The sequence below is a fragment of the Pyxicephalus adspersus genome, chromosome 4, assembly GCF_032062135.1.
Source record: "Pyxicephalus adspersus chromosome 4, UCB_Pads_2.0, whole genome shotgun sequence".
NCBI classification, from domain to species: domain Eukaryota; kingdom Metazoa; phylum Chordata; class Amphibia; order Anura; family Pyxicephalidae; genus Pyxicephalus; species Pyxicephalus adspersus.
The window spans coordinates 11,904,508-11,976,596 of NC_092861.1; the positions used below are offsets into that span (position 1 = coordinate 11,904,508).

The 72,089-nt window shown below is 38.8% G+C and overlaps 1 protein-coding gene, 1 long non-coding RNA gene and 1 pseudogene across 4 annotated transcripts in view; 1 reads left to right on the forward strand and 2 right to left on the reverse strand.

Moving 5' to 3' along the window:
* Window positions 1-25,695: 25,695 nt before the first annotated feature.
* On the reverse strand, window positions 25,696-25,861 carry LOC140330185 (U2 spliceosomal RNA; annotated as a pseudogene).
* A 6,934-nt stretch (window positions 25,862-32,795) lies between these two features.
* LOC140329972 (uncharacterized) lies at window positions 32,796-37,924 on the forward strand. The gene is made up of 3 exons (XR_011920535.1): window positions 32,796-33,409; window positions 35,771-36,131; window positions 36,856-37,924. It is a non-coding gene; the product is annotated as an uncharacterized lncRNA (long non-coding RNA).
* An 18,428-nt stretch (window positions 37,925-56,352) lies between these two features.
* Window positions 56,353-72,089, reverse strand: part of SUPT3H (SPT3 homolog, SAGA and STAGA complex component) — a 270,705-nt gene continuing 254,968 nt past the window's right edge. For all 3 annotated transcript variants that reach the window (XM_072407412.1, XM_072407411.1, XM_072407413.1), the window contains one exon: window positions 56,353-57,937. In XM_072407412.1, the coding sequence (XP_072263513.1) occupies window positions 57,896-57,937 (42 nt within the window). In that variant the 3' untranslated portion in view covers window positions 56,353-57,895. The remainder of the gene's footprint in view (window positions 57,938-72,089) is intronic.

A 72,089-nucleotide genomic window follows, 5' to 3' on the forward strand; every position in this document is an offset into this window, starting at 1 on the left:
AACAATATTTTTTTGTCTAAGGTCACTTACATGCAACCATTCAAATAGCAAAGGAGAGACTAGGTAATAGGGGTTAGTTAGGAACAATACATTGAAAACACAATTGGAAGTAAGAACTTACTTTATGTGCAGATCACTGGGCAAGACTTTGGAAAAAATGGACAGTCCTACGTTTCGTAAACACAACGTAGGACCTGGATGTCAATTTTACAGCTAGGTTTTGCACAAGGTTTGTAATTGATAATCTTAATAGGCTAACTTGAAATATTAAAAATGCAAGCTTTCAGGATGGCAAGATTTCTTCTTACATAATAGGCTTTCTTACATAATTCTATAAAACCTAGAGAAGGGATTTAATAATCGCCAAAACCTGTATTTTAACAAGTCAAGGTAGCCAATAAAGGGTATCATGCAATAATCAATGGCCAAAATAGTACAATACAGTAGTACAGGCATTTCTTTAATTGCGCCAGACATAGAAAATGCAGTGCCTGGGGAAGATTTTGGACCCTTTCACACCCTACAGCATGGTTGGCATGGTTGGCAGTTGCCAGGTGCACAGCGAACTGGGCCCATCAAACAACTTTGCAGGTAAGCACCTGTGTACATTTAAACAGCAACCACCCAGGCACTTTTGGCAGCTTGTCACATTTGGGAACCATGAGTTTAGTTGAGCAGGAGAGGTTGGGACCACGGTGGAGCATGTGGCAGGACACTGCCGCACGCTGCTAGTGTAATGGGCATTAGTTCGCTAAGCAGACAGGTTTGCACACACAGTTGCCGCAAGGGAGCCAGGAAAACATTAACCACAACAAAGCACTCCCAGTCCACAGACTTTTCCTGGACCAAATACCATGAAAATGTATAAAAATATGAAACTGTAAAATACAGTAGCTCTGCAAGTATGCGTATTCATAGAGAATTAACACAAGGATTCGGGTATGCACACAGACCTTGTTTTGCACTGAAATGCTGAGTTACAAGGATACTTCTAATGTAAGCTCAGTGTCATCCCTCTTGAAATGAACATATAGTGAACAAGCGCTTTTTGCATTTTCAAGTTTATATATATTTTTACAGTAGCGAAGTTCCCCTTTAAATGATTCCAATACTATTCAGCTTTTGATATCTGTATGCTTTAATGTCTCTCTGTACATTCAGTACAGCACTTTAATTCACTTTGTGTAATGTCCGATGTTGACCCACAAATCATAAATTACTAGCTATATATATCCAAACCTGGAAGAATAAAGCACTTAAGGGATTGTGGGACAGTCTCAAAACATTAAAATGATTGGTGACCAAAAGCTTAATGAAAAAACGTAACTCAATAGGAGGAATCGGGCTACAGAAAAGAAAATGCATAAAATGACAAGAGGTTTTCCAAGTAGAAATATAGCTGCCAGTTTTTGTTGTACATTCTATGGGTTATGTTACAGCACGACACACATTGGGATTGAAGAATGTCAGTCAATGGACTGCTTTCCATCTGCTCAGATCTGATACCCAAATGATTTTAAGGATAACAATGATATTATGATGGGGTGCACTGAATGTTGGGTGTGACCATGCTAATTTGACAGATGGCCAAATTTATTCTTTGTGCTCCCCTAGGCTAGCTAGCTTGTTCTTCCCTCCCCGTCCACAAACAGGCTTAGATGCTGACACACATACTGCCTTAAGGTGAAAGATTGGAAGATAACCCAGAGACCTGGGAAGGAAACACCCCAATACTACTCATGAGTTAGACGTAACTTATTACCTGTTAGAGTAATCATCCCTGTAGCAGTAATTTGAGGTCGTTTTGTGGTTCAAGAGCCCCTAGGAATTCCCTTGCATTTTTATCCAGGGAGGAGAGATGACTAGGCACTCTTTTTTTCCCTTTATTAGGAAATACAGGGCTCCAAAAAAAGCCTCCTGCACAGATGACCAGAACTTTAATCCACCATGGTGTAGCTTTTCCACCTGTTGCTTGGGTCTGCTCTATGGGGGCAATACATTGGCTGATTATGTAACATGCAGCACAGCACACAGAGTATATTGGTTAGGAGTATGTCTTGTATATTAGTGACCTCTGCCTTCTGTATGCTGCTCCATACATTCCATACATCTGTATGCTGTGCCGCACTACCACCCTCAAACAAAAAAAAAAAAGCAAAAAACAGCATTCCCCCACCCCATAAAGCAACATCCCCCAGCAACAATCACCCGCCCCTAAAAGAAAACACTCCTCCCCCCAGAAAGAATCCTCTCAAAGCAGTCACCTTTGTATTACTCCTATCACCATTTCTGCATATCACCTATCCACAGCTCACCTGTGCACCCTTCTATCTACAGAACACCTCTGCAACCCCCATCCATTACTCACATCTGCCTTCCCTTGTTCCCTTATCAATAACTCTGCAACCCCCATACACTGCTCATCTCTGCACCCCAGTCACAGCTCACCACTCTCTTCCTCTTCCCATCTCAAATCACCTTTGCACTCCCATCCAAAGAAAAACTCTATATGCAATTGTCTAGTTTATCACTCTTCCCTGTGTCAGCTTACCTCTGCAATCCATAAACAGATCATCCCTGCACCCCAATATATGGTTCACCTCTACTTCACTATCTGCAATTACCACGCGCCCCCATTCACAGATCATCTTAGCACTCTATGCACAGTTCTTCCTATTCTAACAACTTATCTCTGCTCTAACTTCACCCCATCCAACTTCAAGTTTACATAGTTTACCTAGACAGTGCTTGCACCCCTCTATCTCCCATACTGTCAGTGGTGTAGGGACCACCATCCAGGAGATATAATCTTTTTATAATTCTCTATCAGGCTTAATTGAAAGACAAAAGAATTGGGTCTGGCCTCATATTATTTCAATTTTAATTTGACTAATAACACAGAACTAGAAATATTCTGCCTGTCATCCCTGTACCCATACCACTTGATTTCCATTATCAGCCCTATATGTTATTGGTATGGTATAGTCCTAACAAGAAACACGGAGCGTCTTGCCCCCCAACTACATGTTACTCCTCAATCCACAGCACCCTTCTGCACCCCCCCCCCCCCCCCCCAGCTCACCTCTTGTTATTACCTCTGCACGTCTATTCACATCTCACTTCTACACACCCATCCACTTATCACTTCCAGGTTGCAGGGCGCAGTAAAGGGGGTTAGTGTGCAGTGCATCAAAATATCAGCTTTGTTCATTATAGATATGTGTGCCACTGCTTGTGGCACCAACACTAGTTTGATTGGGGGGGGCTTAAAAGGTTTAATATGGGGCTCAGTGATTTCTAGATATTCCTCTGTGTATAGCCTGGTTTCATCAAGGTAAATGCAGATTGCTAGATTAGGGGTACAACCTAATATGACCATAAATACATGCACACCCCACTTTACCTAAGCAGCTCAGTAACAAAAAATGGAAGTTTCATCCTGGTGGCAAAACCAGTAAACAATTTTGTTAGAATAACTCCAATCATCTCTACTTATAATGAAGAGCCCAATACAACTTTGCTTCCCTAGGCCATGCTTTTTGCTTTCTACAAATCCAGGTTTGTGGGTCAGTTCCCAAATGGCTGATTATAAAATCTCTCTTTGACTTCCATTTATAACGGTAAAATATATATTTTTGGGCAGCACAAAAGCAGCGTCGCTCTGACAAACTAATCCGATGACTCCTGCTCTCTTTACAGTTCGCTATCTTGCTTAGCAGACAAAGACTTTCTGTATATCTTCTTGCATTACACAGTGGAAAGATTCGGTAAAGTCATGCTCTGTCTGTACATTACTGATTAATTTTACCTAAAACGGAAATCCTAAAAAAGAAATGCATCAACAGCAATTTTTTTTAATTTTATAAGAGACATTTCAATTATCTTGTGCTCATTGGCACAGTAAAATCCTAAACAGATCATAGTCTACAATATTGTTAATTATAGTTTTCGGATTTCTTCTTCTTGATGATTCTTAGTAAACTGCATTTGATAAATGAGTTTGGCGACCTCAAGCATAAAACTCCTGAGCATCCGTCATCACATCCAAATCAAACAGAAACTGAGACTTGGAACGTAAAAAATAGGCAAAACTGCATTCATTTCTATTTAAAGGAGAAAACCTTTGTCAGTAATGGGGTGTAGGCTAGTGGGGTGTAACGAGGGTTTATTAGTAAAGGAAGCAGACTGGGGAGATGAAATGCAAAGGGGGAATAGACCAGGGGCTGTAATTGAAAAACTATAGACTAGGGGTATAATAGCTGGGGGAGTGATATATTAGGGCAAATAAAAGTAAAGGAAGGGATATATTAGGGGGTGTAACAGTAAAGAAAGTGTAGATTGGGGGTGTAATAGTAAAGAGAAGGATAGAGACTAGGAGGTGCAAAAGCAAAGAGATTATAGATGAAGTGTAATAGTAAAGGAGGGTAAATATTAGGGGTGCAATAGTAAAGGGGGATCAATTTAGAATAGCAATGGTAAAGGAGAGGATGTAGTAGGCAGTATAATAATAATGGGGGGATAAACTAGGAGTGTAATAGCCCAAACACTGAGAAAAGAAAAGTAAATACATCTTACGCCTACACAAGCACATTTACAGTTTACATCATCTTTCTTCATCATCATTCTTCATCGTTCATCATGGTTCTTCATCAGAACTGATAAAGCAGGTTGGAAGCCTGCTAAACATCTTTAACATTACAAGAACAAGTTCAACTGAATGTGAATAACTGCTTCAAATACAATGACTTGGATAAATGAGACCCTCGTATAATACAAAGACCAATTGTTTAACCAACACGATCATTAGGGACTTAGACAGTATAACAGTAAAAAAGTAAAATATTCTCTCATGGGAATCACTTACTGGCATTGAAACACATGGATCTGGAAGATTCCAATGAGGGAATGTTTGAGAGAACGTCAGATTCCCTGGTTTATAATTAGAGCCCAAAATGTTGGATTGCAGGAAAAGAGTGAATGTCCCCATCAGCAATACAGACATTATTAAAACCAGAAAAGGGTCCTAACTCTAACCACTCAATCCAAAATATTAAAAAATATGGGTATTTCTTTAAATAAATTGTTTAAAGATTTAAAATTTGTATTTTAAGCAAAATCAGTATTTCTATGTCCCTTATAAAAAAAAAAAATACGGAAAATATATTGCAATAGTTTCCATAATTGAATCTTCTGAGTCATACAGTGGTGGAAATTAAGTGAGATCATTACTAGGTCCTGGCAGAATATTTTACAATGAGTTATTGCCCTACTCATGTGGGACAATTAAGAAATCCTCAAATGATTACAGAAGGCTTAAGAAAATGGATGTCTTGTGGAGGCTTGTTCAAGAGGGGGAAATCTGAAGGATGAAAACGCAAAGACCTATCTCGAAGCCAAGCCATTTTTGACTTGGCCTCGGTGATGCCAAGATCCCATCTTACACTTGGTATCCACTTTGCTGTGGTGAAACGGAACAGAAGGCTGTTGAAATAGTTCCTCTCGGGATAGGTATTTTAACGTACTTGCAGGGAAAGCTGGATTGATATAATTACCTGTTCCTTGTCTCGTTATTCTTGCCCATAGATGTTTAGAAGAAGAAAAAACACTGCTTTGGATGACAAAATGGCTTTTGTGGTGTTTGGGATTACTGAAATACGGTTAGATTATTTTTGAAGCCAAGTATTTACAAAGTATATTTGGTTTTAGCCAAGCAATTAGACCGCCAGCTTCCTCAAAGCTTTAGATTTCATTGACCGCATATAATTAAGTTATCAATCAATACAATGACTGACTGCATCCAGGTGTAAGTCAGAGTCCAACATTACGATTCGTATGAAAATGAAAAGCAAAAGGTGAATGGAATAAAGCAGAACTACAGGGAAACAGATACTTTACAGATACAATTCATAAGTGGTAGATGGTTTACCTGCAAAAATGCATTTAATTCTGTCTATTCATTCCTGGTATTTCAGACATGGCAGCACAGACAGTCTTGGGTTTTCTCCAGTGCAGTTAAGTTATACAGGTCATACCTTTAGGGTGGAGAGACACAGAGAATAGGAATGCAATTATATATTTTTATATATTGTACCACATTAGAAAAAAAATTTCCAATGTAGTACAATTTTTGATACTGAAGGCTTTCGCACCCAAACCAATTTGATTGGGATACCTTACCTCAAACATATGATTGATGTTCGGCTAGCTATAGATCTTTTACTAATCTATTTTTATATATTATTATATATATATTTAAAAGTGTACACACATCTGTTAAAATGCCAGGTTTTGTGGTGTAAAAAATACTACAATAAATTATTTCAAAACCTTTATTACATTTAATGTGACCTATAACCTTAACTATTCAAATAAGAAAGAAATGTGTTAGGGGGAAAAATATAAAAAATGGTTGCATAAGTATGCACACCTGTATACTAATACTTTGTTGAAGCACCCTTTGATTTATTTACAGCATTCAGTTGTCTTGGGTCCGAGTCTCTCGGCATGGCATGCTCTTGAGGCTCTACTCCAAATCTATCAGATTGTGGGGGCATCTCTTGTGCACAACCCTCTTTTGGTCACCCCATGCTTTTCTATTGGATTTAGGTCTGGGCCCTGGCTTTGCTTTTTTTTAACTGGTGAAGCCATTCTTTTGCTCATTTGGATGTATTATTGGGGTCACTGTCATGTGGAAAGGTGAAATTTTTCTTCATCACAGCTTTCTAGCAGACGCCTTTAGGTTTTAGGCCAAAAGCTACTGGTATTCAGAATTGTTTATATTTCCCACCACCTTGAATAAAGCCCCAGTTTTAGCTGAAGAAAAACAACCCCAAAGCATGATACTTCCACACTATTCTTAACTGTAGGGATGGTGTTCTTTTGGTGATGGTTGGACTATGGGGTAGGGTTGAAAGACAGAAGCCTTTTCTTACATACATCTAGAGCCAGCTAAAATTTGTATGACATATACATAACACCGCAGCATATAGAGCCAGCCATCAGGGTCACTGTAACTTCTGCACACTGGTAGGAGTTTCTTGATCAGAGGAGGTTCAATGTCTGAAGAGAACTACGGTCAATCTGAATGAATCAGCAGTGAAGATGGCAGCTTTGTGAGATACAGAAGTGGCTGGTTCCTGGACCTGTCATCCCTGCAAAACATCTTCAGGTATGCCTGTACCAGGGTGCACTTGCTTCAATATAACTGTACATTGGGTAACCTAGAGATCCCTCTCCCTGGCTGCTGAAATGTTTAGGACTACTTTGATGACATCATAAGATCTAAGAAGGGCTTTCTCTAACTAATGGAGGAAGGTAAGGGAAGACATCTTGCAGGGGAACACTGTAAGATGAAGAGGGAGATTTCTAGGCAAATAGAGTCTTTAATTATCAGCTTTAAGTAGAAGTTGCTCCAGCAGCCATTTTGGTTTATACACATGGCAATTCTATGTGCTGAACATCTCTGGAAACCATTATCATTTGACATAGTAAAAGAGATTAGAATCTAAATGTCAAAAAAATGAGAAATATGGAGTACATAAAATGAAGCCATGAAAAGTAAGAATGCCCAGAGACTGAACTTTTGCAGTACAGACTTATATTTTCTAAATGTGCAGGCTTACTAATGAAACACTTGGTGCTCTATTTATAAAACAGGGAATTTAACTTTCCCTCAAACAGTCCCTGGTAGGAATCAATTGCTGCCATTGAAACACAAACACCTAGAAGATTCTGACTTTTTAGCTTGAGTGACAAGGATCAAAGAAAACTTGACCTCAAGAATTTGTCCAGACCTCACACAATTGGTTTACTAAAAGAGTAGATTATGTTTGCAAAGTGACTTATGGATTCATTTAGTGGGGCACTTTGCAATGGCCAACCAATCATATGCAAGGAAAATAAAAAACATACATTATCCCCTTATTGATGAGGCTTTTTGAACATTCACTTTGCAAAGTAGACATTCTGTAGTAAATAAATCCTAATGGTCTTCAATTTTCTGACAATATAAAGGAAAGAATGAAACAATTTTGTTAATTCATACTGTTTTTCATGCATAGAAAAGGTGTGGAAAGTTGGCACTTCACAGGTCAGACACTGTCCATTAGGAAACACTTATCTGGCTGGCGATTCTGTGCTGTGCTCCACTGTCATATCCCACACAACTAATTTTGTCCAGCAATGTGACTTGCAGCAGCAAGGAGAAAAAAGAAATAGCAGCAGCCCCTCTCTCCCTTTAGCGGTGCAACCTGATATATTTTATCGGCATCCCCAGCACACACTCTGGGGCTGTGCACAGCTGAAGGGGATTTTAGGGGGCAGATTAGTTTCACTCCTATTGGCTGCTGGGACTTTATAGCCTCTCTTCTTCGAGTCACCACTGCCTGTTGTAGCGTTAAGCTAGGCTGACATGCTGCTGGTGTGGTATTCGGACTATCATGGGAAAACCTGAATGATCCAGCAAACCTTGGGCAAACCACTAGGTTTGGGGCTTGCAGAACAGTTTGCGTTTTATGCTTTACATCCAAAAGGACATATCAGCTTTATGTAGACAAAGTGAAACTTAACTAGAGATGGGATCAAATCAGGAAGCCCTGAGTAATTTATTTTAGTGCTTGCATATACAGGATCAAATGCACACCACATTCATGCCATGGCAGGTGCAAAATGGCCCAGTTTTTTGCATTGCGGCCCACAGCAGACTAGTATATTACTGATAGCCATTCAGGAATAAACTTTGTTTACTGAGTCTATAATCTTTCCGCTAAACTGGTCAGTGGGTTTGTAGAGCTCAGTTCTTGGTAAGAAGCCCAAATATGTTCAAAAACAAAAAAAAGTTGTAGATAAAAGAGAACACATTGACAGAAACCTTTTGAGCACTGATTTTAGCCTTAAAAGCATTTTAGGCAAAATTCCCAGAAATAATTGGAAGTTTCAGTGTATATTTTTTCTTTTAATCATTTAGATCAATCTGAAATTTTAAACAGTCAATTATTTTGCCTTTTTTTCCTGCCCAGTTCATTGAACCGGACTTTGATTGTAAGCATTGTAAATATTGCTACAGTGATTAGGGTTATGAGCAGATTTCTTGGGGAATACTCTCCCAATCTACATAGCTGAAATGTTCAGAATAGTTGATAAAGGCAATTCTTCTGCTTCAGATCACAAACACTTACAAGTAAAAGCCTCTGAGATGATGATTTAGTATGCCAAAGAAAATTATGGGGCATCATGCGTCTTAGATATAAAAAGAATTACAGATCAAACTACTTGATTTTAGGCAAATAGTGAAATGGACACTTTGTTGACCATAAAATGTTGACCTCCACATACTCTGTAAGGATCTATATGGGGGAATCAGGATTTTCTGCTAGAGGTCCTTCTAGTGATACAGTATGTGAAAGCAGAAAAAGGAGCACAGAGAAACACAATCCGCACATCCAGCCTCTAGTCATGTAACATGTCTCACTAGCTAATGACGGAGGACATTGTCCAGCAGAATTTGACGCAATTTACAATGATGGGGGCAAGGCAGAAGGGTCTTCAAGGAGTGCAAAACAGGTAAGAAATGGTCTACAATGGGGGTCTGTACTGAGGTCTGCTTGCGGTAGTCTGTTACATAAGTCGACACTGATGTGTGCAGTGGGGGTGTGGCACCAAGGAGCCCGTTACTGAAGTTTGCACTGGAGTCTGTCACTGGAGAAAAACTGTTATTGTGGAGGACCTGCTACTGGGAAAATTGGTCTGTACTGGGGGTCTGTCACACTGAAGGTCTATTTAACTGTGTCCTTTAAAACCAAAACCAATATTGAGTATATTCAGTAAAAAGAGATAGATGGTATTCCCTTTGTTAGTTAGATTAGAGGTAACCAACCCTTAATGTATTATAACACAATAAGGAAGAAAAACAAATAAGAACATTTTTTTTTGGCAAATCAAGGTAAATATATTTTTATAATATATAAAATATATATAAGATAATATATAAAAAATGCTAATGCCTGGTTTGGTAAATACACAAAATATTAGTTCAAGACCCATTATTAAATGATAGGTATAGGAACCGATCTGTATACAAAGTTCATCTGAGATATTGACTTAAAACATCAATGTCCGATTTTCTGATGCATTTCACATTTCGGCTTCTTCAGGAATAGATTGAGACTAAATTAGCTAGATCAAACAGTTCTATGTAGCCATGTATACGTATTGCTTCCAGGTGAAAGTGAAAGGTCTGGTTTTGGCAAAACGGCAAGGGAGCCAGATGCAAAGGGTGGTTCAGGCTTCATTTGCACCTGGCTCATTTGCTGCTTAGTTCAGACCCACTATAGTACCTGTTCCCTTGCTGGTTTAGCTTAGACCCTCCACTTGCCTGTGGCTAGCTGGCATGGAAGTCAGGTGCTAGTGCAAGCATTGGATCTGGGCTAGCCTGCAAGTAAGTTTCAATTGGAGGGTCAGGCCCCATTTGAACCTGACTCCCTTGCTGTTTCACCCAGACCCCTGACTTTACTTTAGCAATGTTGAAAGATATGAGAGAGGGGTGCCAAGGAAGCTCTTGCATAAGTGCATGAAAGACAAGGAATGCTAAACACATATTGAGTATCATCAAACACAAGAAATGAGCAAGAATTCTATGGCCATTATTTAGGGTAAACCGCTTGATATTTTACTAGAATATTAAGAATAGTATTGTGTTTGTGTGCATTTAAGTGCCGTTATGTGTATGGTACATATCAGCTACTAAAAATGTAGGTTTGAACAGCAGTTACAAAACATTTCCAGCTGCCAATTTTTTATTCTGCAGTTCTTCTGCTTTCAGAAAATATATAATATTTGGGGATTGGGGGTTAAACTGAGTGATACAGTTTATGTAAGAGGGTGAATATAATCTGAAAAATATTATTACCTAGTCGGCAATAAAACAGGGCCTCAGATAAAAATACATAATGTGAGAAGTCCGCTTTAAAACTCAACTAGAGTTTAACTACCTTATTGAGTTTCATGCATTTTGTCAAAATAGTAAAATGTTGCCAAAGTCTCCTAACTTTTGCAAAATTTGGGGGGAAATGAAAACGCTCAATTTAACTCAATGACTAGCAGACCACCTAGAAGACGTTTTAAAATGTTCCATTTAGTTAAGAATCATGTGACTTGTGATACAGGAAAATCCTAATAACTCCTTACGTCCCTCTTCACTGTGTTAAATAAGAATAAGCAAGTCACGGTGCTTGCTGTAGCACCATCTGTGCATAGTACTGCAGTACACACACAACCAGAAATTATCCATCATACCATGAAACCTGTAATGCCAGAGGAAGAACTTTTTAAGCCAGAGTTCTTTGAAACCATAGGGTTCCTCCAGAGGTTGTTAGGGGTTCCTTGAGCAATGAGCAATTTGTGAAACTCTGGTCAGTTTATTAGATACAAAGGATCTTTTTGGATATTTGTAAGGGTGGCATCCTTCCCTCTGGCCACCACACTAATGTACTGTGAGTTGTGGATATAGTAAGTAACATAGGGGTTCCCTGAAGACCTAAAAGTTATTTAAAGTGTTCCCCCAAATCAAAAAGGTTTGGAACACTGTTATAAGCTGTCCATTCTCTTTTCATATTTTTCTTACCCCTTGTCCTGCTCTAGGTATAGATGTTGTATATATATTTTGTTTAATATTTTATTGTCTCTTTATTTTTTTATATAATTTTTATTGAGAGAAATTTATACACAGAAGATTAAAGTAAATAAAACCAAGCAGACATATACCAATATTCTGAATACCAATGGAATGAAGAACGAAGGGGAAACCACAACAGTTGGGAAATACATATATTAAAAAGTTATACTGTTTATTTTGATCTTCCCATTGATCATAAAAAAACATAGGTGATGATGAGTTAACCTATTGTATATAGCACCTATGAGCAGCAAACTTCAATATCACACATACAGAAAAGAAGAAAAGTATACATTACCCCTGTAGTGTCTAATTAACTCCCAAGTTTGACCGAAAAATACACAGGGTCTATCAGAACTTCAAGTTTGGTAAAAATGAAAAAAGTAAGGGAGTCATGAAAGGATCCATGTAGGATGAGAAAGAGAAGTGATATACCAAAAGAAATATAAAAATGAGTGAAGCATACCACCTACCAGTCTACCCTGATGACTATGGCAAGCACAGGAAGCCAGCCCTTCCATCACTCCAATACAGTAGAAGCGTGATGATATACAATATACTCAGCCCAAGGAGTCCTCATCTTCTGATCATCCAAGCAATCATTTACATGGGAATTTACAAGCTCCATTAGCTTAACATGGATTACTTTAAATATAATCTCTTGACAGTCTACAGTAGCATTACATGTGATGAATCATATATGTGGCACTTGGGTGATGTGAGGGGCCATATTTGATGTCCCCTATATCAAGTGGGTTAACCATCACTGCTCTAACTATTGCCTTAGAATTAAAAAATTCCATTATATGGGCATTGTACGCAACAAGGGCTGTAGACGAGGAAAATTGCTGACCTAATATATTACTTGATCAGCAGACTGAGAATACTGTCATCACTGGATTGTCCCATCAGTTCAGCATTCTCAAAACATGCAACCAAAGAATTTTCCTATTTTTACTCTCTTTAACTTTACAAAGCTAGATAGTTGTGAAATTTTCCACCAGAATATAATTTTTGTTGCCATTTAATGGACGAGAACCTTAAGAAAAGAGTAAGAGCAAGGAACATTTCCCAAAGATTTCCCGATCTGACATTCCTACCATAACTATGTGAGCACAGTCCTATTTTCTACCACAGACTAATTAATATTTTTTTTTAATTTTGACTGTACTTGTATTTATTTATCCATGGTTATATTGACTTTTACAGGAACCTTCTATACATAAGTGGTGACTGTCCTTATTTTAATGTTTTTGTTAATAATAAAAATCTCAGAATAATCAGCCCAGAATATACTACAAATATTTGTGTATACCCCCCCCCCCCCAACTTCGTCCCCCCAGAAAAAAATTATTTTACCGTCTCACCGCAAACAGTTTTCAAACAACACTTCAATAAAATAAACGCTGTTCTTAGTCAAGGTGTGACTATTTGTGTGGCCTGTGTTTAACTAGGTATCAAAAATCCTGTTCTACCTCCTAGCTGCCAATAAATTCTCTTAACTACAACCCAGAGGAATAGACAATAATTTCTGGCTTAGAAAAGAAAATGTCAGACCTAGCAGCTTAGGTGATTTATGGAACTGATTGTGGTAGTTCTGTATAGACTCTGGGAGCTGATAAATGAGTAGGTGACAAGACCACCTCAATATGATCAAAAATGGCCAGAATAAAAATTCCAAAAGTCCATAATTATTGGTGGACATACTAATTAATTTTCTGTGTACAGCCCAGGCTGCTACAAAAGGACCAGGACGGCCATTAGGTAGCCAGGTGTCCAAGAATAATTCCTTCTTCCACCGATGATAACCAATGTCTCTATTTTGGATAACAAAATCACAAGGGATTGGATGGGGCAGGAGAAAGAATTCCAGTATTGAAAATTGATTGTGGAGAAAAAACATTGATGGATGGGAGTCTGAGACCTGTATTTGTTTCTTGCCCCCATTGTGACCCCACTACATAAATATCCTAATCTTAATTTTCCCTATATTGCCACTAGGTTGTCAGTTATAAATAAATAAATGCATTGTTTATAATCAAGCAGTGTCAGTACATGAATTAAATGATCAGTCTCTTGCTAGCACTTATACAGCAAATCTGGAATCAGTTTTTTACTACGTTAGTGCTTATGAATACGGAACAAAGTTCTATAGACTGCTTCTTTCACTGTCCAGTCACAGGCTTGTGGATGAACAAGACCTTTGAGAAAAATTAGGTCTCCTGAAGGATGGGCTGTTCTATATGGCGGAGCTGTGTAAATATGAATAAACAGAAATACAATCTTCTGAAAGTAAAATGAGATCCCTCCAGTTTTCCTGAGGTTTAGCCTAAAGACATTGCTGATACATCAGGACTGATTTATTAAAGCTCTCCAAGACTCAAGAAGATAGCCTTCCATTGGAGATAGCCTTCTATTTGAGAACTTGTGGGATCCAGCAAACACGAAATGGATTCATTAAAAATTATCTGCTATTAGTTGGAAAATGTTTTCATGGCGGGACCAAATCTATTTAAGGTTTCATGGACCACCTAGGTTCTCCCATGACAGTCCAGGAGAGCCTCAACAAAATCAGGCCCATCGTCTTCCTCCAGAAGAGAAGATGGACCAGGGATGTCACATGAGGAGGCTTAAGAACGCTCCAAATATATATTACAAATATAAAAAAAGAACATATAAATGAGGAAGGGGGGCTCATGTGTCCTACAAGGGGAGAAAGAGTAACTTGCTAGTAATACACACATAAGAAAATCAAAAGTACTTGTCATCACATAATCTTGTTGACAAATGTTTTTGATAAAACAGCAGCTCCTTCAATATTGAACACAGATTACATATGTCTTTCTCAAGGTTGGGAAATAGAAGTAATTCTTTGTAGAGAGTAATTGAAGGAGGGATGGCCTACCAATTTTCATTCTTCAGCAGGCTAATAGTTTGTGGTCAGCGTCAGTCTCTTCTAGTAAGTGTCTTCCTACAACATATATGTCCAATATGTCTGCAGTTTGTAGGCAATTGTATTAACTGATGATTTGCTTCTTAGCAGGCTGACCGCAGCTGGCACATTCTACCCGTGACATAAATTCATTTCATCCTGCAGACAATAGACCCCAAGGTAGCATTAGGTGAAAAGGGACACCAACAGTGTCTTATTCAGGTCATAATATTCATACTCTACACAGGCTGTCCAACATTCTGAATTCCTTTAGTGCTCCTCACTGGCTTTGGTGTTACATTTTATTATAGCTACTATTACTTTACCCCAAAAACATGGACTGAGAAATAAATTCTCAACTCGTCTGCCCGGCACCTTTCAGGACCATTAAATTGTCTCATAAAATATGCGCTTATGTCTGTTTTCAATATCTGACGAGACCACCATCCCTTTCAGGCTGTCACCGGGAGATGAATTTCATCATTTTCAGACTCAGATATGTCTCAGTTTCTGCATTTCATCCCAACACAATAACTACAACTGTTGTCTTGAAAACAATTCAATTGTGACATCATCTACACTATGAACCATTGCTGTTGGCTCCATCTACATTCCTTTTGTTGAATCTCTTTTAATAGAATTCAGGGTTTGGCTCCAAAACGGCTTGAGTTACTCAGCGACTCCATTCCAAGAGCTTCTTGTACCTTACTAACATCCTCAGACTCTGATGTCAGCCAATAATGATATTAAAATTTTTTAAAAAAAGGAAAGGCAGACTACACACCATGGGCAATAGTGCTACTGGCTTCTCACAGGAAATTACACCATTCTGGCACCTAAGAACTGTATTTGCACTTTTAAAAATAGAATCAGTTTTTTTTCATCCTCTAAAGCTGATGTTGGTTTATTCTAGGCTTTTCGGTAATGTAGAGTGCAGATGTCCGCGGCTTTGTCCGCTTGTCTTCCTGATGTCTCAGCCGTGTATCAAGAAAAACATCATTTTTATGGTGTAATACAATCTGTTTGTTCACAGGGCTACAGAAGTCATATATTACACTTGCTTATTTAAAGATGCTTGTTTTTCCATTGCTTAAGCCACAAAGAACGTTTTTGGAGCATCTTGAATTACACATTTTTTTCTGCTAAGAGATGATATTGATCATTTTCTTTCAATTATTATTATATTGTTCTAGGCTTTTAAATAGCTTCTTAATATTTGCAAAAAGGAGCAAAAGAGACTTTTAAGCTGTTTCACAGCTTGTTCATCATTTTCATTTATCAGGGGACAGATCAACCTATAAGTTTATGTATGGGTAATACATGGTATGAACTTTTTCCTCTCAAGGACTTTAGAGGAGAGACCTTCACTCAGGTCATTCTCATAATAGGTCAAGGAGGCTTCATACTCATACAGCTCTGTCACCCATGTTGGAGCCTAACACCTCTTGTTCTATATCATAAAATGGAACTCCAACATGGAAATGGAGGTCTCCAACCCAAATCGGTGGAGCTGGGAACTCAAAAATGTCTAGCCCCTGCAAATGGGCCCTTGGCTTTCCTCCACCATTCCTTGGAGGGGGAAGCACAGCTTGTTATATTAAGGACTTCTTCATGTACAGGAGGAAGGAAGGGTTTTTAAGCCCTGTCTATTTCTGGACTATACATGAGAAACCTGGAAATGAGAGCTGAAGAACCTTTGCAGATTTGAACCTCGGTTTGCTAACTTAAACAGCAGAACGTAGTTATCAGTGGCACACAGGGGACAAGACACATAAGGGCTCTCTTGTCTAAGGCTAGGTACACATGTGCAATAATCATTATCAATATTCAAATTATCATTTGAAAATGAATGATCAATGATTATTCGCAATTATTTGAAACAATCCTATTGTGCACAATTCTGTACATGCTGCAGAGATACGATCGTTCAAATATATTCCACTAATAATGTACACACTAGATACGATCTTTCGAACGGTTGTTTCAATGATCTTTCAAACGATGCAGGAAGTGACATGTACAGGAAGTAACATGTACAGGAAGTGACATGTGACATGTACAGGAGAAAGTATATGACAGAACAATCCACAATCACTGAACAATCGTCGCCAAATCAGATCTGGTGAGACGGTCGTTCGTTTCCAGCAAAATTCCTCATTTGTTGCTGTTGTTGATCAGTCTTTCTGCACTTTTTTTGTCAACATTTATCGAACAATCTGTCGTGGATCGTTCTTTTCCAACGACAATTATTGCGTGTGTGCGCAGCCTAAGCTGAAGAGGGACCCTACAACCCAATCTTTGCAGGATTCCCTTATAGATGCAAGATGCATAGAGATCCAAAGTGACACAAACATTGAGCTGCTTCCTCCAGCCAGAGTGCAACTAGAACATAAAATATTAGCCTGGCTAGTGGCCTTTGACCATGTTCATTTGTGTCGCTTTATATACATTTGTACATATTTCATAGCACTACAAGTAGAAACCATTTTGTAATTCTTACTCTATTTGTAAAAACCATAAGATGATTGCTATTGTTTTTCCTACAGGACCTAAAGTCCACTAATAAAATCCAATACTAAAATATAATTGATACATTATTATTAATATTACATTACTAATATTTGTATTACTAGTAATTGTACGTTTATGTTGATGGGTCCTGTCTGTGGTTGGGTGAAGACGTTGCCACTGGTACAGAGGAGGATAAACCATAAGAATATGGTTAAGAGGATAAACCAATGTTTATGAGTGTAGTATACCTTTAAATTGTATATGGGGAATGGGGGGTGTTAAGGATTAGAGCATTCTAGGTTATTCCAAGTGCTGATTTTCACCTAAGAGTGGTTAGTTGGCTTTCTCTGTTGAAAGGAAGAATGCCTGGTTCTAGAGAGAGGGAGACCAATCACCAAAAAAAGATAAATATTAAGAGAAATAGGGAACTGGGAGACTTCTTAGATGGAGATTTAAAGTGTATGTAATGGAAACCTAAGCCAGGACTGCTTTAAGGAGGAGGATTTCCAGCCAAGGATGACTTGCCTATTGATTCAGGGGAGGTTGGCAATGAGACACTCATGCAAGGATATAGAAGACATTCTGCCTAATCCAATGGGAGTAGCTCACAGTAATGGAAGCAGGAAAACTGAGTTTGCTAATTAGGCAAAATATTTCACCATGCAAGGTGTTAAGGAGAGACTCCACCATGCCTAACATGTGTGGCTGCAAGCCCTCCAAATTGGAGCTGCATAATTTCAGGACACTCCGCACCCTTTCTTTCTCCCCTGTTATCATGAAAAAAAAACCTAGACCTGATGTGTGTGTAGAAGTGTTCATTTGTTTCCCAAACCCAGAATAATTCAGCTGCTCCTGCTGGGATGAGTGCTACACTTATGCGAAGGCAAAATATGCAGGAAGATGGGACTTGTTTGTTTCAGCACAGGCCAGAACTGTCTATTATTGTTAAAGATGAAAGGTAAGGTTAGAGTTCAGCTTCAGTTCACCGTTCTGTTTACAACCACTTGAGCAGCTGTTAATTCAATTCTTCATTCTGTAATTTGTTTAATAAAGGTGAAGAATCAGTTAACTTGTTGGCCAGTTTTAGACAGATTTGTCTTCTTCATATTCCTTAGGCTTTTTACATAACTGTTTCAGGATCTGTTTATAATTTGAAATCAAAACCATTTTCAATTAGTCAAAAAGATTGTTTGGATTTAGGGAAAAAAAGGGACATGAACCGTAGTAGGCACCAAAAGAAAAATAGTGAAAAATATAAACAGGAGGATTAAAGATGATTGGAGTAACAATTTCATAAAGTCCTGTGTATGAAAACAATGAATCATAAGTCAATTTCCGTCCAAAGGATGACAATTAAATCACGCTAAGCTAGGGGTGCTTTCCACATTGTAGGAAATGAGTGCTCATGTTCCAAGGCATTTGCCTCTCACTATATTTGTCTTGCTCCTCACCCACTAGTAAACAGTAGTCAGGAAGCAGGATCTATAAAAGATGGTTTCCCGGGGACATGGAGGTGTTAGAGTTTCGGAAGTTACATAATACGGTTTGAATATCCTCAAATAAATCTGTGTTGCGGACTCTATTAAAAATCTACCAATTAATCTATATTCGTCTGCAGGGTAGACCGCCATAAATGTTATTTTTATCTTGAGTAATGCAATGATTTATGAAAACCAGGGCTCTGTCAGGGGGGCCATATTGACTTGGAAGGAAAATACTTCTGGGAGGGTGTGAGGGTATTCATTTAGTTTTTAATTTAAAGTGTAAAAACTGAACAGAAGTAAAATGAGATATGAAATGATCCAGATGGTGGGCTTAACACCAGAGTGATCCGTCTGTCCCCAGTTTCATTGCGTTAATCTCTTAACGTCTCGGCAGATCTATATCAGCCTGCAAAGTTTCAGAAACCTGATGGAAAAAAAACAAGGCTGGATTGATATTTCTAAAAAGTCTAACTGCCTGTGAGTTATGCTGATCCGCTTGCTTGAGTGCCAATAGTTATGGACACAACAAGCATTCAACCAGTGAAGTCAATGTTCTTGCTCTACTTTATTTTCAGATCAGCATCAAAGACCTAAGCAACCTGGCAGCCAGGCAAATAGCATTTTAACAAGGTAAAGAAAAGAATCCAAAGATATACCTGGGCACCGCCTCTCTGTTACATCATGGCACTTTACATTGGTGATGCTACTGGCGTTATCTGCATGTCAGCTATGGCTGATGGAGCTGCAAGTAGAGCATATAGTTTCTTGCTTCCAGTGGGAAATAATATGCATGAGCAGCTTTAAAGTATTTCCTCATAGTGATATCGGCATTATTGTTGAATTGAGTTCTGGCAACATTCAAGAGCATGGGCACCTAGGATCTATGTTTTTGGTGTAACCCATGAGAAGGTAATTTTTAAACAGAGCAACATGAAGGTACTCCCATGACTAAAGCTGCCCACCCCTGAGGACCCTGATTCATGTTGGTCAGGAAGCATGACTGTATCCTGTGGCTGCTTCCCCCACTCATGGATAATAGCTGATGTTTGCATAGAACATTCCTGGCATAACATCCTCCTCTTCTTCTTCATTGATCTTCTAAGCCCCTACCTGTTTTCCATGGTTGGAGACACATAGACTAAAGGAATGTCACCTTTGCAGATAGCCAAAAAGATCATTGCTGTCATTAAAACCAGTGGACGTCAACCAGTGGTCCGTGGAAAAATTTAAACATTATTTGCAATTTTTATGTTTTAATATTAGTAAAACAAAAATAATTTTCTAATAAATTCTTATATTCTGAATGACAATTTTCACTTTTATATTGCAATAAATTCACAAACTACCAGAGACGGAAAAACAAGGGAGGTGCAGCGTGACGTCAGTGTAGTCTTAAGTTGTATGAGGCAACCGTTACCGTCACAGCCGTACGCTTCAGTATTGTTTCCACCATTACAACAGTCACCCCGCTCCACCAATACCGATTCTCATCTGATTATTTTTTTTGTTTATTTCTCAGATGCTCTTTTAGGTAAGTATGACCTTAACTGTGTCTTTTCTTTAACTGATATATTTAATGGCATCAAATAGTTTGACTTTGAAAGCTATCAGTTCTTGTTTGGTCTTAAATTTGAATGAAATAAACCCATAATGAGTGAGAAAAAGCAATATTAATGCAACTAATAATAATGGTAACAGTAGTAATACTTCACTTAACCGTGAGCTTATCAATGAATCAGAGCCTCTACAGTCCTCCTCAGGCACCATTAGGAAGATCATTATTTTACAAATGTATTTATCTTTTTCAAAAAATACATATTTATTGTCCGTGGGATTTAAAATTATAAATTTAGTGGTCCGTGAGGTCCGAAAGTTTGGCGACTGCTGAATTAAACTGACCTGAGAGACACAAAATTCCTCATTGCTCAAAGAACCCCTAGCAACCTCTGGAGGAACCCTAAGGTTCCATAGAACTCTGATTAGGAAACACTGCTCAGGAGTGCCCAACAGGTGAATTGCGATCTACCAGTAGATCGCAAAGGCAACGCAAGTATATCACAGAGCCCTGCCTTTGAAAATAAACTCTATCGCGCACAGGAGTTTTTAAGTCCAAGTTTTTATTGGTGGTAGATCATTTTGACTTGGTCATTTTAAAAGTAGCTCACAAGCCAAATAAGTGTGGGCACCACTGCTCTAGAGCATGACTTGCTAACAAAAGGTGTTACAGTGCCAATTTTTGTCACTTGCTTATACCATGGACAGTTTGTATCTTGTGGGGGGTCAGCCATGTGTCAGCTTCATTAAAAAAAAAGCTCAATATCTCACATTTCACTGTGCAATTTGGGTGGCCTAGGCAAATACATCTGAACAAGCTTTGTAGCCTCACATGATACTGTGGGGGAACCCCTGAAATACCTTTCAGGTCTCAGGGAACTCCTGCCAATATTTATGATATGGCCAATTCATAGAACATTAGCCTAACTGTGAATAGAAAGAATGGCATTTACATTGTTGGCCATTAGAAAGAATGGATAGAAAGGATACCAAAAAGCATCATTGGTGTCATTGCTACCTGCCCTGAGAGGCACAAATTACTCATTGCTCAATGAACTTCTAACAACTTCTGGAGAAAACCAAGGAAAAAGAAGAAGATCAGGGGGAGGTCTCTTTTAAATGATTAATATGCACTTAATTTAATACATTTATTATTAGGATTATTTATTTGGAAATATGGCACAGAGTGGTTGTACCAGGTGGCACAATGAAGAATATTTGCACAAGCTCTATTACTTTATATGAGAAGTAAAATTGTATTTTTTCACATATCACCTAGAAAAAACTCCCCATGTAGAACTATACAAACTTACTGCTAAAATGAGCAATTTTATGGTGAGTTCAGAATAGGGATAGAAATGTTTTTTATAACACATCACCTAGATAAAATTCCTTTCTTACTGCTAAAATGAGGATGTGTAAATTGTAATGCAAGTTTTGGGGGAATTCAGAACAGTGTAAAATGTATTTTCAGTAAACAGTTTTTGGGGCTTCAGAACACTAACAACTTCTTTTTTATAACATGTCACCTTGATAAAACTTCCTGTGTACAACTGTACAAATGTTCTTACTGCAAAAATGAGCACACACAAGGGGTAATGTACTTTGATCCTTCACAATGGATCAAATGAATAAAATATGTGTACAACTCCAGACTTTGTTGCTAATAAATTGAGCAACACATCAGCGAAATAAGGATTACAGTTTCTAATTCAAAATTGTACAAGTGGTCCAAAATGTGCAGACTATGTTGCAATAATCATACAATTGTCAACTTGTGAGTGTTGACAAGTGACCAATAATTACAAATCAGTGCCAGACCCAACACAGGTCCCCACTCCACATAGCAGTACAAGAAATGTGCAGTATCTATCCTAACATTAAAGTATGTCCAGTAAGTACTGTATAAAGATCCATTGGGTCTGATTTATTATGCTCACCAAGACCGGAGAAGGTACACTTTTTTCTGTGAACCTGGGTAATCCAGCAAACCTGTATGGAAGCTGGTCCAGGATTGAAAACATTTGCTAACAAATAGTAAATGACTTTTAAAAAATCCATTGCAGGTTTGCTTGAATTGTTAAGGCTTGGGTTACATTTTAAAGATTCAATGTAGGTTTTAATTAAATTGTGCCTAGATTGTGCACACTAAATATATTTTGTAAACATGCAGTTAAAATAGTTTAAAACAAGCCCTGTTCACCACAATAGGCATTGTGGGGAAATCCATCATTAAAATATACAGGACTGGCAGTGAAATCTTAGCTCTTTTAATTATTATAATGATTTTTATTATTTTTAATATTAATTTGCATCACAATTAGCTCTTTAATGTAAACACATAACAGGTGTTTCAAAGCTGTTAGAAACGGACTAAAACCAACCAACTAGTCATCATTGTGATCTTTGAGGATGAATTACTTCACAGAATAAACAGCTACAAAGGTTGGGGAAAGTTTTGAAACTTTTACTGCTTGTTAGGAATATATTAATATGATAACGTCCAAAGTCCTAGTACAGGTTAACTTAGGTTGAAGGAAAGGGTTCAATTTTAGGGCTAGCTTAAGTGTTAAGGATTAGTTTTACAACTAGAATAAAGGGTTAGAAGCAAGATACTAGAAAAGGTTTATTTTAGAAGAAATGGTTCCTAACGCAAAGAAGTTCTAGGATAAGCCCATGAAGGCCAGTTTTACCCCCAGTAAATGTGACACCCTGACATAATACGTGCAATATAGAATAAATACAATTCTATAGATTATGGACTCCAGTACTATCACACAGAGGCACAATGGACTCTATTAACTTTTTTTTTTCATGACATTATCATGGAGGTTATGTTAGGTGATCAGTTTCCACACAAAGCTTATCGAGGTTCTACTAAAAAGAAATTATGCATAAAAGAGACAAACTGGAAATTTGGCAGGTCGAGAAGACGGATCACAAAAATGTATTTTAGCCATCTCATCAGCCCCTGCCAGGTCAGTTATAGGAAGCTTTGAGTATCTGAAGTTTGTGAGCATCATTATTTTGGTAATTTTTTTTACCCTCCATAAAGATGTCATGTCACCGGAGCGAGAGTCCGACATGGGCTATTAAAAGTGATCCTGGAGAAGCTAAGCGTTCAACCAAATGGAAAACTGCATTAAAAATGGCTGATTAATGGTTTATTTCTGGAGCGTCCAACTCAAAACATCCATCATGAATCCTCATATATCCTCTGCAAAAATACGCTGAAACTGTCAGAAACTCTGTAGAGCATCAGAGAGATTAAAAAATTTTGCCAAGAATGAGGAATTTCAAAATGTTTTTAATATGGTTTAAAAAGAAAAAAAAGATTTAAATATATTATGAATTATTGAAGAGCATCAAACATGCAATCATATAGAAGTAATATATCTACTTTAAAAATATGTTTTAACTTTTAAAAAAAGTGTCAAAGGCTGTTAGGTTTTTTCATCAAATGTAACTGAACACTACAGGTCCACAGAGCAACAGCAAAATCAGCTTGCCCATTGGAAAATTACATGTCCCATGATTCCTTGCATTGGGTATCATGGATATGGGTGTTTACACTTGTAGTCTCAGCTCTCAACAGCACAATGGGATGGCCACAAAGGAAGACATTCTAAACAGAGCATGAATTGTAGCCACAGGCATTAAAGATATGATTTTTATGACTGGTTGGATCATGAGTTGATAATTTTATTCACACCATAGTAGGTTAAAGATCAGACTTGTATATCATCAAAAATAGCATAAAGTAAACGAGAAATGAGTAAATGAGTCACTTTAAGTACCAGAACTAATTAACAACAAAGAACATTTAAAACATCATCAATAGTGTTGTGGGGCTGTTTGGCTGAACTATGGCTAGGTACACACGTGCAATAATTGTCATTAGAAAACAAACACATTAACGGCCAATCAACGAATATTTTGAACGATCATATTGTGCACAATTCTGTACATGCTGAATTGATGCAATCATTCAAATATAATCGTCAAATAATGTAAACTCACTAGATACGATCGTTTGAACCATGCGGGTAGTGACATGTACCGGACAAAGTGTATCACAGAACCATCCACGTCACTACACGACCGTCCACACAATAGATAGCAAACAATCGTTGCCCAATCAGACCTGATTGCCACACAGAGCCTCCCGAGATCCATACGTCATACATCCCAGGAGACTTATGGCTGCTCCTTCTGCACATGCTCAAGATCGGGACAATGAGATTGGCACAAGATTGGTTAAGGTAGGAAGGTGGAAGAAGGACAAGAGGGAGGAGCTTGGTGCTTCCTCCGTGCCGGGATGAAGGAGGGTACCAGGATAATGTGGGACCTGATCCGAGAAACCTCCGGAGGGATTGGTGGTTCTGTGAAGTTAGAGGTGAGTTTTTTTTTTAGTTTACTTCCGTTTTAACTGTTGGCCCTTTACATTAAGCAGGCACAATGGGAAGCAGCTAGAAAACATATCGGTTAGTATGGGTTAGTAGGCCCTTTGTTGAGTAAAACAGCACTTTTTTATTTGCCTGTGCTGCTCCTACATTTTATTTTGAGAATGGGTTTTGTGCCTCATAATTTCCCCAATTACCACTGGCCCAGAGTGGCTTCAACAACAGCTTTTTTTTTTTATAGAATCAAACCAAATGCCAATTTCAAACTAAACCTGGATCAAACCAGCAACACTGGCCATGAATCTTGGTAGAATTTGGAGTTATCTATTATGGAGTGTCCTCATCAAAACTATCAGCCTTTGTGGCCCTAGTAAGGGATGCAGAGACAAAAAAATCATTATCATCAATTTTGTACATTTTTGTTTGCATGTCATGTCATTTTCTTTTTACATACTTAGACTAAAACAGGTGGATTGTACGGTACAGGTATGTAAAGCTAAACATGATGGCTGTTGATCTGTAAAAATGGTATGGACACTAAAGAAAATGCCAAAGAATAAATATTTTTATTATTTACAGTAGGTCTTATCATTTCTCATTATTGCATTCTTCCAGTATTGACTACCTGTGCAGCTCTTTGTATTATCTCTAGGTTGCATAGGAACTCAATAGTGTTTGAAGACTTTCTCGTGTCCCAAACTTAAACTTGTGGTCTGAACAAGAAACTGTTAACAGTATATTACCCAAAAGCCATTGTTGACTGCAGATCCTGGGTTCTAAATGGGGCTATCTTCCTTATAGAGTTAAATGCCCCTCTGCCCACCAATCTTTCCTCAATAGCTGTTATACTGAAAACACCAGGTAGTTCTCTGCTATCCTGCCCCCACCCACCCTTGGGCCTTACTACTGGTCGAGCATGCTTCGGGGGCTGGGAGGGTGCCAGGCTAAGGGTGTCTTGACTCCTAAATGTGAAAACTAGCCAAAATTGACATACCATTTGGGGTTTTGATAGCTCCCAAAGGAAAAAAATAAGCTAATATGCTAGCATAGAAAATGTTTATAATAGGAAAGATGGGGAAATGTGTCAGTCTTTCTCTTTTCTGATTTTCTGTGATGATTCCCATCTGTTTTTGGAAAACACCGAGTTACACCGGTCTTGGAGGTATTGCAATACCAAGTCAATGTATGGAGTGGACAGAGCAAGCTTTTCATCTATCTTCCTGTTCTAAAAATCCATTAAATATATCTATAACCCCCCTCATTATTGCGGGGGATTCTTCTTTAACCTAAAATGAAAACAATTAATGTAATATTTGCTTTCTTCATATGAGCCTGTTATAAAATCTAATTAAAGACAGCTAGAGCTAGATGGCCTGCTCTTCCTAGATCTATAATTAGACAAAAGCCATAAATCACAGGCGATTTATTGTAATGTGTGTGGTTGGAAAAATAATTATCTCATTTAGAGCATAAAATAAACAGCATAATGTTAGGAGACTGCAAGGAGCAAAATGTGAAAACGCTTTATTAGCGGAGTCGGAGTAAATAAGCGGAAAATGTGAGTAAAGCCTTTGTGGGATTTTATTGTTGTAAACAGTTGGGAAGATTCTGCAGCAGTTATGACATTCACTCATCCTGCTAAAGAGCCTTCTACTGTCCAAGTCAATTGCGATGAAAGAAAATCGCAGCCACTGCCACGACCGCATAAAACTACTGCAGGAGGAAAGGAAAGTTAGAATGTTGTCATCATCTGACCAATAAAATGTGCAAAGAAAAATGGAAGATCTAGCTTATCGGTGTTTAGAAGATAACATGGAGGAGGCAGTATTTGGGTGAACTTAAAGTGTGAATCCAGTCTAAGCAGGGTTTCTCACAAAGACATTAATATTGAAAAATCATGTTCCTACTTTTGGGACAATAACTGATCCTAGACCTTAGATGTACATTCTGGAGGGGTTTTAGCTTTTCAGCAGCAAACATTTTTTAGTCACTATTGTGCATCCTGCTGCTATAATTTCTACAGGTAAACAACAAAAAAACATACCTGGCCATCCACATATTCATTAGACCAGACTACTTTTTCTATATTTCCATGGTCCAGTTCTATTGCTCATATGGCCAAAGGCAGGGGTCAGGGGTCAAGATAGGCATTGTCACTGGTATGCTGCTATGCATCTTATTCAGCAAGTTGTATATGCACTTTGTGCTTTGACACCTTTCTCCTATGGCTGGCATTGTTTTAGCAATTTAGTATTACCTTTGCTCTCCTCTGAATCAGACTCTTCCAACATCCCAGTTGCATCGATATGCCTTGAGAGCCAACTGACCTTTGTTGACATTTCACCAGTTGGCTTTTCTATCCTGATTTTGATAGGTACTAACCATTGCATATTGGGCTCATCCACAAGATCTGCCATTTTGGACCTAGTTGTCACAATTTAGCTCTAGTCCTGGTCACTCAGATCCATACACTTGTCCATTTTTTCTGCATTCAACACATCATCAATGCCAATGTACAGAATGATCCATGTTATACATGTCACCTGCCTGTGGATCTAATATTTTGGCTGATTGGTGTTATTCTCCAAAATTCTATTCTTCCAGCTAACTGATTGTTGAATGCAGCTGTCATTGTTAAAATAGTGTTTATTTAGTTTAGTGAACTGGACAAGACCTGCATTTTGTATTTACAGTTGTCATTTAAGCCCCCATAACTAACCTGTCTTCATTCCACTGAGATCTTCACTATGTGTCTTGTCTACTTGTCCTCTTTTGAGAAATGCTCTTGGTAGATTCTCCTTTTTCTGAAACTGTTCTCTACATCTCAATTTGTTCATGTCTAGTGGCAGCCTATTATTTGCCCCAACAGTGGATGCCCTTTTCTATAGTAGAGGATGAATACTTGTGGCCCAGATGTGTTTTTGGTTGAATTAAAATTGGTAGTTGACTCACTATAATAATAAACAAGCAGTTCCGAATGCAATATTTCCCTTACTGGTGCTGAACCCCCTAAGATTCAACCACTCTGTGATCCAGCACCAGTTTTGGACTTTTTTTTTTTTTATGATTAACCCATCACTGCCATTCCATAGGGATTGCTGGGGAAAGTAGAGCTGGCCAAGGAAAGTGTTCAGTCCATTGCAAGAATATCTTCTTGTGGCATTGTAATTTATATGTCTTCCCAATTGGTGTTCTTAATATACCTGAGTTACCTATAAATAGGGTTATGGGTCTCACAGTGATTTACACACATATATTTATATCTATTTTCATTTTGTCACTAACGTTGTGTTATTGGGGCAACACAAAAGTTATGGAAGTCGTATGTACTTCTAACTAACTAAAGCAATTAATAATAACGGTGTTGGCATTATGTTGGTTTAAAAGTGATTCAAGTGATTCAGTTGAAATGACACCAGTTCATTTTAGTATGTGTTATATATAAGAAAGGGCTTTTTAATCCAGCTCTTCCTCCATTCCTCCTGTGTTTCATTTGGGCCAATCTTTGAGAGAACCTTTTTCAGTTTTCAGTTTGGTTGGCATTGGTGAATAGAGAGAGTATAACAGGTGATATCTTAAAGATAATGTTATATTAAAGATTTCCTATGCAAGGTAAATCGTACAAACATTGATTATTCACAAATTGTGCAATCTATGCAGACATTTTTTGTGCTTTTGCTTTTTTGTTTTTTTGTATTTGCTTAACTAATAAATTCCTATAAATAACATTATGTTCCTTTCGATATGATTGTTCTCTAAAATCTCCTGATGAAGAAAACAGCAGTTGCTGCTGCGTGTGTGACCCCAGCAGTGGTAGATGGGGTAAGGTATACATACAATCTTTTTTTCTTTACAGGTGTGGCTCTATTGGTGTTGTCCTTTCCTAAATTAAAATTTTCAGCCACCTTACAAATGTGTAATTATTCGGCAATAAGGTCCCTGCCATTTTCATCTTGGTAAGTGATTTTTTTCTCAGGAGAATCATTTTAGAGTAAATTTTTTTAAAGGAAGAATGGGAAGCGGAGGGAGCACCGGGTACCTGTAGGTTTTCTACATACAGTAGTCTCTGGTCTGCCCATCTTTTTAGACTACCTGCATCCCTCACTAACAGAGCTATTCTGGCAGAACATAGGACATGTGGGGTTTAGTGAGCATATATGGAGGCAGGATCGCATGGAAAGATTCTTCTGTACTCACCTATACTGCTTGGACAATTGCAGCTTGCTTCCTCAAAGCCATCATAGGACATTATTGGCAACAAACAGTGATCCCTCCAAAGAGGGGATAACCCTGCAGCAATCCATATGCCCCCCCCCACCCCCCTAGACCAAGCAGAGAAGACAGCGGGTCAGAAAGTGTCTTAGCTCTTCCAGCATTTATCAGGAGGTCCTCTATGCATGATTGTGAAGCTGCACCTAGAAGACACTAAAAGGCAAAAATAGACACACCTAACTTCTTTTTTTTTTTTCCCGTGTTTTTTTTCCCTACTTTTGGTAGGCAATTTATATAAGGGGGTGGGACCTGGACAGGATAGTTGGAACTTAAACTATACTGCAAGCTACACAAATTTAACATGGAAGAGGCACCCAAAAAACAACTAAAAGGTTCTATAATAAATATAGGGAGGTAGAATTTGGATGGAACTTTGGATGCAATACATGAAGTCTTTTTTAATAACGCGTTTCACTGTCTTTGCTACTGGCTTTATCAGATAACGGTCTGTGTTGTCTAGGCAAAATAGTATATGTACTATAATTATATTACTACTATATCCCTATAATACCCAATAATACCTTTCTACTTCTTTATTTTGTTTGGGGTAATGCAGGAAATGTGGCTGTCTTTGTGGCAGCCTCCACTTGTGTCGCATTCTCTTACACTACACTGAGATGGGTGCTTTATGTGAACTTGTTACTTTCACTAGGGCCAATTATCAGTATACTTTAGGATCTATAGAGAAAAGTCTTGCTAGTGGGAAAAAAGATTTGCTATGATGAAAATAGTGATCACAATTCTTGCTACTAATTCTGCACCACTAGTCCCTTTCCTGGTAAAATACAATGTGTAGTGTATGACGCCAACCACTGTTGCAGTCCTACGACCCTGAGCATCTGACAGGTTGTAACATTTTAGGAGTTGCTAATGCTACTGTTGTGAGGGCTCGTTGTATTAGTCCTCAGCCCTGAAATGCTGCATATCCTGCATGGCTATGAATAGTGTGCTTGTGTGAAAGCGAAAGTCGATCCAATTAAACATAAGGCGCTGCCAATTAGTCTCTGGGGCCATCATCCGCACCAGATTAATTATGGGTGAAATATTTATCGACTTCAGGTATGCACAGTTGCCAGTTTTATCCCCGGCATAGAAATTGTACTATTAAAAAAATACAGCGTTTTAATGAGGTGGAAAGATTTAGGCCAAAAAACGATTAAAAAGGCACCGTGATCCAGACTTCAAACTTGGGATAGGGACAGCTCGGCTGTTCAGACGCTCCTGTCTCAGGTGATAAACTGAAACATACCTAATGGTTCTCTTGGGCCCATTGGCAGGACTCGATCCTGTAACCGCAGAGCAATGAATTTGCATGAATGTACAGGATTTATTTTCCACTTGTTCATACTTCTGGTGACCCCATGAAGCTCTGCTTTCAGCTGCTTCCTTCCTATGCCTTGGGTGTTTTTGTCTCGATACTTTCACCTACAAAAGTTTGATGAGAGAGTTAGTCATTTGTTTATTTAAAGGGGAACACTCCACAACAAAAGATATTAAAGATTTACAGCTAAATAACATGTTGGAGCAGAATCTGTGTCTGGAGGTTCATGTTACAATGTAATATGTTTCAAATATTTGCCTTTACTGCATGGTGGTGGTTCCAAACCTTGCCAGCTTCTTTCTCACCCAGCAGGGTATGCTCACCCATCTACTCTTTCATGTCACCCATTGGCTCTCCCACACTTTGAACCATAAGAGCTTTTTCTTTATGGTATGTTTTTCCTTCTGTTATTGTAAAGAACCAGGCTTCAGGGATTTGGAGGGTCATATGGCATATGACCTCCCCTGTGTCACACATACAACAGTCTTATACTTACTTGACTCCAATCCAACAAGATATTGTCAAAAATCATCCTGGCAGTGCATGCTCTGTCCCAATCATTCCTATGAACTAAGTCTAAAATTTTCTATTGGGAAAACTTCTCTTGGATGCGGATTGGTATAAGACTGGGAGGGGGTGCTGGGAGTGCTCAGATATAAGTGTAGGAGCACCAAAGCCTTCCACACTGACAACAATGTATTTGCCAAAATGTTGATAAATTAAAGCTTTTAGTTTCCCTCATCCATACAACACATGGAGAACTATCCTAGCCCATGAGGCACGGGGTCAGGGCCACAAAATTACTGCAATGGATACTTTTTACCTGGGGAGGATTGCTACTCCTAAACCTAAACTCCAGCTTCCTCTTTAATGTTGCCCAGTTGTACAGCTCCTCTCCTGCACTGAACTTGCTTTCACTGCACACTGTGAGCATCTCATAATTTGTATATGAACCTGCCCACTCCCACTATCCACAGTCTACCGAAATTACAAAAAGAAGCACAGAAGCCCAGCAAATATTGTAATCAAGACTAACATAAGGTAAGTATTGAAAATGGATTTATTTAAAAATGTTATAGGCTTGATGGGGGGGTTATGTGGAGGACCAGTGAAAGCAAAATATAGCAGAATAAACTTCTATTTTAAACTAAACCTGAATGAAGGCAATCAGCATACAGACAGCCTTTGTATGGATGTGAAATTGGGCCAAAATAAAGTGCAGGTCTATTTCCATCCTATATATTTATTTTCTTCAATGCCAATATATTTCGCAGCAGTGGAAAGTCACTTAACTGTCATTATGGGATAAATGAGCAATCTACATAGAGGAAGACAATGATTATGCTATTTTTGGAATTCTGGAATATTCCTTCAATTGTAACATTGGCCAGGATATAGAAATATAAATTGGTATGATAAACAAAGACATTACATCAATTGGTTTCTTACAGAAGACGGCCAAGTGAAACAAACGTGGAACGGTAGCCTACGTTCCCAGTAATCACAGCGGCCCGCAGGTACCAAACACTTGTGTCACCAAAGATGAGATCTCAATTAATTTTACATTTCCTTTCATGAGCCCAAATTATGGAAACACATGTTCACTGCTTCCTCCGGGGAGGGTATTATTAACAAGGAGAGTGAAAGCTAATATACTTGGCCGAACAGATCGGTGGCACGATTCAATGAGCAGAAATTTCCCAGATTTGTCTGTTTTACAATTACAAGGAGCACAGTATCTGGACAATGTAGGGGATAAAGTTACTGCCAGACTGACACCTGATAATTGTCAGCAGCAGATTTCAGTTCTGCTTGTTGCATAAAATTAGCAAAACATTATTGTGGGGATAGGTGGAGAGGAAGAGTGCCTGCATGGCAAATTAGCAGCATAATTGGCAGTTCTCCCTCATATACAGTCATGGGTTCTAAGGAGGCCCTCTTGCTGGACTATTAATTAAAAAAAAAATCTTGACATATATCAACATTTATTATATTTTTGGCATATGTAATTACCTGTAGAGGTCTCCCTTGTGTGGACATCCAGAAGCACTAAGACTGCTGCTGGGTGACACCATCTTGAATGTGATAATAAGACTCAAGTTGAAGGTGTTTCATCAAGGGTAATGGGGGTTGCAAAAAGAGTTCACCGCTCATGGGGGAGGCAGCACACTTTGTTTTTTTCTTCCTTGGGTACTAAAGGTCCTTGTCTCATCCCCAGGACCCCCATCAGAACTTTCTGCCCCCAGTATAAAAGTTTCAGTACTGCAAAAGTTAGGCTCTTTAACTTGGTACAGAAGTTCCATCTGTGCCCCCACCCCATGGCGGCCCTGCTGATTGCTGCCCTATCCACACTAACACTGAATAGCAGTTGTGAACAACTTAGAAAGATAGGTGGGTTCATGTGAGTCCTCCAAATTAGTATATTAAGTGTGTGTTGCATTGATGAACCTTTCTTGCACCAAACCATTGTTGTGCAATGGCATCCAAAAAAAAGGTATGATTTTTAGTGCATCAACATAAAAAGATTAAAGGGCCCCTATGCATTGGTTTTGCAATCACAACCATCAACCTATCTCATGATAGATACCTTGCATGCCTTGTGATACTGTTTTCTTGACTTTTACCCTGTTCTTCAGTACACTTACAGAATGCAAGAACTGGACGACTCTGTATGTCCCTACAAGGGCAAATCACCTCTTGGAAGACCATGTGAATATGGCTATACAAGAGGCCAACTACCCACATTTATGAGTTTGGAGCATAGATTGGCAGCCCCTGCTACTGATTTATTTAAAGCCTGTTGCTGACATGTCCTGACATGTTGAAAGCCAATGTGCAGGTAAGGACTGGCATCCTGTACAATGTCACAGCCTGTTTACATGAACTGCACAAACTCTGGGAAGTTCTTGGTGCTTCGGTAGCCTTTGCAGTTGCTTAGAGAGACCTGGTACCCAACACTGGCAAGACTGCTCACTGACTATTGGCACCAGGAACAGAACTATTTTTAGTATCTGATAGACTCAACTTGAATCTCGGGCCCCCAGAAGCCACCCGTTTTGACCTTACTATAATTTTCCTCCCTTCTGTGGCTGCACTAAGCATATTTTCCTTGGTGCTGGGGACTGTAATATGGAGTGTTCTTTCTCATCAGTCAATGACAGGACCGGACCTACAGTGAACTTTACAGCACTTGGAGGATGCCGAAAATTCACCCAGCAGCCTCTATGCAAGACCAATGTTTGGTTCCCCATTTGACTACTGGTAAGTAAAATCACTCATTGCCTATGTGTACTGGGACAGAATGTCCTTTAAATGTCAAGAAAGGTAGAGATAATGTTGTAGAAGTTCCAGGGAAAGGGAGTATGATTATGTTTGTATAGGTTTTTAGGAAGAAACCAGGGACTATAGGGCTCTGGAGCCGGCCAAGGGAGTGAAGGGGTCGGTCCCCTGGCCCAACCCAAATCAGAGTTTGGGTTATATGTGTCTGCAGTCAGGTGCAAGAGAGGAAACTGATCAGCAAGAGACTGAGGGAAGAGAATCAGCCACTGTGTTGCAGGCTGGAGTGTGTTTAGAAGGCAGCCAGAGGGTTCCAGGCTGAGAGAGAGCCAGAGGGTTCCAGGCTGAGAAGGCAGCCAGAGGGTTCCAGGCTGAGAAGGCAGCCAGAGGGTTCCAGGCTGAGAAGGCAGCCAGAGGGTTCCAGGCTGAGAAGGGAGCCAGAGTGGGTTCCAGACCGCATGAGAGGGGACAGAGCTCCAGGAAAGCCAGCGGGCAAAACAAGATTGGAACTGTGAGTAAAACAGTGTTGATTTAGTGTGTGTTAGTAAGAGAGGGCACCTAAGTGAGGTAGCCAGAGGCCCAGCTGGCTACTGTTTGTTATTTTTTTGTTGTGAAGTGCTGGAGAGTGTGCTGTACCACTTGCCTAAACAAATAAACCTGCTGTTATTTTTGGACTTTTGGGACTGTTGCCTCTAATCTGCCCTGTAAGCACCCCGTTAACATGAGCAATTCGGAGTAATACACCACAGTACATAGACAGCTAGATGAAAGTGAGCTGTGTCTCAGTCTACAAAACAGTGGGAGGGGTCCCAGTAAATATCTAATCAACATGTAGTAAAAATGGACCCCAAGACTTAGAGGGCCCCTATGCAACTGCACAATCTACACAAAAAGTGTCCCCCCCCCAAAAAAAAAACATCATAAGCACAACTTTCTACCTCATTACACTATTTAAAGCATATTTCCTAATCTTGTGAATCCACATTGATACAGGTCATTGTGTGGGTAGAGGTGGGTGGAAATCCAAGGCAATGCTTGGAAGAACAGGGCTTTGTGTTCCACATACCCTGGGTTATTAATGCCTTAGTGGTGCAAGTTTAGGTGCACTCTGTCCTTCCAGGATAAAGGGAGAAGGAGATGTGCTAACATGTCAGCATTATAATAGGATAGATGAAAGACTCAAAGGTTAGAAAACATTATGGATATTTAAATAAACAACTTCCAAATAGTATCGATCTAACTGCAGCTTTATACAAAAGAATTAAAATAGGGATGTTACTACTTCCACTCATCTACTACAGCTTGAGTTACTGAGCTCTATAAACAACAGACTGTTTAAGCAAAGCAACTAAGGTTAGGCATTTAGAAATATCCAGTGCCACCTGCTGGCTGCAAATAGTATTTTATTTTACATATAATATTTGGAACAAGTACAAACATACATTTTTATCAAGTAAATACTGTATAAAGGTTTGCATATGAATATTTTAAATTTACTTAAAAAAAATCTATACATTCACTATAACAAACTGGTTACCCTTCACTCTTATCTGTCAGTCGCTGTTACATGACAACATTAAAATGATTTCCTCGATTTATCCAACTATGACAAAGATCTCATTAGACAGAGTAATAATTTCACCCAAGCCACGGTGGTTGTATTATACCTGAATTAAGCCCATATGTTACAGGAAAACTTGGAGCAGCTCAATACTGGTTTGGCTCTGCACAGCTCCTTGTTTTTCTGGATTTCACATTATTAGGTATTGCATTGCAACACATAATTGCCAAAATGTAAAACATGGGGAAGCGTCTGCGGTAAATCACTTTTTTTTTTTTTTCATTTATCTTTAGTTTAACAAGGCAAGGTTGGATAAGTTCAAGTGAATTGGAACTGTCTAAATAACATACATAGGAACAGTGAATATACATTGACTGCCGGCAGACTTGAAAAAAAGTATTGTTAACTGCTGAAATGTAACACGAAAAGAGCTTGTTGTGTAAGTAGGAGCCAGAGTCATCACCGGTAGGCCAATTGGAAAGCGATGGGCAAAGTCTTCTTGGGCATGGAAGACAAGGATGCCAAAGTGCCCCCCTCCCCAACCTATTTACTTCCAAAAAACACAATAACAATTAATTTGGGTGAATTAAAATTGTAACTACATATTTTAAAGATAAAAAACTGATTTGGGTTAAGTATTTTTTGTAGTTTTTTTGGAGACAAAAAATATCATAAAAATTAGGTTTGGGTTAAAGCAGACCTATCATCACAATGTTTCTTTGTATAAAATGGTCGATGACCCTATTATATAAAAATAAAAAAATGTATTCTGTGCTTTTTTTAAGATTTAAAGAGGATACCCCTCCCCTTCTGTCTTTACTGCTGTGGCAAAAAAAAAACTGAATGGGAAGCTCACAGCCTCCTAGGATACATACGTCACAAGATGAGACATGAGCAGAAGTGGGCTTTCCTCCACTTATGCATAGAAATGTGAGATCTGCATTTTTTTTTTTACATTTTTCAAAATTGTGTGGCCCAATTTCGCACCTGCACAGAGTTAGATCAGGTAACGTAGAAGAATCCGCAATAAAAAGAAGATGGTAGCGCCCAGTATCCACCTGCACCGGGACAAAGAAGAATGACCAGATGGCGCAGGACTGACTCAATTAGGACCATGGAGGGATTGATGGCTCTCTACCTTTAAAGGTGATTTTTTGTGTGATAGTTCCACTTTAACTTAATTTGATTTGGGGATTTTTTTTCCTAATCTAGAAACTGGAATCATGTTTTTAGTACTATTATTTTTGGCACTACAAGCATAAATGAACAAGATCAAATGTAAAAATTAGTTTAAAAAACATTAATAGAAGAACAGAATGAAGAAGGTAATACAAATGATGGTTCATCATGTTAATAGGAGGCTGATGTTTTTTTAAAGGTGTTCTTGTTTATATCATTTTTTTGACACATAAGGAGGGGAAGGGCTCAGGGCCTGGAGTTGGGCTTTAATATAGGCAACACTAAAGGCTGGTTACAATTTCCATTAATTCAATAGAAAGAAAACAAAAAGATTTTTAGTGTGACACCTGTCAACTAGACAGAAAAGAAGAAGAAATCTCCCAAAAAGGTGTCCAGAGAGCAATAAAAAACAGGCAGCACTCGCACCCCAAAAAAGATTGGCATGTGCTCCTCCTCAAACAGAATTGTAAAGTTGCCTGGAGTAAATGATCTGTTGATTTTCTAGACTAGTTTTTTAATCTCTCTTCCTTTAGGCTATTGTGTCCATTAGCACAGGGTTGCTGTCACCCCGCTCTGTATTTCAGGACTGAGCCCAGTACAAGACGTAATCATGCCACCCAAGGCGCCAAGCGGAGAATGAAGTTTGTTAGTCTTGCCTTCCTCTAACAGATCTGTCTGTGCTTTATTTCAGCCACATGAAATGAAAAATATCACTGGAAATCCACGAAAAATGCAGCGTGTGTGCACTTTAGCCGCATATTGGAAGAGAGGAGGGAAAAAACAAACCACAGGACAACTTTTCAGTAATAAAATTGCCTGCATAAAAAAATCTCTCCTTATTTCAGTGATATAACCCCATTCACAACAGCCAGGGCCTGTCAGCCATTAAAAGGGACAGAGGAGGTGAAAGATCCCCGTTTATTAGGCAGGGCAGCGGGAACAGTTAGCTTTCTGGATTGTACCATAACGGCAATTAGCAGAAAAGTTGCCAAGCATTTCTCTTTTTTTTCTGTCTTTAGAAAGGAGAATAGCCTTACTCAAGCTCTGGATTTTCCTTTGCCTTGTTAGGAAGTTTCTATACTAAATTCAGTTCCGAAAATAAATCTGGATCATTATTAATCAAGCATTTCAGTGGAAATTTTTATTTCTCTGCTAGAAAATGTTTTGTTAGGTCATTGCATAATTTAGACAACCAATTTCCAATACACATCTGTTTATTTAGGGGGGCAGCCCACCCAAAACTGATATATAGGTTTTTAGTGGATGCTGGAAATGTTAAATAGCCTACTGGCTCAAAAGGATCTCTGGCTTTTGGATTGATATATATAGTAAAAATGTGATGATAGGTCCATTTTATAGCTGAACAAAACTAAAAATAAAAAATCACCCTTATCTACTTATCATCAGATCCCTCAGTTTCACCGGGGACATCTTCAATGGGATCCCCCGCCATCCTGGTATCTGTCTTGTGCCGGCACAAATAAAGTATTGGACACCAGTATCTTCAGCCTTCTTCTTTTGCCTGTGTCACCTGATTTCGCACTGTGCAGACCTGAGATCAGGTGACTTAGCCTGCTCTAAAGGAAGGGGTAGTCTCAGCATTTTTTCCCATCAGTGTATTAAAATGTTCTGCTCATGCCAAGATCGGGGTTGCATTTCAGTTCATTTCATTCTTCGACTTGAAATGAAACATTAAGGACTTGGTAACAAATAAATCCATTCACAACTATCTGACTATCTCTCCACTAATTGCTTTGATTTCTGCCAACAAGATTCAATATGAACAGCCCTCACCAAAGCTGCCAACTACCATCTGGCAGCCATATCTAAAGAGAATCTCTCCATACTCCTTGACCTTTCCTCAGCCTTGGACATGGTTGATTATTCTCTGCTTCTCCAGACTCTCCTGTTATTTAGCATAAATGGCCTAGCACATTCTTGAATTTCCTCTTGTTAGATTGTTCTTTTACTGTCTCCTACTCCATATAAGGCCCTCGCTACATTCACTGTCATAGACTTGCAATTCTCCTATCCATGGTACGCTCTGCTGTTTGGCGATCCTTTTCCAGCTCTCTTCCTGCTCCTCAGATGCTGCCCCTCTTTCCAATACCTCTGCTGGCTGCCACTTACCCACACAATTCAGTTCAAACTCACAACCGTCATTTACAATGCTCAACAAAACCTGTTCCAAATACCGCCCCAGCCGCATTCATTACTCTGCATAAGAAACCCTTCTGTCATGGTCCACCTTGGACACCTTCTCTCACAAGTTTCACTTCTAGTTTGGAACTCTGTCCCATATCATATCTTTAAAGATCCAAGCCTTGATATCTTTAAGCACACCTTCAAAATGCACCTCTTCAAACAAAACACCTGTTCCCAGTTATATATCCGCATGTACCCTGGCACCTTCTCTTGAATTGCTGACCTCTGCTACAGTCTGACTGTACTTCAATTTAACCATTTTTACACTGTCCGAATGGGATTACACATTATTGTCTGCTACCTGACCACACTTGCCACCCATACCTGTTTGAGGTGTGCGTTTGCAGCCATAATCTGATACCTGTTTGTAGCTTAATATCCTCACCATTAGAGGTTCTGGAAAGTCTAGACACGTGCTTAGACACCCCAACACACAGAAAACCAGTCCAGCCTTTTAGGTAACTGTCCTTTCTGGGATTGGATACATTTTGCCACATCAGCACAGAGTTTTGATTTGCTTTCAATCTGAAAGCAAAAGTCACTAATGTACTTTCTTCTTTAAAAAAGCCATGTTTTATGAATGATGCGTCTAAATTAGTATTCTTCAGAATGAGTTCAGCAATAGTAGTTAATGCTGCAAAGGTCTCCCTTAATTTTTACGTTTAATTTTAGGTGTAAAAAACAAAAACTGACCTACATCATCATAGTCTTTCTTTAACCTATTAACACTCACATGTAGTAAAATAAATACAAATTCTGACACTGGGAAAATTGTTCATTAAAATGTACTGAGACCCATTATTACAATTCCAGGAACAATTGCATTCAAAAAGGTCTCCCTCACTTTGGAGAAATTCCCTCTTTCTTTCTGTTGTGCCTACAGGACATTAAATAAATGGAAATCTCCCTAAAAAAAGAATAGGCAAGATAACCCTAGATTTTAACAATTTCCTATTTGATTTCCTATTTTACTTTAATCAGGAAAAGTAACACATTTTGGTATGTCTCCAGAATTTTTGTCTGCACTTTCCATGCACAGATGGCTCCCAGCTCCAAATAATTCATCAGGAAGTGCTAAAATTCCACATTTTAAATTGTAGACTGCTTAGCAATGGAATCCTGTACGTAAAAGTTATCTCTCAGTGTACAGCAGAATAAGTGTGGTATTCATATAACCAAACTTCAGTATTAACAAATTACAGCTAATGTTCTAATTAAGCGGTGAAATCATGTCAGATATTTTGTTCGTCCGTTGTACGTCCCATCTTAGTTCTTCTCCCTCCCTTACGCTGTCCCTCCGTTTGCTGGCTTGGAAATTTATTAGTTTTACTAATATTTTCTTTCTTAGTTCTCTAAAGCAAGCTCAAACTTTTCTAGCACTGGCTATGTGAAGGCCTCAAACCACATGTTTATTTTCCTAAGCTATAAAAAGTTTATGGGAGCTGCTGGATTCTTATATAGCAGTAATTTAGCACCAAGTTCCACACTGATACAGAAGAGCACTGTCCTATACCAGAGGGAAATCCTTGTCACATCGATGATTAGAAGCCAAACAGAGCCCAAACACCTCCAAAAATACATCCCAAATTGAATATATGGACTGGTTTAATGTTTCACTTCCACCTGGAGGCTCTGCCTTTTAACCCTTCTATTGTGTTAAGTTCCCCTGGAGCCACCCAGGTGAACAGAAGAGGAAAGTCCCCACTACATTCTAGTGAATGGAACCTCCAGGGACCCGCTGTGTTAGCATATTGTACCCAAGGAAGACCTTCTTAAACACTGACCTACATGCCAGAAAAACACTTTTACCAAGGTCTGTTTTCTGTGTCAACCACTTCCCTCTAAAATGTTCAGTAATTCCTAAATTCCTACAAAAATATTTAAAGTTTTACCTGAATTTTTGGACTAAATTGGAAACTTTGGACTTTTATTTAAACATTAACTTTACATTTATTCTTCAGCAGTGTAGACTGTGTAATCATGCAAACTGCTTTCAAAAAACTGCACAAAGCAAAATAAAAATGAAAGTAAAATAAATCAGTCGCATGCAACACATCTCCAAACTCCTACCCTACTTGTTTCACTCAATGGAGAAGGTCACACCGATTGGAAAAGAATAACATTTGTAAGATGATCTTTTACAATATTTGGCCAAAGCTTGATGCCACTGGAGCGCTGCTGCACACCAAATGGAAATGTACTGTCTGTTGCACCTTTTATTGCAACAGTGGTGTTCTTGTATTCTTATTAATATTAATAATAAACAGTATTTATTTAGCGCCAACATAATATGCAGAGCTCTACAATAAATAGGGGTTACAAATGACAAATACATTGGCACAGCAGGAGGAACGGACCCTGCCCCAAAGAGCTTACAATCTAAGATGAGGGGAAAGTAGTACATAATAGAAGGATGGATATGGGTTTGTGGGTAAGTAGTGACAGTTTAAGCGACAGAACATGGGTAGGAAAGTTTGAAAAGATGGGTTTTAAGGGCTCTTTCAAATGTGCAAAAAATAAGAGAACGCAAAATAGGAGGAGAAAGACCATTCCAGAGAGTTGGCGCAGCTCTAGAAAAGTCTTGGAGCCGTGCATGTGATGGGGTTATAAGTGAGGAAATGATTAGTTGGTCATTGGAGGAGTGGAGAGAGCGGCATGGGGAGCATTTTTTTACCAGGTCAGAAATGTAAGCGGGACAAAAACTGTGGAGGGATTTGAAGGCAAAGCACAGGAGCTTGAATTTGATTCCCAGGTGAAATGGAAGCCAATGGAGAGAACTACAAAGAGATGTAGCAGAGGAGGAGCGGAGGGAAGGATGGATGAGTCTGGCTGCAGCATTCATAATAGATTGAAGAGGAGAGAGTCGGGCTAGTGGAATACCAGAGAGGAGGAGGTTACAGTAGTCCAGACGAGAGATGATAGGAGCCTGTACAAGGAGTTTGGTGGTCTCTAGGGACATTTAGGGGTAATTGGAGATGTTGATCATGTTGGTGAAAGTGAAAGGATCTGGAAATTTTTGTGAATGTGGGGGGTAAAGGAGAGGGCAGAAATGAAGTTAAGGCCAAGACAATGTTTTGAAAACACAATGTGTGTGAGCTCTCTGCTTTCCTATCATCCACCCAAGCAGCTGGCCTAAAATGAACCATGCTCCACACTCACCGCCTCCTATACTCATTTAGAGAGCAATGAAGTTCCAAAACACATCTGTACATTGGCATGAGGAAACCCCACTCACCCTTAACATACTATGCCAATTCTTCAGTGACTTTTTGGACAGCAGGAGTGCCACAAGATGCCCAACTGTGGTTAAAATGCTTTTATGATGTACAGCAGTTTGATCTAAAATAACAGCGTTTCAAAGAGATACCAAAGGAGCCTGCAAGCTGCCTGCAACCAAAAAGGAAATTGGTAAGTGGTTGTCTAGGATTAATTAACCAAAAATGCAAACTCCTATGACTTTACAGACCAAAAGGAAATATCTCTGAACTGGTGTCACACCACAGGCAAAGATGCCAACATGAACTGGGTCACTGCGGGTAGTCCGTGCCAGGAATGTTACATTGATATGCCGATGAAGACATACTATCTTCATGTCGTAATGTTTAATGGAACATGCCTAATACATGCTTCATCAGCAAATATTTCTGAGGGGTGGAAGTAAGAATATTAAAACTGTAGCTGAAAGAGTAATGAAATCTTCAGTATTTGAAAATATCTTAATCATTTTCTGACTGTATAATCCCTTTTTGGATCATGAGGATTACCAGGCCAATCTGAATTTTCCTTTGCCCAGTCACAAGCTCCACTTCTTCTTTGTGGATTTTTACATCTTAAAACGCCACCATGAAGATATAATATTAGCAGTATGCTTTGAGTTTTCCTCAGCCCCTCCTGAGAATTGGAAATGCTTGGTAAGCCTCTTGGAGGAACAGAGTTGAGATCATTGTCCCCACAAAGGTTTTATACCCAGTTCAGTCATAACAGTTTTTCCCTCATTTTTGGATGTGGTTTTTGATTGTGAAATAAAGATAAAAACAAGAAAAATTAGAAGTTTATATAATGTCCTTCCAACTGCTCCCCGATTAGTCCTGTGGGACCAATTGGTCTCAGGCTTTTTTTTTGTGTCCACCCGTAACTTGCTGTTTCCATAGTTATGTGGTTCTTGTGCATGCTGTTTGTTTTGATTAAAGTTTTTGTAAACGCCAACTATGCACTTCCCTTATTTTTGTTTTGGTTTCATTTGTTTTATTTCTTATACAAGTGCAAAAAAAAAAAATATCTGTTGATCTTGTTGGTCAGAAATTCAGAGCCTCCCTTTTGCTATCTGCCTGTGTTATGTTATAGCTCTCCAATTTCTTATGTTTAATTAGTCAGTCAGTCCCTATAATCTGGGTAAAAAGACAGTAAAACTGGTGTAAATAAAAAATTGTAAGCCCCTCAAAAAACTTTGGATGACCATTCCCACTCCCCCCATCCCCAGAGACCTTTTTAGGGAGTAATGGTTAGATGTGCATAGCGTATTGCAGCAAAAGATGCTCAAACAAATTGTGCTGAAAGGGAGGTGAAGTAATGAGCCTATTCTGCATTACACGCCCTTGACCCTATTCTGTGTCAAGGGTGAGTAATGCAGAGTACAGATGTCGCAATATGTAGCATACATAGCACTGCGGTCAGGTGTACCATACACAATGCATAGGTCAGGTGTATGTAACTAAGTTCAGGGCTCAGGTTAGGTAAAGTACTGAGTTCACGGGACAGGTGTATGTAATGTACTGACTTCAGGGGACAGGTGTATGTAATGTACTGAGTTTACCGGTCAGGTGTATGTAATGTACTGAGTTCACGGGACAGGTGTATGTAATGTACTGACTTCAGGGGACAGGTGTATGTAATGTACTGCGTTCAGCTGTCAGGTGTAAGTAATGTATGGAGTTTAGGGGTCAGGTGTATGTAATGTACTGAGTTCAGAGGTCAGGTGTATGTAATGTACGGAGTATAGGGGTCAGGTGTATGTAATGTACTGAGTTCAGAGGTCAGGTGTATGTAATGTACGGAGTATAGGGGTCAGGTGTATGTAATGTACTGAGTTTAGGGGTCAGGTGTATGTAATGTACTGAGTTTAGGGGTCAGATGTATGTAATGTTCTGAGTGCATGGGCTGGTTGTATGTAAAATTTAAAGTGCAGGGGTCAGAAGTACATACAGAACAACAGTGAACCACATTCTCTATTCCCTAACACAATTTTTTTATGAACAACACTGATAGCATTTTTGTTGGCAGTGCCTTCCACTCAATTCCTTTTTTAAGAAAATGTATAGTTTTATGATTATTTGATTTGTTATCTGTGATTTTTGTTGCTTTCTATATCGTTGTTGAGGAGAGTTACCCTTTTGATTCGCAGCACTGTCTACAGCAGAGAGAGCAATCAATTCCAAAATTTCACATCGTCACTTGCACAGGGGTAGTACAAATCTTCCACTGGGGTCAACCTGTTAAAGCCGAAGCTCAAACTTCCTAACATAACAAAAAGTAAAAGAAGATTTCCCCCATGAAGACACAGACTACCCAAAAAAAGGAAACTTTTTGCAACTACCTACCTAAAGTTAAAAAAAAAAGTTTTTAAATGGACAATTGTATAAGCTGTACACCTTTTACAGATGTATCCAAAAAAAATTTAACTGTACTTTGCTTTTTATCCAATTACATTATAGATAAAAACCTACGTAAAAACTTCATGATATTCCTTACATTTTTGTGGTGTTTACCCATAAGTTATCAATTTATATTAAAGTACTGGGTAAAAAAGTGAAAGCTTTCTGGACCTCTCAGTCCCCTTCGACAGATATGGAGAGAGCTCAGCTACCTATAAATTCTATTAAATTTGCTTTTAGATTAAATATCATAGAAATATTAAGGGATTCCTCCACAGGTCTCTATCGAACTATGTCAGAATGCTCCTCACTGATCCCAATGGCGACCAGAGTGAGAGGACATACCAAACATAACTTCTTCCCTCTATATGTGCAGATGTCCGTGTCAGTAGTCCCACTGTCGGCTCACATTCTTCCTGGTATTGTACTGTATTAAGCGATAATCACCCCAGGCAGCCCATTTAATAGAGCTCACATTAAACTATTGTGACAAGCTACAAATGTGAAAATCATTAACAGACCCCGGCTCTCACCGAATACGACGAGCCCTACAGACGTCTGAAAACTGGAACATTACTTTAAAAATTAGAAGTGATGGTTTAATACAATACTCATGGCAGCACTGACAAATCAGAATGTAGAGCTTATATATGGGGGTCATGTTTTCAGGTTAAAAGTTGAAGTAAGGTAAACATGGAGTCAGGCAGTGTAATAACTACTTGCAAGTTAGAACAATCTTCTTATTATACACCACCATGTGTAATATAAATGTATCTAATCCTCTTTACAACCTTTACAGTAGCTAAATGGTAAGATGTGACTTTTCTGATGATGTCCTGAAAGGAACTCTTGTTGTTGTTTACATTCTTTCTGCATATGTGTTGGTGGGCAGATCAAGCAGTAATCATCTTGTGTCTTTTTTACCATCTTGTGGCACAATCTTTCACTGAAAAACAATTTACCAGTTAGGCTACTCTATTGTGTGACTTTTATTGCTTCAGAAAAGGGATACAGTGGTGCTTGAAAGTTTGTAAACCTTTTAAAATGTTCAATATTTTAATATAAATGTCACCTAAAACATCATCTGATCATCAAACAAGTCCTAAGAGTAAGTTGAGAAAACATGGTTAAACAAATGAAAAAAACATGATTTTTTTATTTGATAATGTATTCATTGAAAAATTGATCCATACACAAATGTGCGTGACGAAAGTAAGTGAATCCCTGGGTTTATCATATAATTGAAGAGTCTGAGTCTGGTGTTTAAATCAATGGGATGACAATCAGGTGTGAATGAGAAACCCTGTTTTTTACAAACACACATACAACACATTTGTTGATGTGCATGATGGCTCAAACAAAGGAGATGACCTCAGAAAAAGAGTTGTTGATGCCCATACAGCTGGAAAAGGTTACAAGACCATCATTTGTGATTTTTTCTTGGGTTTCTGGTTTAAAATGTGTTTTCATGTAGATATGTGCCAATATAAAGGTCTGTTAACTTACAGACGCTCTAAATAGGGTTTCTCCTGATGAAGCAATTGATGCGAAACGTGTCGAGGAACACACATTGTAATAGTGTAAATAACAATGCCATTTGATGATCACATTTCGATGGATGAATAAAGTATGTCTTTGTGCTTTCAACTGTTTAAAAGTTTGTACCTATAAAGTTCCACTGTTTTTGGACAGATTCATCTTTGGATTTAGGAGATGTGGTACGTATAGGACGCAGAGAAATATGTATTGATATTTTCTTGTCACATTTTGGGCCTCTTAGTACCAACTGAACATTATTTAAATACAGTACCACAATCTATCTTAGCATGGTTGCTAACCATGTCCATCCATTTATGACCACAGTGTACCATTCTTCTGATAGCTACATCAAGCAAGATAAAATGCTGTTGTCATAAACCTCAAGCACCGTTGGGACCTAGTGGAAGGGATGATTCACGATATAGATGTGGTTGAACTCAATGGACTTGAGTCTTTTTTCAACAAGTAAGTAGCAAGTTTAGTGGGGTAATTCCTTGCTGAAGGGGTAATTCAGCAAAAAGTTTTAATGCTGTGAAACATTTTTGAAATTCACCATTTAAAGTTCATATGTGACAACAATTTAAAGAGGGATAATGCTAAAATAATGCAGGTTAAAGCAGTGGTAAAACGTTTGACCTTACACACGTGCAATAATTATCGTTAGATGTCTGGATCACAAGGCTAACTATATAGAAATATTACTCTTACAGCAGTTAGAACAGTTTACACCTCAGTATTTCAATACTTATTGGCTGTAATTCAGCTATTATAGACTCTGTACTTACTTATATACAGATAGTTGGATATTAGTAGACAGTAGGAATGAGCAGACAGATAAGAATTATACAGACAGAAGGTTTAGGCTAATACAGATTCTCAATAATTATCGAATTACACGATTGTTAGTAATTGTTTCCAGTGCCAGTAGAACAAACAAGCACTGTACACACAGCATTCTTCTGTTCTATAGGGAGGGGACGGTGTGTGGGAGGTGTCCCATGGCACCTTCCCCAATGGAAAACAACAGCAGTCCTTTATGTTGGTCTTCTTGTGATCAGGCATAGCAGATCTCTAAATCACATTCATGGACAGCAAATGGCAGATTTTCACTTGAGACAATCACAAATGTTCATCTTGGCCGATAAAAATCTAGTGTCTGTACACAGCTATACAGCTGCAAGACAATATATTTCAAACACACATTTTGCAGCTCCAATAACCCTTATTAAATTGTATATTTGCCTACAAATCACACTAACATCTTTCAGAAGCTGTAATTATGTTTTATGAAATGCGCTAAGGTAAGTTCCTTTCCCGCAAAATTACAATGATCAATGTTAACATGAACCACGCATGAGAGTGCAAACCCAAAAAAAAAAACATCCATATACATAATCCAGCCATATGAGAACAATAATCATACAATATTTATTGTCTGGGTTTGAAATGTTTCAAATAGTCAAAGCTATAAAACGTCAGGGGAAAGTAGACTTCCTGATGTAAAAGACACCGTAAATTTCCCTTTCTTGAGACAGAAGATGAAAAAAAAAATGTATCAATGTGATATTTTGTGTGAAAGAGCGAAAACATGCACAGAGTAGCGGAGCCAAGTTAGCAGAAAACCCCCAGAGGGCATACTCGCTTTGCCGTAGGGAGTCTGAAGGAAATAACAAGCAGCCAAGTGAACAATTCCCGTATAATAAATCGGAATATATTTCCAGTGCGCTTTTAGTGAGCAGCGCAGCATTTTTTTTTACGACAACCTGCGTAGGAGTCTGCTTTCAAATACCTACTACTGTCAGTTCCAATAGACCAAGCTCTAACTTATACCTTATCATGTCACTTTCACTCCATTTATTCCAAATAGAAATGTTATAAAGGTACATTGGAGTTAGGGCTGAAAACGAAGCCTTGCAATACACGCTGTGGACACGGCCTACTTGCCAGGACTTTGTTAATCCACTTCTAAAAGCTACGGCAGTGCTTTCAGTTTGGTAGCATGAAAAAAAAGATAAAAGTACCAACATATCCTATCTGTGGACATTTTTTTGCCACTGATATGTAATTTAGTGCTTTACATTTACACAGTGTACACAGAGGCTTCAGCTTGTATAGGAGAAGCAAGTAGTTACAGGGCATTTGCAAGAACTGTAATGACCCAAGTCATGTGCTGTGTTTTAACAGGCTTTTGTTAGAGCTGAAGATTTTACAATAGGATTGCAGTACAAATAAGGGACCAAACACCTGGGACCAACGCCTATGACCTATATGGGTTTGCCTGTATTAAAGGAAACAGATGCACTTCACAAGGTAAACCTTTGTATTTGCCCCTTGATGCTGACCAGAAGGGGTACCCCACCTGGAATTCATGCTAATCGATTATAATAACAGTAGGAGCCATTTAGAGGAAATTAGCTTTCACTCATGCTTGAAGAAGCTTGCATTTTTCACTCTGCAAAAACTATTACGTTTTCTGGACAGAACCTGCACATCCAAAAGTGGATGTGATAAAAGCAGAGAAGGGTTGGTGAGTTCTAGTGGCATTTAGGCTTCTTGTTGGCTGGTTGGCAGTTCTCTCCCACTGGAGAATCATTGGGCAGTCAGCCACTTCCCGAAAAGCATTTTGCCTTAGGCCTCAGTCTTTATTGGCAGATGGGGCAGAACTTTTCATCATTAGGCCTCATGGCAAAATTATTGATGGGGCCCAATATCTCCCCCCTGCTGCAAGTACTATATTTTCTATTGTGATCCCTATGCCACTGTCCAGGAGTGATGATTGTCCTTTTACGTTTATGCAAACCAAGCAATAAAAAAATTCTTTCTGCCAGTCCGTGCACTTCATGCTTAAGCTTTCAGCCAAGAAGTCAATGCACCATACAAGTATTCATTCCTTGTGTGCCTTTCTATCTTGTAAATTCTACTCCTGCAAGCCTATCAGGAACAGATGAGCTTTTCTGTGGAACCATAGTGCTGCTTTGGAAGATGCTGAATGTGGATGATCAGTGTGCCCCTTCCATGCATTCTTCATCTTGTGACAATAGCTATTAAACTTAGTTGAGCAAAAAACTTATAGCCACTATGGTTATTTAGACATACACATTCTCTAAACAGGTTGAAAGGGAGCACATCAGTCTGTTCTAGCCATGGTTATGAAATCAGCGTCATTGGGGAGGACTCCTTCACTAGCTCTGCAGAGGGTTTTTCTTGACCTCTCCTTTCTGAAAGCCACTGGCAGACTGGCTGGTCAAAGGCAAGAAGGGAAGATGTCTAAGATTGATTCTTACAACCTCAATCTTGGCAAGAGTTGCATTACAAGAGTAAGGGCTGGTTCAGACCCGCTTTGGAATGAACAATCCCATGTGGCTCTCCGGGGCTAGCATTGAGCCACTCTGTCACTTGCACCACAGTGCTAGTTCTTAAAGAACCATCTACTGTACCTTTTACAGCTGGCAGCAGTGAACCAAACTAGAACTAGTACCACTTACTGACACCTGTTTTCATTGTCTATGGAGCTTCCTTTCTAGACATGAGGAAGCAGTAAATGCACTGCAACCTCACCCCCAATGTGAACATTGGCCAATACAAAGCTCTGCTCGAACAATCCTTTCCTTACTAACATGGCAAATGTTCATCTCAATGGAGAAAGCCATGTAAAATGTGACCAATTGGGCATGTTCAGGCCTTTGTTTGGGCATTATTACTGTAAAGGAGCAGCTCCTGGGTAAAAGAACGTGTGAAGAGGGTAAGTTTGGGAGTTTACCTTGAACACCAGGCTTCCTTTTCCCGCTACTGTTGAGCGTTGACTCTACAAGTGTGTATTCTTTCTACAAGGGTCACAAGTCTTCCCCTAATACACTCCTAAATGTTGCAAATCAAATGCAAATAGGAGACATGCAGGAGTAAAAAGCACCAAACGCTCCCTACACTCCATCAATTTCAGGAACGTTACGCTATGTAGTTGTCCAAAATACATTTTTTGTGCACAAAAAAGCTATTTTGTGCAGCGATGCCAAGAGCAGGTAATTAGGGGTTTGTTTCCAGTGTCACACTGAGAAGGCTGAAAAGCTGAACTATATCAGGATTCATTGGCTGATGTGTCCGGTGAGCTGGCTTCATTGTACGTTCTTCATTAGGCGAAGATTTATTGCCCCGTAGTGTTGTGCAAACTTGAATAGACAAGTAAAGACGTTTATACCATGTTGTGGCTTTTCTGGTCAGAAACAGATTTGTAAATAACCGCCTGTCAGGCTGTTCAAGATAGACAAACACAGAGCAGACCAAGCAAAATAAAATCAAGCTCCTTATTTGGAGAAATGCGTGTCAGCTCTTTATACTGCTGGGGCCTCATGGCCAAGTTACCTGCTAACCGATGCCATCCCACTGCACGGCGGGAGTTGGCCTGAAGATGGGGTAAGTGAGCACTGCAGTGTAAACATAAAGGAGGGCTCTGGACAAATCATATTTTAGTAACAGATATGGGAAGTTTGGGAAATTTTTCAATATTGGTGTTGCCATTTAGAAGCAGTAGTAAAGTACTGTACCATGCTGACTATCAATTAATGCAAAATATTTTGAAGTTTAATAACCTTTATTGGTTAACTCAAGTTTCCAGATGACTTTGGTGCCGTTTCCATACTTTTTATGATACTTTAAAGTCTGAAGAAAGGTCTACATTATATCACAAGCTTGGAGCTTTTGTAGTTGTAAGCCTAAATCCTTTGTGCAATTATCCTTTGAACTGACTTTGCTGCTAAAAGTCTTATTTGATATTTCCCCATACAGACATTTGATGGACATTAAATGATTGTCATTGGAATAAATCTTTTATGATGATTTCCAGTGATAAATGAATAAACGAGCACTGTACACAGGGCGCTGTTCTGTTTTATAGAAAGGGGAGGATAAGCAACCTGCATCCCGCTGTTCTCTCCTCCATAGGAGTAAACTGTGGTTGTTGCAGATCAGTGTGAACAACATCAGGAGATTGCTTTAGATTTTTGCCCAAGACAAGCTTGACTGTTCATCTTGGGCGATGATTACAATGTGTGTACATAGCTTTTGTTCTGCATTGATGTAGGGATCAGAGGAAGGAACCACACCATGAGGCAGGAGACATGGACTGTTGGATAATAAGTCTGGTAGAGCCTGCATTTCGGCATAAGGATGCAAAACAATTAGCATGCACTGGAAACATTTAGAGTGCCCGATACATTCTCTTTTAAATCACTGTAATTGAGGAAACACAAAGAAGAAGCATCCATGGAAATGCCCGATTGCCTTCAGTGAAAAGCTTTGGCAGTTCAATTCAGACACCTTAATGGCGGGTGATTGGAACATACCAGAAGCAGTTAAGATAGGGATAGCTTTAGACAAAATGGGTCTCTGGCCAAATATGAAGTGGGAGTGCCAAATGCACAACATTTCAGGTCTCCGCACCCCTGGCACTCATCTATGAGGCTAATGTGGGTCGGAACTACTTGAAGCATCTCCCAAGAAGCAGCTGTAACAACATCACAACCTCACCAGTCTGAACATTAACCTTAACCTTCTTTTTCTCCCATTTGTTGCGTCTGTTTGGATGCAATCCAGGAATGGCTACCCATTGCTGCACTGGCCAAGCTTCCTGAAGATGACAAGGAGCATACCAGAGTAACAACCTGTCAGCTTGGTGACCAGGCAATTCCTGTGTTTGCCCTACCCAGAAATCTTCCCTGCCAGGAGACTAAATATTCATTAGAAGTTATGAACTGCATATTCGCAAGAAAAGAATAGAACTGTTTGAGTAGTTATGCTGAATGTCACTCATCTAGGCAATAGCTATAAAAATGATTCATGTGACACCTGGATTGATAGACAGCGGAGGAGTTCAGAGATAATATTCAGATCAATAAAAAAACTAAATCTGAATGACTCCAGGTGAGCTGTGCCCAGAAATGGTATTAAATCAGCTGATAGGTGCGCTCATTTCCAGTGAAATAATCCAGCCTCAGGGCATCACCTGTCAGACCTGTTCTGTCCAGTCTGATGCACGGTCTGGTAGTGATTCGCGGAATGCAGCTAATGTCAGGAAAAGCTGGAAACAGAAGGTTCCCTTTAAGGGAAATAATCTTTTTTAGAGCTATAAAAATTAGCCATTGCATGTACGAAATAAATTCAATGTCAACGTTCTTTCTGAATGCACCCCATCGCCTCCTACTCCAAAGAAACTAAAACAATTTTTTGACACATGGGAGAGTTTCATTGAAACTCCAAACATAACCACTAAAACTCAACTCTATAAGTGTTTCACTCAAACTACCTGGTACTCCATCAGAACCTTAGATGGTAAAAGCCCCCCCACCATATGCTCCCAGCCCAAAGTGTCACAAATTAAATTTTCCACCAAACTCTAGGCCAGCCAGAATAAGAGCAAAATCTCTCTCTCCCCTATAGGGTTTCCTGGACCACTTCTATCCAAGGACACTGCACAACAAGGGCAAACATTAGATTAACTACAATTACAATACCAATTTATTCTTCTTCTTTTTCTTGCTTTATTGTTAACTGACTGCAATTACAAAAACGCATTTTTGCCTTCTTTGTCTCAACACATATGTCAATTTTTCTCTTAATATTGTAATTGCATTGTTTGTCCTGAATACTGGTGTAACTCAATAAAAATAAAATATATTATAAAAAAAAAAAAAAAAACACCCATCACCTTTTCTGTAAACATATTGCTATATTGTAGGAGTTTACAGTCATATGCTTACATTTTTTATATATATACTGGATATATTTTTTAGTTTTGTATAGATGGAAACAGTAGAGGATAGAAAAATGTTTGCAATAAGTTCTCATTTTAAAATCCTGATCGTGTCTTTTGTAACACCATATGTTTAAACTGGGATCAGTTTTGTTTCCTCGCCTTTGAGCTTCTTAAAGTGACACTTTATAAAAATGGTGAACAGGAAATGCAAAAGTAGTTATCAGCCTGAAATATGGTGATCCCTACATTAGTAGGGAAAATTGAAAATTGACATTGCTATAGTTGTTTCCTGGAGCAGGACTGCACAGTGGCTCAGTGGTTAGCACTCTGCCTTTGCAGTGATAGGTCCCAGGTTCAAATATCTGCCAGGACACTATCTGTATGGAATTTGCAGGTTCTTCCCGTGTCAGCGTGGGTTTCCTCCCATTCCAAAAACATGCCGTTATTTGGCTCCCCCCCAAAATTGACCTTACACTGTATTGGAGATTACCATACATAAAGGCATTAACATATGACTTTAGATTGTGAGCTTCTTTGAGGGACAGCTAGTGACATGACTATGGACTTTGTACAGTGCTGCGTAATATGTTGGCGCTATATAGTGTGTAGTAATACTGCCTGAAGGCAGGAAGATCTACTGGGGCACCAAATAATTCCCTCTAAAAAGCTTACAGCATTAGTTACGGCATTTTTACCCCTCCAGCCCTGGTTACCTCTGGCACTGAAATCTGCATCTCCTGGTTCTTCTCGACACATTTTTTCTGTTTCTTGCCCATTATATAACCATGATCCAGAATATGGCGGACTGCAGTACCAGGAGTATAGCAGGACTGGGGAGATGGTAGGGAGGTGAAGTGGGAGGCTTAGAAATCGATTTTAATTAGAAACAGAGGCACAAAAATAGAAAAATTTTAATGATGGGGACAATCATAATTTTGCTATGAGGCCTACAGATTCCTAAGTATGCCATGAGGATGATTGAAAAAAAAAAAAAAAAGGGAAGGTAGACTAAAATGTCTGTTCAGATAATTTTTGATTTTTGGTAAGGGACGATTGCAACTCTTTTCAGGTTAAGTCTATTCATGGGTCTACTACCGAGATTTTTCCTCACTTTCCGTCATAGTATCACCAATATTATAAAACAGGAAGTAAGAGCAAATCTGTAATAGTAACACAAACAGAAGTAGCTGTAGTTCTCTGTGTGTAGCTGTTGAAGATTTGCCCCTACATACTTATTTACAGTGAAACTGGGCATGTTTCTCCAGCCAGATTTATGTATCTTTGCTCCTGTGTGTTGTATTAATGTGTGTTGTGTCAAACTTTAACATGAGTTGCATTAAGGCCATAGTTCCATTCATGGTAAAGAGGAACTATATCCCGCAGGGCAGTCTGATCACTCTGTGGGTGTCCGTCATCTGGTCCTACGTCGTCTCGGCATCCGTCTAGGAGCGCCGCCATCTTCGTCTTCTCTTCCAGGTTCTTCATCCTACGTCACTCGACCCAGGTGCGAGTTCGGGTGACATAGGATGAAAAAAAATTTGACGATCTCACGGCGCATGCCGTCACGTTTTGGGCTCCCATTCATTCTCGACCGCCTAGAGCTACTGCACCTAAAAATTTTTACCATACATAAAAGGGTTCTCTACCCTTTTATGTAACGTGAAAATTCTGAGTTTAGGTACGCTGTAAATAAGCTCATAACACACAGGAAAAGAATGTAAACTAGACATGCAGCTTTTTTTCACAATGCAGTGCACCACAATGTACTACAGTGTTTTGCAATGCAGATCTATGTTGTATTTAAAATGAATAGCATTACAATATAAAGTACATAACGTTGTGCAGTAGAGTGCTCATTACCAAAACTCACCCTGTGTTTCAACTCTTAATCCTTCACCACTCTACCTAAAACTAAAAAAAAAGAAAGGTTAGGTTAGATAGACTTCAATTACTAATACTAGACTAATTAGATAGTAATAATAAAAAAGTGTATACTAGTATTAGAATAATCCTTTATTCTCCTGGCTGTACTATAAAACATGGCAGAGTCCCCCATTACTAAGAGTACATTGAAGTCTGATATGAAGCAGCCATGGCTCAGTAGTACATTATAGTAAATAGAACTATTTCTGTCTTGCACTAAGCCATCCATACATTTAAGCTGTCATCACGCAGAGTCTCGGCAATAAAGGGAAGCTTCACCTAGCAATGAATTGTATATTATAAATTGTACATTGCAAGATAAAAATACATATGGGTTGGCATTTCTATATAAATATTCCAACCCATGAAATGATATACATCCAGAGAAAATTGCATGCTGAGCTGTGAGTTGTAGTTTCTAGATGATATTGTTTGTATGTGATGTATATAATGTGTATAATCTGTGTACCCCGGGAGGTCTATGAGCTCTAAATGGGAGCCGAAGGGTCCACCAGTGTCGGGGTTTACAGCACAATGTTACTGTAGCTGTAGTAGTTGAAATGTGGCGTTATATTGCTACCACTAGCACACGTATACATTAATCAGACACAGATTTACTTTATTGTTAGAACTCTTACAAATGTTTTTGGCTCTTGACATTTCTGTGTCAATAAACTTTATATATACATGATTTTGTTCATTGATATGCATTTGCTGGTGGAGCATAAAATCATATGCCTAAGTCCAAAGCAAATACAACCCAGGCCTAAAAGAGATGTAAACCTTAACTAAATGATATTTAGTTTGATCAAGCAATGTGTATCAGAAGCAAATGCAGTGTTTTTTACCTTTAGAACATATAAGGCCATGTTCAGACCTTCAATAGAATCAAGTGATTCCGCATGGCTCCCAGCAGCTGGTACCTTGCAAGTAGCTTGCACCACAGCTTTGGTTCCTGGACCAGCATCTGCAGCAGGTTCCATAAAGAATGAATGGGGACAGCTGTGAGCTTGTTGTTTAGGTTGTTCAGTACTACTCACTGCTGTCCCCATTCATAAGCTATGGGTTTGCTGCAGGTTGAACCTATTTTTACCATCACTCCTGAGGCTGCAAATCACTGGCATGACAAAGCACCTCAACCTCACAGCCAGTCTGAATCTAGTCAACAAGCATTGATGCCCACACTTGTAGGCTCTGCTGGAAGGCTGTGTGACAATCTAAGAGCCATTGGAAGACTTGGAAATTAGTGTTACAATGCAATACCAGGAAGAACCCAAACAAGCACCCATATGTGTAATATGTAAAGGATACCACCACAAATGTTAGAGTGGGAAGATTAATTCATTATCCATGTTAAACTCCTAAATGATGAGTGATTAATGATTTCGGGTACAAAAACAATATTGGGTATTGTACTGTGTCACAGCTTTGCACACAATTTTTTGACTTGATATGTTTAGTATTTATTTACTTTAACAATCTCAAATTTTGTCATCTGTGTTTGTCACCCAGGCGTCTGACTTCAAGTGGTTATTTCATTACACATTAAGCAGGAATGGTCGACTGATGTCACTATCAGAAAACCTACTTTGAGAAATGCAATGTAGCAAACTTTAGAGTGCAGGTAGTATGAAGTAAATTGTAGGAGATCAGTCGCACTAAGATACAAGAAAGGATAAAAAAAAGTAAAAACAGGATTAAAAAAAAAAAATAATTGCTATCTGATCTTCATTACACTGTGCTAAACTACTCACTCCAAGGCTTATCTAAGTTTTTAAAAATTGGGTCTAAATGTTCAGACAGCAAAGCTACATGAAGTTTTCTTTTTGTTCAAAAGAACAGAGAGAGTGCTATGAAAAAGGAGAGCTGGGAATGAGACTTTGACAGGTCATAGGACCAGACTCTCCTTTGAGTTTCTTTTTAATCATTTATGCCAAATATGCTAATAATGCAGCAAAGAGCATCTATGTAAAGCATGTTGCTGTGTTTTAGAAATAGTAATTTTTTTCTATATACAGTGCAATAACCCACAGCAGCCAACAAAACACCAGAATAAAAGATTCCATGTATCCCATTGGATTGTTAGGGTTGGGAAGAGATAAAATGAAGACAGAGGCCAACATTTTTAAAAAGTGAAACATTTATTTTTGGTTACAGAAAAAAATATACATTTACCACAAGTTTATAAATGTTACATCAAACAAAATCTTACAATTGTGTGACTTACAGGAAATGTGAAATGGAAGTAGTAACTGCTAAACAATATTTCCTGTATTAATATGATGTTGTTCTTCTATGTGTTTTCCACGTTGGGCTGCAATAATTTAGGAGCTGGGTAGCTGTAAGCTCAAATAATGTAGGTAACAAAGCAGAGTAAGATTCCAAAGTATCATGGTGCTGGAATTTCTTTTATCCCTTAAACTAGGCTAGGACAAACTGAGGAGGAGAAGAACCTATCACACAAATTGCCAAAAATAACGTTTGTGCATATACCCTGGGCAGTTATTTCACTAAACTGCATCTTGGCCAGAAACCAAACAAATTCTGCTTAAAGAGCCTGCACTGACACAATAGAGCTGCAACTATTACTTAGTCCTGACCCCTGCTCTCTGTGCTTATCTTACTTTTGACCCCATAATATAGCTGCCTTTGCTGACCTCTCTTCTTAAAAATGCTTGCTGCTTGGCTGTCATTATCCAGTGGCATTATTACTTTCTAAACTAGGTCAGGAGTTGTCACATTCTAATTCCCATGCTTGTTCCAGGCTGTTGTTAGGTAAAACTATAGATTCCTATGAATCAGAAATGGCAGCCATTATTTTGTCCTTGAAGCCAGATTCACTCCTTACTACAGGGAGGGGCCCCTTTACTCATCCATGGCGGTTTACTCGCCCTGTTCTGGGCACACAGCATACAAATACCTTCAGCAAGGAGCTATACAACCCCTTTCACCAATCCAATACAACTATAATATGGTCAGAAATATGGCAGCATATTCTTATAAAGTGTTCTGAGGAGCATGTGAACTTCTAGGATTTAGCCCTGGGGTCTAGGAAGCCAAATACTAGGCCCAAATGCTGTTACCTGACAAGGAGGAGGAATAATGTAAATTCCAACAACATATGAAACGTACACACAATTTGCACTCCAGGATGTGAGGGAGCTCAGAAAAGGAGAGTATCACTGGGTAGGAGTATCTTACAGGAGAACCTGTCATCATATACTAAAGTAACAGGGCTACTTTAGGTAAGCCAGTAAAGGAAACGTCTATTTTTTGCACAGGGTGGAAAACGCGTGGACCAGCACAATTCCTGCACATCCCAGATTTTTGAAAACAGGCTCCACCTAGCAGCAAAGATGATACAGCACTTTGGATATGTGGGCTGCTCATGGCAGTCATCTCTCTGCTAGTGACAGAGCCGTGTGATGTGCATTCTCCTCCACCCACGCCCCATCCCAAACATCCTGCCATTAATTAGGCCAGCGTTCCAACTAGCAAACAAGAAGAACGGTTGAGGGGGCTGCAGAATGAGACATGCAGTCAGTTTATAGTCACAACAATCGTCCCACTCACTCGAGGGGGATCAGTCGCTTCCCTTTTAACGTGGACGAGATCACCTTAAAATAACCTTGCCGTGTTTTCCGTTTCCTTTCTCTCCATCCGTACTAACAAGCTAAAAACGGCATCCCGGTCCTGCGGTAGGCACTCTGCAAATAGAAGAGACAATCTGCAATTAATTATCACGTCAGGTCTAAAACATGAGAAAGAGCTGAGCTCAGGTTTTGTTAAAGGGCCACTGAACAAAAATTTTACCACGGATAAAATAACGGGGGTTTAAAGTACATGAATTGATTATATATATATATATATATATATATATATGATTTTCTGTCCAGGAATTCCCCGATGTACTGTATAACGTCCTGTATATATCCTTAATATAACCAGGATATATATAGCGTCAACATATTACACAGCACTGTACAATAAATAGGGGTTGTAAATGTGTAAAATGCAAATGACAGACAGCAGATAGTGACACTGGAGGAGTCCCTGCACTGAAGAGCTTACAAACTGAATGTTTCTTTAAAGTGTTTCTATCATAAGAGAAGTGAAGAGGCTGCCATTGTTGGCCTCCGATAAATGGCAGTTGCCTGTGTTTGGCTTTGGAGACCTGGAACAAGTATGATGTAAATGAGCGTCACAATTCCTTCCTTCCTTCTTGTTCGAGATAAGTGACACTGGAAGCATTGAAGCCAGTGCATCAGTATAACAGGTAACTAGTATTTTCAGAAAGAACTTGCTGACAGTTCTTTCTATAAAATACAAATTACCTGTCATGTTATTGCACTAGTATCAGGCAGCCTCCATAATTCTCTCTGTGTCATGAGTTCAATAAATTAAATATGTAAACATTTGCATATTAATGGATTTTAGTGGACTGAACCACCCAGTGTGTATTTCATTTTGTTCCCTCACTTTATAAGAAACCTGTAGTAGAATAAATAGGCTCTTTGCTGGGCTCTTTTTAAGAATGCACACTTGCCTGGCTGTCTCAGAATTTATTACTTCAAACCACTGACCAAGAATAAGTATAAAGATTAAGGACTCCTGATGATAATATTACATGTTCCAGGTTTGTGGCTCAAAGTACAAAAATTTAATTCCAGGCCTAAAGTAGGAAGCAAAGCCTTTTCTGTAACATGATCCAATCCAGTCGCTACACACAATGAGCTGTAGGTGTTACTTTAACTACACCTCTACATTTAATATTTATTATATATCAATATTTTATCTCACAAATATATTTATTTTATACCTAACTTTTTATTTTTACTTTTTATTAGTTTTATCCTTGGGAAACATCTCATAATGCTTGCCACGACCATTTTTTTTAGCCTGGGGGCAAACTTCCCCACGGCTTCAATGACAGAATAGCAAGGAGCTGAATCCTAATTGTCCAAGGCACCATTGTGCCTAACACTAATATTAAACTGTATTTATATAGCACCAACATATTGCCCAGCACTGTACATTAAAAAGGGGTTTCAAATGACAGACATACAGACGATGATAAAAGGAGGAGGAGAGGACCCTGCCCTTAAGAGCTTACAATCTAAGAGGTGGGGGAAGTAGCACACAATAGTAAAGGGGATATGGAATGGTGGATAAGTAGTAACATCAGTAGTAACATAGATACAGCTCTTTGTGCTGGTTGCCTGCTGACAGGACACTCTTTTCCTTTTATCCAAAAAAAGCAATATCCAACCCCATTTTCCCTGTGCACTTGAAACCTCATCTGTCTCTAATACCATAAAGGTTATCCTGGGTGTTTGACATATTACCCCCATATTCATCATCTCATCTTGGAGAGCGAATATCGGTTTAGTATTTTACATCTCTCTACAGATAACCTACCCTCACCAAGCAGTCAATCCACAGTCTATTCCATCAGTATTTTTAACAGGACTACCTTCATGGAAAATCAAGCTTGAAAACTACCATATTACCATCGATATCCCCTGAGGAAGCCCCAAAAAGGGCGAAACGCATTGGGAAGGAGATATATTATACATAATTACAGTTATTAAATATAACGAATATCAGTGTACCATCAAGCTTGATTCATTGTATGATAAATGATTGTGAACTATATATTTTTTGTAATGTGTTTATTTGTACTCCAATTCAAACATTGTTTAGTTTTTTAATAAAGTAGTGCAAGATCAGCTATTATTACATGCCCTTCAAATAGCGTTCTTTGCTTCTCCTTTTCTTTCATTTAAGTAGTAATATCATCCTTGGTACTTCTTGGCTGCCTTTAATTTGTAATTCTTTTTAGCAAGTAATATTTTTTAAAGATTGATTAAATTGGACTTGCATGTATAAAGATCAGATTTTCTGCACGATAAACTTTTGGTTTATTAAAAAAGACAACAATTCTGCATTATGATTCAGGATCAGAATAATTCATTGAGTAAAGTGTTAAAAGACACCTAAGCCATGAATTCTGAATGGCACCTGACCACCCTTAGGTAGCCGAAGTTGGGTTTTAATAATGTTTGATTAAACACTCTACTCATCTCATGATGCCTCATTCAGAGAAGTGCCCATAAGCTGATCCCCAGCAATATCTGCCCAGCTTGTACATTTTCTTTAATATGTGGGGCTTATGTATAGATTTCATGATCCCTGGCCTTACTATAATACAGCCCCTCTGTCTGTTGGGTTAAAGTGAGGTCTCATTGGACACTATTAAATGCTCTATTATCACCTGTGCTAGCGTTTTCCCTGCCAAGCCAACCTCCACCAGAGCCCATCCTGCTTCCAACATTGCCATGTATATTATAGTATGTTAGATTTATGTCTCAATTTATTTTAACACCTTTCCTTAATCTGGAAATCAATTGCTCCCTGTGGCAACGCTGGAAGGTGATACTCAGCAATCCTCTCCAGTTTATACTTGGTGGGATGGAACACGGCTCACATATAAAGTTTGGATTCTGGATGGGTGGTCGCCCTCTTTGTTTTGGAAAGTTTTTTTGGCCCACAGATTAAAATAAAAAAAAAGAAAAAATGTTAGAGGTCTTTTCTGGGGATATCAAATAAAACAGAAGCTGTAAATTGTACAATTACCACAAGGAGGTAGGTGCACATGTGAAAATCTCTCCCCGCGTTGAGGCTGATTTATATTTTATGGCTCAGGAGATCTGAACACCTATGTCTGCCAGGAAATTTCCCCTCTAAAATTATCACATTAGGAACGTTGAAATAGTCAGGTTTTGTTTAAAGGAACAGATGCAACGCTTGTAGACAGCAGAAATAGAGTTTGGTGCCGCGGCTTGACTGACACTGATGTGTGATTGGAAAGCGTGCAGGTCCAAGGCTTGTTACATGGAGATATTCACAAATGTGTTATGATCTAATAATGCACTGTAAATAAATTGGGATGATTTATCTGTAGGAAAAAGAGACAAGGCCAAGCGTGTAATGTTCTATCTGGTAACATTAACATAGGAGGAGGGTGCAGAAATGCAAATCTTATCAATGCAAAGGCAATTTCCTGTTTGGCTTTAAATGGATCAATACTGTCCTGAAAACCCCCCACTTGTGTGACCCCTCAGAGAAATGAAATATATAAATAACATGAGAGACACAGAAATAGATATTTGAAACAACTGCTGATCGAACTAGCTTTTGGGAATTGTGGTCTGATTATGGGAAAGACAATAAGGTAAACCTTAAGGCTTTGCTGCTGCCACTTCTTCGGAACATGTATCCCTCCAATCTCCATAGCTGGTATAGTAAACAACATTGTAACAAACTGCAAAGTAGGAATCTGCATCAGCGGCTCATGTGCTAGACATTTGTAAACATGTACTGGAAAACCTAAAAGGCTATTGTGAGAGACTGATAAAATCATACAAAAAACAACAACTTCGTTCTTGTTTTCTTGCTTCTAAAGGTGGTCTTACAAGCTATTGAATCATAGGGGTGTACTTAGTTTTTCACACACGGTTCTCTATTGTGGCTTTATTTTTGTTATGTAAATAAAATCAAAATTTATTATGTTGTGTGGTATTGGTTACCTGAGGTTGTAGTAACCTTTTTTTTTTATTATTATTTTGCCATATGCAAACCGTGGACTGGGAGTAGAATAATGGTGGAGAGGAAAACAGAGAGGGCAATATATAAGCCAAATAAACCTCAGCTTTAAATGTATTGCCCTTTGACAAAAACAAATGCAAATGTAGCTAAAAGGAGATTTAAAAATGTAATGAAAGATATATGGTAACATTGTTTAATTTCAATTATGTCATTTTTAATTCTGCATTTTCCTAAATAACATCTACCATTACAGTTCTTGTTCAGGCACTTTCTGAGTTAGGGGTGTGAGAATGTCTCATTGTTGTGTTGCTGCGTTGTCTACCTTTTACACCACAAGTGACCCTTTCCAGCACATATTACACTAGTATGATCCAATGTTGTCACCATTAGAAAACCTGCCCAGACAAATGTCAAACAGCCATTGCTGGAGTATATGTAGAGAGGAAGTGGCTGCAAAGGGGTTACAACCTATCATCAGGGCGGAGCTACAACACAGGACTAAAACATGTAACACAAGTATTTTGTTATTAAAAAAAGAAGCCATTTAGTTGGAGTGGGGGGTTCTTAACTTTAGGGGCTCCATACAGGTGGGATTCTGGACTCTTTGTAAATCAAAGTTTGTGGATCCTGGCCCCTGAGGTTTGGATTCGAGGACACCAAGTTAGGCTTTACATCTCTTCATATATGTCCCCCTACACCCCCTTTACCCAGAGATTCTTTCCTAATTATTAAGCTGCTTGCCACTTTTTCTCTTAGAGCATTTCTAGAACCCCTCATGTGCTCCCCTTGACCTCATTGCCCTTTATGTTTTAATTAAAACTGTAATTAGCACACAATAATGATCTTGCTGTGCTGACATCACGGCCATGTGACTATGAATCACACTGTGGTATAAAGCGCCATAAATCTGAGTAATAACAAAACGCAGAATAAAAGCCTTGTCCTATCAAAGCATCATCCGCAGATAAAAAGGACATGATGGCTTTGTGTGTGGGCAACTGATATAATTAGACAAAATAAGGACAAATGTCATTCACTGACATCAAAGACTAACAGGGGCTGCACTTGATTAGCCAAACTGCAATACAAATGGTTCACTGTGTGCCGGCAGTGCACCATATTCCTATCCTTTCAGATCTGTCATGTAAAACGCATGCAAAGCACTCTGTGCAGTCTGAGGCCAAGGGAAAAGATTCTGTGTATATTGTTTTGTGAATGGAAGGATTCTGCTGCAAACAGAAAAATGGTAACAATAGAGAAATATGTCATTTCTTTGGGATGGCCTAACATGATTAATGCAAAATTGAATTGAACTGAATTTCAAGACTTACCTAAGAATTCTAAGCAGAAAAAGTTCCAAATAATGCAGGTATCAAATCATTAAGTGACAATGAACTGTATTTACCTTATATACCTGAATGTATCTTCCCCCTGTAATTCTCTGTACAGCAGCACTTAGGCTTTAAGACTGAGAAGTAACATTAGAGAAAGTCAGGGGTGCACTATGCCCAAATACTCTCACTTTGCAGCATCATCAGGGACTATAAGTCTTTTGAAGCACCAAAACAGTGATCATTTGTGAGTTAAAACCTTTTCATTGTTTGGGAAAATATTTCACCTTGCTGCATTCTGTGTCAATCATTTGTTAATATAATGTATGGGTGAAAAATCATCGCTTAGAAAGTTTTTTTCTCTTTGATGAATGTGATTGACTGGTGTTCCAATGAATGGTCTTCTCCTCTACCTTGACAAGTGTTTGGGCTTGGTGGATGGAATAGACGTCAGTGACTAGAAAAGTAGCTGTCACTTTGTTGTATTGTATTTTTTGTAACACTAACCAGTGATCTACAGACTAATCTAAGGCTAAGTCTCCTAATATAATCTATATTTTCAGCTAAGGCCTTTAGTTAAGAACTAACACACTTCAGACAAATGTTGAAATGTCAAATTTCATTTGCAGTTCAAAGAGGTAAGCGCTGTAGAAATGCAGTCTCTGGCCATACCGTTATTGTTTAGGCGAGCATCCAGCATACAGTCTGTGTTTGATCTATTTTTAAACTGTTGGAAATGTTATCTGCTCATTCTGCAGCATCTCAGTAGTTTCTTTATTCCTCAAACACAAGCGATGTAGACACAGCAGAATACGTTTCCTATTAGCCTGGCAGATCTGCAGAGAGACTGATTGTAACCATGTGACTGACTACGAACAGTAGCCGAGAATGTAAACATCCAGGGAGACTACCAGTATGGACAACTAGAGACTGAGAAATAGTTATATGAAAAAGAAACAAAAGAAAAGCGATCACTTTTCATACTTTTAAACTTTCCTATTAGCATTAAAAAATATTTATTTAAAAAAAAACAGGGTGATGGTGCCACTACTGGTTGACTAAAAAAAAATGAAGCAGTAACTGTTTGCTTTTAGACTCTCTTTTTTTCTCTAATTGTAATGTTAAAGTGGGCTGCACCTAGCCCGTAAGCTGTAAATATATTTTTGTGTGTTATACTGCGTCCGCGTACATGAAGTGATAACAAGCACAAAGCATAGCTGTACTTGTTATCACTTCATGTACGGGGACACAGCATCAAGATTCATGATTGTAAAGGACGTTTTCATACAACTTGGCACATGGCTATGGATTTAACCCTTCTGTACATTGACATTTTGATCCTGCCAGGTGGTCCAGGCACTTGGCAGGTATAGTAGCAGTCCATTTACAATGTGTAATACAAAGGCGGTATTATCCTGTCCAGTATACCGATCACTTAGCAGGGATAGTAGCGGTCCCTGTACAGTATGTAACACAAAGGCAGTATGATACTGTCCAGTACTCTGGTCTGATAGTAGTGGTCCCTGTACAGTGTGTAATACAAAGGCGGTATGATACTGTCCAGTACTCCGGTCTGATAGGAGTGGTCCCTGTACAGTGTGTAATACAAAGGCGGTATGATACTGTCCAGTACTCCGGTCTGATAGGAGTGGTCCCTGTACAGTGTGTAATACAAAGGCGGGATGATACTGTCCAGTACTCCGGTCTGATAGTAGTGGTCCCTGTACAGTGTGTAATACAAAGGCGGGATTATACTGTCCAGTACTTGAGTCACTTGGCAGGGATAGTAGTAGTACTGATACAGTATGTAATACAAAGGCGGTATGATACTGTCCAGTAGCCCAGTCACTTGGCAGGGATAGTAGTAGTCCCTGTACAGTGTGTAATACAAAGGAGGTATGATACTGTCCAGTACTTGGCAGGGATAGTAGTAGTCCCTGTACAGTGTATAATACAAAGGTGGTATGATACTGTCCAGTACTCCGGTCACTTAGCAGGGATGGTAGTGGTCCTTGTACAGTGTGTAATACAAAGGCGGGATTATACTGTCCAGTACTCCGGTCACTTGGCAAGTATAGTAATAGTTCCTGTACAGCTTATAATACAAAGGCAGTATAATCCTGTCCTGTAGTCCGGTCACATGAAATCTGCAGGTTTCCTTATTATAGAAAGTGACACAGGGACAGGAAAGAAAGAAAAGCTGGGGAGCTTGGCTGGCACAACAAGCCACAGCTCCCGATTAAGCACGCTGACAGCTTCCTTGTAAATTAATAAAACACCCTCACAGTTTTTCTGTAAATTAACAGTCTTCCTTTTTTCCCTGTAAATTAAGTCTCAGTTTTCTTGTAAACCAACAGAACGGCCTTACAAGTCAGCAGAACAGTAAATTCACCTTCCTGCAGTAATAAATCACTAAATCATTCCAGAAACTCCAGGCAAGGTACAGTGAAGCATGAAGCTTGCTCCGTCATCCTGCTACAGAGGTTCAGTAGTAGCTAAAGGGACAGTCCACTCCAAATGATATTTCTGGTTTGGCTTTATAGCACTGATCTGAATTACTAACTTGCTTCTTATATCACTTAGAAAGACACTGTCGATATCCTACATCACATGGCCAGCAATTTTATGCTCTCCTATCAATTTGGTATTTTCAATTTAGCGGTAAAATTACTACCATAAAACATACAACAAAAACAAAAAAGTAGCAATTTTATTTTAGGGTAATATTAATTTACATAACCCAAATTATGCTGTTCCAGTTCGAATAACCAAAAACACCCTAAAGCCTGCCTTTGCATGAGAAGTGGGCTCATCTTTTTCATCATAATATTTGGCTCGGACTGCAACACCAAAATAGTAGGCTGTGGCCTAAAATGGAATAAAACACAGTATTACATAGTAGAGAACATGAACTTTGAGTTGCCATGAGATACACTGATGCTTGGCATATTGGGTCTTAATATAGAACCCCAGCCAAACACTTCTTATTGTTTCTAGTAAGGGAAAGGTTAGAACTTCTGTGTGCATCCAAGGTTATTCAACTTTATGTCACTAGTGAGGACATATGTGGAATTATACAGCTTTCAGCAGAACAATACTGATGGGGTATCTTCCAATGAGAACCAATTAAGCTTTCAATCTAAGTGGTGGTGGAGCAGAGTCCATAACAGGTAGGGGAAATGTATCAGTGGCTGATCAACCCCCTGGAAGTTCAGTATTGCACTAATTTCCACGTGGAAGGCTTTAAGATTAGAAAATCACAGGACTTGTATACAGTAACTGTCATGGCGTAGCTATCACACATGGACCAATCCAATAAAATATTTGATGACCCCCTTTTTGGCTAGAAACTGTATGCAGAATATGAAGCTACATGAAAGCTAAGAAGGAACAGCTTCCTGTAAAGTGAACCACATTTGGTACATGACACAAGATTATCGTCCAGTTACACTTTGCATCTCTTGTGCTTAGGATAATAAATGCGCACAGCCACGTTTCCTCAGTCTCCAGCCCAGCTTTCAGTTCAAAGATAAGTGGAAGCCTTGAGAAACAAACACAACATGATAGTCTTCTACTTGTTGTGACTCTTTGAGTCTTTGAACTTGCTGGGAAAGATGGATTTCCTTTTCAGAATTCAAAAGACCTGAATACAGCTTGTGCTGATCAGGTCAGCAATGCTCAGTCTCACCGTGTCTTGTGGAAATTCCTAAAAAGTACACATGGAGTAATGTTTCTAAAAGGATACAGTGTATGTTCCCACACATTAAACAGAAATGCTTAGATCTAAATGGGTTTATTAGCAGTGTTCAACCTAGAAATTTCTTTAGGCTGGGTGGAAAGAAAGTCAGGTGGCAGCCCCTGTACTGTGACCAAACTATTGAAACCTTCATTCTGTGAGAGGGAGGTCTTCTGAAAGTAAGAACAGTAAAAATGAACAGGACTGGTGACTGTTTGTCACTTTTGTGCAGCACAGGAACTGTGCTCAAACAGTAAGTAAGTCACCCCATGTCCTCTCTTATTTGAACGTTAAAACCTCCAGGCCACAATTTTTGTCCACCTTGGAGTATAGGGTGCCAAACAACTAAGATGTTCTCAAACTTTCATAACCTATACTTTATCATAAAATAAATATAAAGCAGGGAGAATTGAAGTTCCTTGTAAAGGCTACTACTGGTCTAAAGGCCCAGAAGTTCCAACCACAGTGGTGTTACAACTAAAGCACCTGGAAATATTGGAACCCATTTGGAAGTTAAATTCTTGATTGTCAGCAAAAAATAAAAACTTAATTGAGTACATTGATCCTTTTTTTATGGATATAGAACCAACGGACGGCTCAACGTTGGTTGCCACTTGGTTCATCCTGGGTTCCCTTTCGGATGCTGTGATTAAAATAATTTTTGTGCACCTGAGTGGGAGTGTATTCACCCTGTCCAGCCAATCAAGATGATCACAGATCGGAAGGAGGAAAAGAAGAAGAAAGATGGCGGCACCTGTGACAGTTTTGTCAAATTGTTCTTTGGACCAATCAGGTGTGTTTTAACACAATGCAAAGGAGGAAGCAATTGTTGCTGCTCATCAATCTGTGAAGGGTTTCAAGCCAAATTCCAAACAATTTGAAGGCCATCATTCTCCCAAAATAAAAAAGCATTCAAGATAGATGTCAATCTTCCCAAGCATGGACTTCCCAGCAAATTCAGATTGTGCCAAGCTTAGAAAAATTGCAAAAAGAAAAGCTACATTAGACTCTTCAGGTTTCTTTTAGCATGTTAAATGCTAATGTTCATGAGAGTACAATTAGAAAAAAGACTTAAAAAGTATGGTTTGTTTGGAAGGGTTGTCAAAAGAAAGTCTCTTCTCTATTAAAAGAAGATGGAGATGTGGCAAGACTTCTTATACAATGTCCTTTAAACAGACAAGATCAATGTGGAGGTGTATGGTGAAAAACAAACATATCAGCACAAACACTTAATACCAACTGCCAAGCATGGAGGTGGGTGGGTGGGGGGTGATTTAGGCTTACTTTGCAGCCACAGTTTACCAAAGCATTCTAGAGTTAAATCTGAGCTTATATGTGCAACAGGTAAAGCTTGGGCAAAGATGGATCAAGCAACAGGAACAATAATTCCAACAACACCAGCAAATCTACAACAGAATGGTTTAAAGGGAATAATCAAGGTGTTGCAATAGCCCAGTCACAGTCTGGAGTTTAACCCAATTGAAATGCTGTGCATAAACAACTGAAGTAATCTTGTAAACACTGTTGGCCAAAATTTCAATAAAACATGTAAGAAACTGATAAAGCCATACAGAAAACAATAACTTTCCAGTTATTGGTGATAAAGGTGGTTCTACAAGCTGTTGAATCATAGGGTGTACTTTTTATCACACATGGCTTCTCCATTTTGGCTCAATTTTGTTGAATAAATAATGACACTGTGTTGTGTGTTTTACATCTAAGAGTAATTTTAAATCCTGCTAAAGACCAGATGCTTTTTTTTTGTCCTGAGTTATAAAACCATAGCTTTTAAATAGGGTGTACTTTCTTTTTCTCATTACTGTATAGTCAACCCCCTATTACAATGGCATGCTAATGCTGTGCAGGATGTTTGATTCCAAGACATTGGAGGTTATTGCAGTTCCCAAAAACTGAGCAGACTGACCCTTTAACACAAGATAGCTTAGTAACATGCACCATTTCCAATTCCTGGCTGCATATGTACAGCAAAGTTGAAGCTGTAAAATATTCCTAGGGTGTAAAAGCACATAATCTCCATCCTGTGCTAGCCAGAGATTAGCCGCCAACTTTCAGTCTCTGGCTCATTTGTGGCACCAGAAATCAAACGAATGTCTGTAGAACTCTGATGAATCTCTACTGCTAATACCTTCTTCATGCCAGATTGTGTGCAGCTTGTTTATTAAGGGCTCGTTCCTGGCACTCTCAGATGAACACAGAAACACGATACGTATGATTAAAAGAAAAAAAAAAAAGCACAGAAAAAGTTCAGTAGCCGATCTTGTCCAATGGCAGGGACGCAATGCACTGGTTTGCCAAATTGAACATTAAAATGGAGACAGGCTTAACATTCTAGGCCAGTTGCCAGAAGAATCAAGAGTCTAAGATGCTGATATACAATCTATCCGTAATTATATTTGCAAACATAAGATGGCAACAATGTACCCTCTTCCCAAGAATACAAGGAGAACAGACTCTAATCACACACTTGGCAGATGCCAACGCTAGAATCCTAATCAACATTGTTCTAAAAAGAACATGTTTACCAAACATAAATCACATTTTCAGAGAAGAGAGCACATTCTACGTTAGGAAAACCACTGTGTGGCTAAAAAACAAACCTAATCCTACATGAAAGGAACTGTGGCACTATACAGAACTGTGCAACGAAAAGGAGAAATACTAAAACAATAATTTAAAGAGAAACTACAGTCTTTTCAGTGTTTCTAGTTATGTATGTGAAAATAATTAATTTGTTTTAAAAATGTATGTAGTATAAAAGTATATGTATGTACATGGGAGAAGCCATATTTGCTCATTACATTTTTTGAAGTGCTGAACAATGACTGCTTCATTGTTTTTTTTTTTTACAATGCAAGTCCAATGATTATTGTGTTCTATAGTTTTTAAACCTGAACTCCATTAACATCATTAAAAATGTAGTACTTTATTCAACTACTCTAATATTTCTTTTAAACAGACTCCTTTAGCCCTTTGCAAAGCTGTACTGGAGAACTGGGAGAAAGAAGGTAAGCCCTAGAACCTTGGAACTGCTACAGGGAAGGCGGCTGAAGTGGAGTTTGCAGTGGTGCACATCGGTATGCTGGTGCTACCTCATTAGGAGAATCAGCAGGATCGAAACATGTTTTTTAACAAGTTGTGCTGCTTATGCAGTGGCATTTAAAGGTCCGGCGATGTCTTGACCGCAGAGCTTGAACTGCAGAACTAAACCTGCTATACTCAGCTGCCCTTATTTCACTGCAGGGTGCTGCCATCTTCTTCTTTCTTCTCTTTCTGGGGACAATCTTTTGCCATCTTGATTGGCAACGCACGAACAAAGTTAGTCCTGTGGATGGGAGCGGGAGTTTATTCATTCCTAACACACACAGGGGAATCCGGAATTTATGGGTATTTTGAATTTTCCTAAGCAATAAGGAAGTAGGAGGTATTATGGAGAAGGGACATCGCCTGTCCCTTTTTGCAATAATAACCTGCCTGATCGTAAAGAGAAACTTTAGTTCTGCTTTAATAAACTGCTAACCTGGGGTTCAGCTTTCAATAAGAAAGATTACTGACTTATGTGCAGATGGTCGCTAAAGGCAGAAACTACAAATCTACTTATGAGGAAAATATGGTAAAGGAAGCAGGTAAAAGCAAGAGAACCTCCTAAAAATAAATCCACCAAGATGCAAATATGAAAGCTGCCATGAATGGTTTTCTTTTAAAGGCACCAGTGACATCCTCATACCTGAGGGAGCCTCCAACTTGCAGCAAGTGTAAAGGTAAACATTCCAACTTCATTGGGTGAATACTTATTCTGGGCCAATGAATTGCTCCTACTTCCTGTAGCACATCAAGCTGTCTAGTAAAATTGGCAGCAACATGATTGGGAAAAACCACATTACATAGGCGGGGGTGCTTACAATGTTCAGAAATTATTTATATGGTTTAAACCTTTTTTCTTAAGGGAAAATAAAAATCCTGTTGCTGAAAAAGCTTAAAAATGCGTTACCTAGAGTTAAGGTCTACCTTTTTTTGTCTTTTTAAGTGTCTTTCCATGACTACCTATCCATAGTTGAGAACCTGCTATACAATTTCTTTGTAGAATGAACAGCATTGACACCCCAGAAAAATACTGTCAGGATCAATGGGTAAGAAAACTAGGTGAAAGAAGAGGGAAAAAATATGCCATATAAATGCTAGTAAATGTATAAGATATGTATTTTCTATGGTTTTACATCTTGCAATAATTTATTTGCCTCCCTAGGTATTATGTTGGTTTATAGTTCTGTAAACAAAATGCACAACAGCGGGACCAGGAATATTCCATGTCACTAAACAGATACGTTCTATTCATCTAGCCAATGATCTCACTTTTAAAGGAAAACCCCTTTAATTATTGCATTTTAACACGGACAGGAAAAGATCTCAGAATAGACTTGGTGTTGCAAAAACTTTTTTATTATTTCCCAGAAATCCCCATCTTGAAGGTGTGAACGTGAAATGGAAGAAACCTTTGTGTGACCTCCCGCCTGAGAAGAAGCTGCTCAAAGTCAAAGTTTTTCTACTTATTCAGAGAGTTTTTGTTGGGATGGAAAAAGAAATGAGATATTACAGTCCTAGTGTCATGGGCAGACCCAGCAAACATGTGCTGCCAATCTACCAGGTTAAACCAACATGGCCCAGCAAGAATAGGCCAGAACTGAAGAAACAACATAGTGATTGCTGTTTTCTTTTCTTTTAAGTGGTGGAGATGTTTTCTACCTCTTTTGGTAAACTCCGAGCCCTTCAAAACTGCCAATGATATATTCACTGCCTCAATAAAGGGAACCTGTCATGGTCTTCATCTGTCATCTCTTCTGCTTTCTTTACCTGTTTAAGGCCAGGGAGTCAGAAATTACTAGGGTCAATGAACTGTAATACCAGCCAGGGAACTGGCATTTTAGGAGAACAGTAATTTTAGTCCCAATATTTATCCCATTACATGTTTACTGTGAAGGACCACTATGTCCTACAAAAACTATACAGCATTATGTAAAGGTACTAAGCAAATGAAATGTATTTGTGAAGGTGCGAATGATCTGTATTTTGTTTCCTAGTTTTTACCATCTTTAGCTAATTTAAAGCTACACAATTTCAACTTACTTCATGCAAATTCCATCACTGATTCAAATGCATTGGAAGAAG